The 71,783-nt window shown below is 42.6% G+C and overlaps 2 protein-coding genes across 2 annotated transcripts in view; both read right to left on the bottom strand.

Annotated features, from left to right (window-relative positions):
• PSMD8 (proteasome 26S subunit, non-ATPase 8) overlaps window positions 1–3,751 on the bottom strand; it is a 5,454-nt gene extending 1,703 nt beyond the window's left edge. Inside the window, exons 1-5 of the mRNA XM_044667385.1 lie at window positions 3,563–3,751; window positions 2,887–2,959; window positions 2,482–2,584; window positions 786–951; window positions 359–459 (exon numbers count right to left, since the gene is read on the bottom strand). Of these exons, the coding sequence (XP_044523320.1) occupies window positions 359–459; window positions 786–951; window positions 2,482–2,584; window positions 2,887–2,959; window positions 3,563–3,751 (632 nt within the window). The remainder of the gene's footprint in view (window positions 1–358; window positions 460–785; window positions 952–2,481; window positions 2,585–2,886; window positions 2,960–3,562) is intronic.
• Window positions 3,752–32,979: 29,228 nt separating this feature from the next.
• CATSPERG (cation channel sperm associated auxiliary subunit gamma) lies at window positions 32,980–63,127 on the bottom strand. The gene is made up of 28 exons (XM_044671152.1): window positions 62,915–63,127; window positions 62,352–62,405; window positions 61,195–61,339; window positions 60,471–60,597; window positions 59,704–59,773; window positions 59,396–59,551; window positions 58,831–59,002; window positions 57,937–58,074; window positions 43,176–43,235; window positions 42,456–42,638; window positions 42,114–42,243; window positions 41,333–41,444; window positions 40,963–41,121; window positions 40,735–40,850; window positions 39,386–39,599; window positions 39,213–39,275; window positions 38,170–38,353; window positions 37,943–38,061; window positions 37,235–37,315; window positions 36,926–36,982; window positions 36,258–36,414; window positions 36,071–36,134; window positions 35,574–35,669; window positions 34,371–34,457; window positions 34,058–34,150; window positions 33,862–33,961; window positions 33,281–33,401; window positions 32,980–33,104 (listed from the first exon to the last, which is right to left on the bottom strand). Exons 1-28 carry the CDS (start codon window positions 63,125–63,127, stop codon window positions 32,980–32,982), a joined length of 3,396 nt encoding a protein of 1,131 aa, XP_044527087.1.
• Between the last annotated feature and the right edge of the window lie 8,656 nt (window positions 63,128–71,783).

Genomic DNA, 71,783 nt, shown 5'->3' with positions numbered 1-71,783 from the left:
GTAGTGTGCCATGCAAACAGACTAGAGAAGATTGGGAGGAACTGCAGAGGACAGTCAACTGAAGGGTTTCTAGCATGAGCAGAAAACCACCACACTGGGAGATGTCAGAACTGTGAGCCATGCAGGGAGCAGCAGTGGAGGCACAGGGTAGACAATGTTGACGTTAACGGATGCACCCGAGATTTGACTGTAGAGATTCCAAGGAAGGGTAGGGCAAGTCTGAGGCAAGCAGGTGTGGCAGCAAGAGTGCTTTATGGTCTAAAGCCTGATAGTCTGATTGACTCAAGGATAACCTGGGACACCTTCCCTCTGGCAGCTTTGTCCCCTGGCCCAAATGGGCAGCTTCAAGAATACCTACCTTATTGTGTCCAGCAAAATATCAATGAAGAACGTGTAGCTCTCAGCTGGAATATTCCCCTTGGCCAGGAACACCTTATTGTAGCTTCCTTCCATCAGGTACTTTGGGAGATGGAAGAAAGCATGTCAAACAAGAGGCTCTGTACCAGACACGCACTGGCTAAAATCTGACCCTCACGGACATGATGGTCTGTTAGGGGTGATATATAATGCAAGAGAGAGGGTAATGGCACCAGAACACAGCCTGAGGGAGGCTAGGGTAAACTAAAGAATTCCCTCTTTATTCCCATAAATATGGAGAGACCCTGAGTCTGCCTCCACCTCCACCCCCACCTGGTCCCTGCTTTCAAGGATGGTCCAGCTACTTGCCCACCCAGGAAAGGTCCCCTCCAGCTGGGGAAGGGCAGCTCAGGCCAAGTATCCCAAACCTGCTCTAAGGACACGGGGTGTTTGATGTAGACATTGGTTTGGATGTCCTTGGCGGGCAGCCGCTCCAGCTCGGTGTGAAACTCAGCCACTCGGTTTTGGGACAACAGGAAGAGCAGATTGAGGCCCAAGAGCTGGTGCATGTAGGCTGACTCGGGGAGTTGCTCCCTGCAAATAGGACCAAGGGAAGCAGTGAGACCACCCCTCACCCCTACCCCAACCATTCCAAAGCACCCACAACTTTTTAATCATGTCCTTGGACCTTCACAAAATCCCTATGAGGTAGAGCAAATATACAGAAAGACGGGATTGAGCTTCCCCCTTTTACATGAAGGTCATTCAGAGTTCTTTAGACCAATTAAGAAGGGAAGCCCAGAGTGACTCTCCTGTCTTGGATTCAAATCCTGGCACCATTTGCTTCTATACCTGTGGGCCAAGACCCTCCTGCCTACAACAGCTTTAGGTTTTGACACCTACAATGCTCTGGGAGCCTAGGACATAGGAGAGGGTTGGATTAGGTAATCTTCCCTATGATCTCTCAAATCCAACATATAGATGTTTTCTTAGGAAAGGGCAGCAATGTACTGCCCCTGGCCAACTCGCCTTCCATTTCTTGCCCATGTTTTTTAAAGGGAACCTACCTAGAGTTCTAGGGAATTCTTTTTTGTTCCCTCTTAAAGATCCTGATATCTCTAGTAATATTAATTTACGGGTCACTACACAAAATCTGAACTGTGTTCCTTGGCATCCTTTACCCCTTCACTCTATATGTGAGGTAGCTAGTGGTGAAATAGGTAGAAAATCAGGGAATTGGGAAGAAGTGAGTTCACACATCACCCACTATATGATCCTAGATAAGTCAACCTATTTGCCTCAGTTTTCTCATCTGTAATTGGGGCTTATAACACTTGCCTCCCAAGGCAGTTGTGAGGCTCAAACAAGGTATTTGTAAAGTATGACACAGTAGGTGCTATATCAATGCTTATTCCTTTCTCTAAGTGGTTAGATCCTTTTTTTAAAGGTGGTTTCAAAGGATGGCAAACCATTTTGTCTGTTTCATGGGTTTGTTCTGGCCTAGAAGCCCAAAATGTCAACTCCTAAAGCCTAGGCACACAGGGATGAGCTTTTCAGTACTTATTAGGCCCTAGTCATTGGACAACAATGAGTCTGTTCACACTGAAGCCTTTCTTGCCTCACAATTCTGTTCTAAGCCTTCGGAAAGCTTAGGTCTTTACTATGCCATTGCAAGCTCCAAGAGGAAGACTTTTGTTCAAGGAGGTTAGAAGACTTGTTCAAATCTTGGCTTCAATGATGTCTTGCTGTGTAACCTCAGACAAATCCCTTCTCTGGATTCTCTATCTGTACAAGGAAATGATTGTTTCAGGGTCTCCCTGAGGTTCTTTTCAGCTAAAATTCCCTGAACAGGTGGTAGCATGGAGAACCCTAAACTGAAAAGCTTGCAAATACAAATGACCTTCAATCAATCCTTCCCAGAGTCGGTGTAGATCAAGCTAAAGCTTCCTATATCCCTCTCCCCCTCCATCCTCCAATTCTCTCCCTTCTTTTTAGGGAATGGCTTTTGTGGAAACAGAAGGGAAGGTGGCTTTACTCCCCTGGTCCTTTTCCCCCACTCCTTCCCGATCAATAACAATGAATACAAGTAACCAAACATTCTGTAGAGTATCCCACTCATCTCACTTATAGTCAAAATAGTAGCATTTTAGCTGGGCCATGTAGCGCTCAAAGGAGGGTATGTCCTTCCTCAAGATGCTCCATTGGGCCCCGATCTCCAGGATGTCACCTGAGGCAAAGATGGGGACAAGAGAAAGGAAACGCTCACAACAGAACAAAATGTTCAAACTCCTAGTGTTGGGTCCCTTTCCCCCACTTCCTCCACTTGTGAGCCCTCGGTGACTAGAGCTCTGGCTTCTGAAGATCATTTGTACCATGTCTCCAATAAAACCATTTTTGTCTGTTGGAACAGATTTTTAAGGGGGAATTGGGTCTTTTTTTTTTTTTGAAAAGAGGGGTTGGACTATGAAGAAGGAATAATTAGCCTTACTCTGTTAGGTTCTGGGGAAGGGAGAGAGAAGAGATACTCACGGGCCAAGATGAGCTGCTGCTTGGTCAATTTCGTACCCGTAGTAGGCAGGAAGTTGAGCTCCAACAACACCAGCTAGCCCGAGCAGAAGACAAGACAGGATGAGCAGGGACGTGGTGGTCCAGAAGCCTTGGAGAAGAGGTGTTCCTAGGCTGCCACCACTCTCTCCATTGTCAACTCCACTAGCCCTGGACTAGGATCCCCTAATCTTTCTAGAGCTCTGTGCCAACCACTGATTTACTCAAACAAGTGGGTTCGAGGAGGGTTCCCTATACATACTTCGTCTGTGGTCGGACACTGAGGAAGAGGAACGGAAAAGGGCACCGTCTCCCCGAGACGCTTCCATTTGACTTTCCTAACTCTCCCTTCAATTTTCCTCTTCAGGCTCCTTCCACGCTCCCACTTGGTACAGCCCCCAGCCCGGGGCAGTTCCACGCGAGTCCCCCCAGAGCTCGAACTTGATCCGTCCCTTTCCCTCCCATCCTGGGTCTCTACGGGACTCGATGCACTCTGAGGCCCCAGTGCTCGCTCTCGTGTTCCCTCCCGGTCCTCCGGATCCTTCCTGTCGCGTCCGCCCTCCACCCAGCTCGCTCTCGGTACGACCCCCCCCCCCCCCCAACTTGGTATGTTCTCTGCGGGCTAGGCTCCATCCCACCCCGCTCCGCCACGGTCCTGCACCTTGAGGCGGCCGAGTTCCTCGCCGCACTTGCTCAGATTGGGGCTCTTGCGGTTCCACTCGCCCTTGAGCTGTTCGTACATGACGGCGGCCGCCTGCAGCACCGCCCCAGAGCCCCCAGTCGCGCTGGCTCCGGCGGCACCATTCACCGCCGCCGCCGCCATCTTAGCGACCGTGACGCAGCACGGCATGCGGCGCACCCAGAAGAGCGCACGCGCCTGGGCGTTTGCCCCGCCCACGGGACGCGCAGCCTGGCGGAAGGACTCGCTCAGCTGCCTCTCGGTCCCAAACGGAGGCGGGGCCTCGGCGATCCTTATGCTTGGGGCTAATGAGGCTCGGGGATCAGTCCTCTCCCCCAGCAACCCGGCTTGGAGGAAGGAGTGACTGGCAGCCTGAAGACACTGTAGTCTCATGTTCGAATCTAGCCTCCGCCAATTAATGTTCGAGGGAAAATCGCGGCATCTCTGAGCTTTGGTTTCACCTTCTGTAAAACGGGGGTGGTGGTGGGGGGATGGATAAATAGATTATAACTGCTCAAAGAAGCTCTGTGATATTATAGATAATAATAGCTAACTTTTCTCCAAACTTGCAAAGCAGATTTTGTAGACGTTACTTCGTTTTTATCTTCGGGACAGCCTTGGGTTGTTGCTGTTGTTATCCCCGTTTTATAGACAAGAAGATTGAAGCCAACTAACCCAGAATCACGGAAGGCAGGATTCAAACTCAGGCCCTCCTGACTCCACATTCAACAGTCTACCCACTGTGCCCCTTAGTCGTTTCCCTCTGGAAACTGGAGTGAATGGAGGCAGAGTGAAGTAAGCGAATCAAGGAGGATATACAGTATTTACAAGGATGACAGCAATGAAACTGGGCGTATATAATTATGATAAACAAGTTTGGCTCCCAAGAAGAAATGGGAAAGTGCATTTCAAGTCTCATCTTCTTGAGTTCAAATCTGGCCTCAGCTATTTCCTAGCTGTGTGACCTTGGGCAAGTCACTTCAACCTGTTTGCCTCAGTTTCTTCATCTGTCAAATGAGCCAGAGAAGGAAATGGCAAACTACTCTATTATCTTTGCCAAGAAAACCCCAAATGGGCTCATGAATGGTCAGAAATGACTGAAGAATAATAATAGGTAGCATTTATAGGACACTTTAAGGTTGAGCAAATGCTTTACTAACTCAACTTGTCCTCACAATGACCCTGGGAAGTAGGTCATCCCAGTCCTACAGATGAGGAAACTGAGGCTTGTAAATGGAATTAGCTCACCCTCATTCATTTGTCCAGACTCTAGCCACCAGGAATAATGTCACCCCACCCAACTTAGAATTAAATGGGGAGGGAGAGGTCTGTGACCCACATGTGATAGTAAGTGACAAATCAAAAACAAGGGACTCTTTGGGCAGTCCAAAACAGTGTTGAGGCTGCCATTTGTCCACTTGAAATTGGAGGTGGACGCAGGAAGTGACAAAAGATGCTACCTTTTAAATGTGATGGTAACTTCCTGTGGAGGCAGTTGGCTCTTTAAACTTGGTGTTGAAGGATCTCTGGTGAGACCTCAGACGGCTTCCCTTGAATTGTCATGTGAGTAAATTATGCTGACTTTCTTTCTCTTCCCTTGGCCTTTCTGGAGGCTCTACCCTCAAGGTCTCTCTTCTTAGAGGAGGCCTTGTGGCTAGTGTTATAAAAATAAAGGAGAGGATAATCTTTGTACTGCTACTAATATTCCTAAGGCTAGTTATTATAGTTGTTATTAATCTGTATGTAATCTGAGGAAGCAGTTGTTTGGCTCCCCCAATGCAGGAGTCAGCAACGTACGGCTCTGGAGCCATATCTGGCTCTTTTGAGGGCCACATATGGCTCTTTCTGCAGGAGCCAAGAAGTCCATTTTTTTTCAGGCGCTGTTACAGGAGCCGCACTGTGAGCACTGTACGGCTCTCACGAAATGACATTTTAAAAAATGTGGCGTTTATGGCTCTCACAGCCAAAAAGGTGCCCGACCTCTGCCGTAGTGGCTGGTGTAGGGACAACCGAGTCCTGCTACTCAGCTGGATGATATAATAACTGCCCTTCTTGATAACAGTGCCCAGGTAGGATCCCTAAAAGTCAGTGGGTGGGTAACCCTTTCAGGTCCCATCTGGGGTTGATTGATTATTGGTATTGGGCTCTATCAGCCTTGGATAACTTTCATTTGACAGTGTTGCTCCCTCCCCAGAGTGGTGATGGAATAACTACTCCAAGAAGGTACTTAATAACTTTTATCTATATTTTATACAAGGGAAAGGAATGATCAGGAGTGGGTTGGAGAATAGGAGACCCTATCACTAAATCTATGACAATAATCCCTCAGGACTGTAGGCTGTTCAGTAATTCTGGGCTCTTGTTCTTCACCTCCTCTGGCTCAGCCTGTCCACAGCCAAACCAGAGTAAGCAAACTGTTTGGATGACACAAATATTGATGATTTCTCTCAGCTTCTCACTGCTAGTTGTTGTGCCAGTCCTACAGCCTTCAGGAAATACCACTCTTACCACCCTCTTCTTCTTCTCCTACCCACTTCCCAGATTCTTCCCCGCAAAGCCAACAGGTCCCAAAAAACAAAGGGGTCCAAGGATCCCTGTCAGGGGCTGCCCAGGGTATTTATACCCTCTCTGCCCAACAGCCTTTCCTCCTGTCCTCATGGCCTCTGGGAACATTCTGCTGACTCCAACTGTCTTCACCTGTCAATCAAGGTGAGACTCTCAGCTCCTAGAGTCTGATTATGACACTTGAAGCCTTGTTTAATTCACCTCTGTGCCCCTCTGCTGGGGTCTCTGAATTCCTACCTGGTTTGGGCCTCTGGTCTGGGCCAGAGTTTCTCTCTCTCAATTTCCCTACCTTCAACTTTTCTAATTGTAAATAAACCACCATAAAAGTCATCCTGACTTGGGTCTCTTTTATTTTGAAATCGAGTTAATTGATTTCTGGTGACCAAACCTTAAATATCTAGTTTTATAATATATAATTTATATATTATAATTTATGATGTAAATTATAATATATAAATTATAAAATATAATTTATAATATAAAATAAATAGTTTTTCCCCTCTTACAGTCTGGCTGACCACGTTGCTTTTGGATACCCTGAATCTTCCTAAATTTTCTTGACTTTTCCTTTACTTTCACTATTATCCCCAAGTCAGCCCTTTTATAGCTAGTTTTGAATCTGGGATTTACATAAAGCTGCCAGACTGGTGAGATCAAACATTTTTCTTTTTTTTTTAGCCTTAAAATACATTAGGAAGCAGCCCTATTTAACCTCAGCTGGGGAGGCTGTTTCCACCCCCCTCCCCTCAGGGAACAGACAACCCAATTAGCTGACCCTCAGTTTCCCCTGGGAAAGGAATTCTGTCTTTCAGTTGTCTGGGACAAGAAGACTGCTTTGTCTCTTAACTAGCCCAGGGCCACACCTGGGACCAGCTTAGAGGCAGCTCTGCTCCATGCCCAAGGCAGAAATTCCATCCTGCAGGAAAAAAAAGAAATCTTCAAAAATCTGAGGAAGGTACTGGACTTAGCTTATTAGTAGGGTGATTTTTGGGAGAGTGATTTTAAAGCTGAAATTAAGTCAGCGTTATTTTACTCCTGGGAGTCTACTTTCTTTTCCAAGCCCCACGTGTCTCTAGCTTTTTAAAATCTAAGTGAGAAGCGAAAGCCTGGTGGGGTCAGCTAGAATTTAGACAATATGGAGGAGAATATGGAGCAGATAATGGTTTCTATAAAAAGACTTGAAAAGTTCTTAAAAAAAATTCAAACGTAAGGTAGACTCATCTCTCCATACCTCCTCATTATCAGAATCTTTGTCCCACCCTGCCCTACAAAACTCTGCTCCTTCCACAGCCTCCATTCAACCCATTGCTCCTACTACTACCACACCCCCTACTTAACCCATCCCACACCCTACCCCTACTGTTGCTCCAGCTCCAACCCCTCCCCAATTCAATCCTTCCTCAATTCCTGATCCCTCCTATTCCTCCTCCCTTGCCCCAGCCTCTGACCCTTCCTCCTTTGCCCCAGTTCCTCCCTGCCCCCAGTTCAGTTCCCATCCTGCTCCTCCTACCTCTCATCCTTCTAACCCTTCCTGCCCACAACTCCTTCCCCTCAGCTTACCTATTCATTCCCCTCTTACCTACCCCACTGATCACCAGGCAGGGAGCCTAGAGGCAGGAACACAAAATGATGCAGCCCAAAGCCCATTTCCCTTANCTTTGGGCAGTCCAAAACAGTGTTGAGGCTGCCATTTGTCCACTTGAAATTGGAGGTGGACGCAGGAAGTGACAAAAGATGCTACCTTTTAAATGTGATGGTAACTTCCTGTGGAGGCAGTTGGCTCTTTAAACTTGGTGTTGAAGGATCTCTGGTGAGACCTCAGACGGCTTCCCTTGAATTGTCATGTGAGTAAATTATGCTGACTTTCTTTCTCTTCCCTTGGCCTTTCTGGAGGCTCTACCCTCAAGGTCTCTCTTCTTAGAGGAGGCCTTGTGGCTAGTGTTATAAAAATAAAGGAGAGGATAATCTTTGTACTGCTACTAATATTCCTAAGGCTAGTTATTATAGTTGTTATTAATCTGTATGTAATCTGAGGAAGCAGTTGTTTGGCTCCCCCAATGCAGGAGTCAGCAACGTACGGCTCTGGAGCCATATCTGGCTCTTTTGAGGGCCACATATGGCTCTTTCTGCAGGAGCCAAGAAGTCCATTTTTTTTCAGGCGCTGTTACAGGAGCCGCACTGTGAGCACTGTACGGCTCTCACGAAATGACATTTTAAAAAATGTGGCGTTTATGGCTCTCACAGCCAAAAAGGTGCCCGACCTCTGCCGTAGTGGCTGGTGTAGGGACAACCGAGTCCTGCTACTCAGCTGGATGATATAATAACTGCCCTTCTTGATAACAGTGCCCAGGTAGGATCCCTAAAAGTCAGTGGGTGGGTAACCCTTTCAGGTCCCATCTGGGGTTGATTGATTATTGGTATTGGGCTCTATCAGCCTTGGATAACTTTCATTTGACAGTGTTGCTCCCTCCCCAGAGTGGTGATGGAATAACTACTCCAAGAAGGTACTTAATAACTTTTATCTATATTTTATACAAGGGAAAGGAATGATCAGGAGTGGGTTGGAGAATAGGAGACCCTATCACTAAATCTATGACAATAATCCCTCAGGACTGTAGGCTGTTCAGTAATTCTGGGCTCTTGTTCTTCACCTCCTCTGGCTCAGCCTGTCCACAGCCAAACCAGAGTAAGCAAACTGTTTGGATGACACAAATATTGATGATTTCTCTCAGCTTCTCACTGCTAGTTGTTGTGCCAGTCCTACAGCCTTCAGGAAATACCACTCTTACCACCCTCTTCTTCTTCTCCTACCCACTTCCCAGATTCTTCCCCGCAAAGCCAACAGGTCCCAAAAAACAAAGGGGTCCAAGGATCCCTGTCAGGGGCTGCCCAGGGTATTTATACCCTCTCTGCCCAACAGCCTTTCCTCCTGTCCTCATGGCCTCTGGGAACATTCTGCTGACTCCAACTGTCTTCACCTGTCAATCAAGGTGAGACTCTCAGCTCCTAGAGTCTGATTATGACACTTGAAGCCTTGTTTAATTCACCTCTGTGCCCCTCTGCTGGGGTCTCTGAATTCCTACCTGGTTTGGGCCTCTGGTCTGGGCCAGAGTTTCTCTCTCTCAATTTCCCTACCTTCAACTTTTCTAATTGTAAATAAACCACCATAAAAGTCATCCTGACTTGGGTCTCTTTTATTTTGAAATCGAGTTAATTGATTTCTGGTGACCAAACCTTAAATATCTAGTTTTATAATATATAATTTATATATTATAATTTATGATGTAAATTATAATATATAAATTATAAAATATAATTTATAATATAAAATAAATAGTTTTTCCCCTCTTACAGTCTGGCTGACCACGTTGCTTTTGGATACCCTGAATCTTCCTAAATTTTCTTGACTTTTCCTTTACTTTCACTATTATCCCCAAGTCAGCCCTTTTATAGCTAGTTTTGAATCTGGGATTTACATAAAGCTGCCAGACTGGTGAGATCAAACATTTTTCTTTTTTTTTTAGCCTTAAAATACATTAGGAAGCAGCCCTATTTAACCTCAGCTGGGGAGGCTGTTTCCACCCCCCTCCCCTCAGGGAACAGACAACCCAATTAGCTGACCCTCAGTTTCCCCTGGGAAAGGAATTCTGTCTTTCAGTTGTCTGGGACAAGAAGACTGCTTTGTCTCTTAACTAGCCCAGGGCCACACCTGGGACCAGCTTAGAGGCAGCTCTGCTCCATGCCCAAGGCAGAAATTCCATCCTGCAGGAAAAAAAAGAAATCTTCAAAAATCTGAGGAAGGTACTGGACTTAGCTTATTAGTAGGGTGATTTTTGGGAGAGTGATTTTAAAGCTGAAATTAAGTCAGCGTTATTTTACTCCTGGGAGTCTACTTTCTTTTCCAAGCCCCACGTGTCTCTAGCTTTTTAAAATCTAAGTGAGAAGCGAAAGCCTGGTGGGGTCAGCTAGAATTTAGACAATATGGAGGAGAATATGGAGCAGATAATGGTTTCTATAAAAAGACTTGAAAAGTTCTTAAAAAAAATTCAAACGTAAGGTAGACTCATCTCTCCATACCTCCTCATTATCAGAATCTTTGTCCCACCCTGCCCTACAAAACTCTGCTCCTTCCACAGCCTCCATTCAACCCATTGCTCCTACTACTACCACACCCCCTACTTAACCCATCCCACACCCTACCCCTACTGTTGCTCCAGCTCCAACCCCTCCCCAATTCAATCCTTCCTCAATTCCTGATCCCTCCTATTCCTCCTCCCTTGCCCCAGCCTCTGACCCTTCCTCCTTTGCCCCAGTTCCTCCCTGCCCCCAGTTCAGTTCCCATCCTGCTCCTCCTACCTCTCATCCTTCTAACCCTTCCTGCCCACAACTCCTTCCCCTCAGCTTACCTATTCATTCCCCTCTTACCTACCCCACTGATCACCAGGCAGGGAGCCTAGAGGCAGGAACACAAAATGATGCAGCCCAAAGCCCATTTCCCTTAAGGGAAGTACCCACCTTCAATAAAGATGGGGTCTTGGTGCCTATAAGACACTATACACCCTTCAACCCTCAAGATTTAGCTAGATTCAAAGAAAATATGCCTACTTTTGAGAAAGAACCATTCTTAATTGTAAAAAAATTAGAGAATATATTCCGAACTTATGACCTCAGTTGGCAGGATATTGAAAATATATTAGATAAGTTTCTGACAACTGGTGAAAAAGATAGAATCATTTCTCTAGTCAATCACAAGAAAGGTAAGGAAGGACCTAAATGGCCCCTCCAGGATCCAAAATGGAATTACAATTCTGTCCCATATCACAACAAATTATGCAATGGCAGAGATGCATTATTGTCAACCATGAAAGCTTGCACTGATATTCCTGAAAGCTGGTCAAAATTTGAGGAAACCAAACAATATACCAATGAAACTCCCTCCTATTTTATGGAAAGGCTGATTGAGGTGGGCGACATATATATGGACCTTGATTTGACCAGGGAATGGGATATTAGACACGTATGACACGTATGTAGGCAATTCGTTGAGAATTCTTGCAAAGTAGTAAAAGACTATTTTAAAACTAACTGCCCAACCTGGGAATCTATGAGTCTTGAGGAATTGAAGAAAGTAGCATCTTGTGTTTTTAAGGGCCATGCACAAAGACATGAGGAAGACAGTGACTCAATGGATGCTTTAAAAATGGAGATTAAAATGCTAAGAGAAAAACTGAAAAATAAAGGAGTGACTATAGCCCCTCTCTGAGAATCCCTTACCTGCCTCTTTTTTGGAAAAAAAAAGGCCACCTAATGATGAACTGTAGGACTTGGTTAAGAGTAAACAGAAATAATACCCAGTCGAATAATAACTATAGAAATAATGATAGGAATAATAATGATGATTCCAGGAATCGCAACTCCAGGAGTGATAAAAATGCTAGGAATAAAAATCAGGAAGATGATAACTCATACCAAATAACCCTGCAACAGTATATCTTAATTGGAGCTTGCCCCCGAACTACCCAGGGTGCTAATGCCCCTTAGGGGGGGACCCAAGGAGCCCAAGCATCTTTATGAAGGTGTGATGGGGGGGCAAGGGCCTTGGAACCAAAAAGGGGAATCTTTGTTTTCCAGACCCTGATGTTTTGATGCCAATCATCCCCATACATTTCCCGCCCACATACACATAGTAAGAAACCTCATATAACCCTAAAAGTGGGAAATTCATATTACAATTGTTTGCTGGACACTGGAGCTTCAAGATCAGTACTGGTGAGTAAACCAGATGAAAACTGTAACTCCATTGGCTCTCTAAATGTAGTAGGTGTATCAGGAACACCTCAAAAAGTCCCAAAACTTTCTCCTCGCATGGTAAGTGTGGGACCCCTAACTGTAGAACACTCCTTTCTTTTAATGCCTGGATCCCCCACAAATTTGCTGGGAAGGGATCTATTATGTAAACTTAAAGCCACAATAGTTTGCACTCCAGATGGCTCTATGTCATTAGAATTACCTGAGGACTCTTTAAATTTGCTCCCTGTACTTCTCTCAGAGAGTCAGGAGGTGAAAGAACCTTCCACCTTTGAAATCCTTAAGTCTCTGGGCCACATCCTCTTCAGATCTGCTCCTGTGCTAGGCATCCCAGATTACAACAAGCCATTTACTTTATATGTACATGATTGGGAAAAAGTAGCTTCAGGTGTTTTAACTCAAACTTTGGGACCTTCTCAGTGTCCAATTGCTTATTATTCAGCTCAGCTGGACCCGATAGCTTCTGACACTACTGCCTTATTAGTAACAAAAACTGCTGATCTATTATTAGGATGTCCATTAACAATTATGTGCCCACATAAAGTAAAAGCATTGTTGTTAAGGCATAGAACACAGTTATTTTCTGATCAGAGAAGTACAAGGTATGAAATAACCTTACTAAATAATGAGAATATTACTTTAAAACATTGTACAACTCTTAATCCTGTCACCTTGCTTCCTGATTTACCAGTCTCAGGAGAACCATTACATAATTGTGAAACACTAGTGTCCATGGCTGAAAAGCCTCGAGACAATCTCCTGGACACACTTTTAGACAATCCAGATCTGGTCTTATTTACTGATGGTTCTTCTTTTATGAGGGATGGCATATGCTACACTGGAGCTACTGTAGTCACAGAATTTGCCACTGTGTGGTCAGCTTCACTGCCCTCAAATCTAGGTGCTCAAAACGCAGAACTCATAGCCCTAAAACATGCTTGTATAATTACCAAAGATAAAAGGGCAACAATTTATGCAGATTCTAGATATGCATTTGGAATTTGTCATTCAGTGGGTATGTTATGGCTTCAGAGAGGATTTTTAACCCCAGCTGGAAAATCTATAGCTAATGCAAAAATTATCAATGAAGTTCTTTCTGCTCTCCAGCTGCCAGAAGCCCTAGCTGTAGTTCATTGCTCTGCCCATACAGGTGGCACTGACCTGTATAGGGGAAACGACCAATCAGATACTGCTGCAAAGCTAGCAGCTATAGAAAGGCCTGAATTAATTTTATCATTAACAACCACTGATGACTTAAATTTATCACTTTCCTATAATGAGAAGAAAGTAGAAAAATGGAAGCAGAAATTTAAAGCTAAACAAATGAATGGAGTATGGGTGTCCTCTGAAGGAAAACCCCTGCTCCCTAGAAGCTTTTATCACCAAATTTGTCAATCTATTCATAAAAATGGTCATTTTGGTACCCAGGGCATCATGGACTCTGTTAAAAGGATATGGATAAGAATGCCTGCCCTTTGATCCAGCCATACCATTGTTCATAGATATATGATCATAGATCATAGATAAACAGACTTGTACAAAAATATTTATAGCCTTGCTTTTTGTGGTGGCAAAAAACTGAAAAATGAGGGTATGCCCTTCAATGGGGGAATGGCTTAACACATTGTGGTATATGCTGGTGATGGAATACTATTGCGCTCAAAGGAATAATAAACTGGAGGAATTCCATGAGGAAAGACCTCCAGGAGTTGATGCAGAGCAAAAGGAGCAGAGCCAGAAGAACATTGTACACAGAGACTGATATACTGTGGTAAAATAGAATGTAATGGACTTCTGTACCAGCAGCAATGCAATGACCCAGGACAGTTCTGAGGAACTTACGGTAAAGAACGCTACCCATATTCAGAGGAAGAACTGCAGGAGTGGAAACACAGAAGAAAAGCAATTGCTTGAACACATGGGTTGAGGTGGATATGATTGGGGATGTAGACTCTAAACTGCCACACCAATGTAACTATCAACAATTTGGAAATAGGTCTTGATCAATGACACATGTTAAAACCAGTGGAAATGCACATCAGCTATGGGGGGGGGGGGTGGAACTGGGGGGTGAAGGGGAAAGTAAGAGCATGAATCATGTAACCACGTTAACTTTTCTAAAAAATAAAAATTATTAAATGGAAAAAAAGGATATGGATAGTTCCTGGCATAACCACTATAGCCTCTAAACTGTGTGCAGCTTGCCCTACCTGCCAAGCATGTAACCAACATGCCTTTCGTGGCAAGGCTTTTGGTGGGTGTCCTCTGGATTACACACCTTTTGAGCACCTGCAAATTGATTTCATAATAATGCCAAAGGCTGGACAATATAAATTCTGTCTAGTCATAGTGTATCCGGATCCAGCCGGATACAACCGCAAGACTCGTGAGTCAGCCACCTGGAAGAACCATAGGGGGAGAGAGGAGAAACCGAGGCGCAATAAAGACAAATCAGTCTTAATTGTGACAAGGCTCGTTTATTGTGTGCAGGGAGTGGGTTTATATACTTCTAGGGCTGGGGTAAGGAATTTTCCTGATGGTCTCAGGCCGTTGGTCTCGCCACGCCTATCCCGGGTAAAGCTGGATAAGTTTCTATTTTCGTTTCTTGGGAAACCCTTCACTAAGTTTTGTTTCTATGGTCTCTATAAGTTTTGTTTCTACGGTCTCTATGGTTTTGTTTCTATGATCTTTATGGTTTTTAGGTTTCGTTCCTTGGTCTCTGACAATAGTGGATCAACTGACCAGGTGGCCGGAAGCATTTCCTACTGCCTGAGCCACAGCAGATTTTGTTGCCAAGGTGCTTTTAAAAGAAATCATTCCTTGTTTTGGCCTGCCTGCATGTATTGACTCAGATAGGGAAAGTCACTTTACTGATTCAGTCTTATCTGAAATATATTCCTCTTTGGGGATAACTCCCAAGTTCCATGTACCATATTACCCCCAGAGCTCAGGCCAAGTTGAAAGGATGAACAGAGAACTTAAAACTATGATTGGCAAATTATGCACTGAGGCACATTTGAAATGGCCTGAAATTCTCCCTCTAGCTCTATTTTATCTTAGAAGCAGGCCCAGGGGAGATCTATATATCTCACCATATGAGATGCTTTTTGGACATCCCCCTATACAGGCTAAGCCTTTTTCTCCTGCATATATAGCACTATTAGGAGGAGATACTTCTATTGCTTCCTATATACAGGAATTGCAACACAAACTGCGTGAACTTCATGAATCTGGAACTGCAGTACAAGCAGGACCAACAGACTTTCCACTTCATGACCTGAACCCAGGAGACAAGGTATATATAAAGAATTTCCAGTGCACTGGAGCAACTCAGCCTTCATGGGAAGGGCCATTCCAAATATTATTAACCACTCCAACAGCTATAAAAATTGGAGAAAAGGACTCTTGGATTCATTGCTCATATGTAAAGAGAGTATCTTCTATTGAAACTGATTGACTGTTTCCTGTTACATGCATTGGAGATAACAGTTCATAGGCAAATAGATTCTGTTTTTGGAATCACATTGTATTTTTTCCCTGAATTTATTTTTAATTTTCTTATTGCTTTTCCTTTTATATTTTTAATAGAATAATTGACTTTTTTCCTTTTTTCTCATTTCTTGTACCTAAAGTACATATAATCACTATTAATCTTTTTTATTTTACAGTGATATAATTTATATATATATATACATATATATATATATATATATTTACTATAATATTAATGCTTACTCACAAGGCTTTAGACTTTGGGAACCTGCCATGTATTGTTAAATGTTATGGCACTGTGATTAATGTTTCTGTCTGATTCCAGGAGAAGGAAAACACAAGAGCCACTAAAAGTGCTAAGAAGGCACAAGGTCATGGAGACCAACTGACCAGTCCCAATGGGATTGATGCGAAAACTGCACAATGCCAAGGAGCACAAAGTAAAAAAGACCATACAAATACAAATACAGGTGGGATTGAGGAACTCCCATGCCAAAACTAAGGACTTGAACTTAGTGTAAGACTCGAAGTTGCGACGCCTAACATATGTTAAGATGTAGGACTCTTTGAACTACACTGCCAGTCAGGTACCGAAGGTTGGCTGTTATCCTGGCTCACCCATATCCCTAAGAGTGAAGGTAAATCAGACCAGGGAATGACAGACACTTCCCTTGCACAAAAATCTGGTCCTTTTTTCTCTCTTATAGAATGGCAACTTCCTGTAATCTTGGCTGCCAATGGGTAAATGCAATATTACTGCATTTTGTCCTACAGACTAGTAGGATGGAAATTATATTAATTGGACCCTAATACAAGGGCCTGTTATGAATTTATTTTTGTTTATTTAGAAATTTTATATACATAGATTTTGATATTTTGATTCTGATTTAAAATTTTTTCTTTCTTCCAAAGATTCATTTTTCTTTTATTTGCTTTTCTTTTTATGTTTTTGTTTTTTCTTTTGAATCGACTCATACACCCCCATAACTCAACCATGTATCCTGAGCTGATTTGGGTGTTTCTTTTTTAAACACCCTCTTCAGGGGGGATTGTATTTTTATAAAATCCAAGATTTAATTTTTTGTTCAAGAAAAATTCTCAGGGAAAGAAGCTTGCTGACTCCTTAATCCAGAGAATTAACTGTTTGCAGAAAGATACCCGAAGAATCTACATTGCATCAAGAGATCCAGAATGAACTTTGGGGTACAATTGATTGAACTGTTACTTTGAATGTACATTTTATGCCAATAGGGGACTGCCACCAATTGGCTTTTTGTCAATGCTCTTAGCAAAACATTGGTTTTGCTTTCTCTCTCTTCCATTCCCCTCTTATCTTTAACTATTGTAGTTAGAAGACCCTTGTGGGTATAAGATGTTAAGGTAAAGTGATCACTTGTAGTGACTAGGCACCCACGAATCATCAGGGAAGATTGTGTGAATGGAATTAGCTAACCCTCATTCATTTGTCCAGACTGTAGCCATCAGGAATAATTTTACCCCACCCAACTTAGAATTAAGTGGGGAGGGGGAGGTCTGTTACCTACACGTGATAGTAAGTAACAAATCAAAGACAAGGGACTCTTTGGACAGTCCAAAACAGTGTTGAGGCTGCCATTTGTCCACTTGAAATTGGAGGTGGATGCAGGAAGTGACAAAAGATGCTATCTTTTAAATATGATGGTAACTTCCTGTGGAGGGGTTGGCGCTTTGAACATGGTGTTGAAGGATCTCTGGTGAGACCTCAAACTGTTTCCCTTGAATTGTCATGTGGGTAAGTTAAGCTGACTCTCTTTCTCTTCCCTTGGCATTTCTGGAGGCTCTAGCCTTAAGGAGGCCTCTCTTAGAGGAGGCCTTGTGGCTAGAAGCCTTGTTTAATTAACCTCTGTGCCCCCTCTGCTGGGGCCTCTAAATTCCTATCTGCTTCAGGCCTCTGGTCTGGGCCAGAGTTTCTCTCTCTCAATTTCCCTACCTTCACCTTTCCTAATTGTAAATAAACCACCATAAATGTCATCCTGACTTGGGTCTATTTTATTTTGAAATCGAGTTAATTGATTTCTGGTGAGACCACACCTTAAATATCTAGTTTTCCCCTCTTACAGGCTGAGGGAAGGAGTATGTGTGTGTGTGTGTGTGTGTGTGTGTGTGTGTGTGTGTGTGTGTGTGTGTGGTGAAATGGGGTGAGGAGGAACTGGGCTTGTATGGATGCTTATAGTCTTTGAATAGAAATCCAGGGAAAGCTTGATTGAAGTTCTAGCCTAGATATAGTCAGAGGCTGAAGAAACTGTGAATCAGGGCAATGGGAATCTGAGAGTGGGAGTTAGGGAGTAGGGCATGAAAGTATTAAGTCTTCTATGACTCAGTGACTAGACTTGGGTGTTGGATAGGGTATGATAGTTGGCAAAGAGAATTGGGGAGCTTACCTCTTCTCTAATCATTTAATGAGCTTGTGAACTCTACCATGGGGCAGGTCTATGCCTGTCTGTCCTGTGTATCCCTTGACCTTAGATGTCCATAAATTCACCCCAGGGACCCACTCAATATAATAGGGGTCAAAGGGCTATAAAACTGTGCATACCCTTTGATCCTGTAATACCACTACTGAATCTATATCCCTAAAAGTTCATAAAAATGGGGAAAAGACCTACTCGTACAAAAATATTTAGAGCAACTCTTTTTGGGGTGGCAAAGAATTGCAAATTGAGGGGATGTTCATCACTTGGGGAAGGGCTGAATAAATTGTGGTACATGTTGGTGATGGAATACTATAGTGCTATAAGAAATAAGCAAGATAATTTCAGAAAAAGTTGAAAAGATCTGCATGAACTGATGCAGAGGGAAATAAGCAGAATCTGGAAAATACTGTACACAGTAACAGCAATACTGTATGATGATCAACTGTGACAACTTGGCTACTCTGAACAATATAATGATCTGGAACAATCCTGAAAGTCATGATGAGGAATGCTATCCACCTGCAGAGAGAGGACTGTTGATCAGATGTATGCCAATCAAAGCATACTTTCTTTTACATCAGTGTATTTATGATTTTATTTTGGGTTTTGGTTTTGTATGAGTATGCTCTTATGACAATGACTAATGTGGAAGTGTATTTTGCATGATAATGAAAATAAAATTAAGTTAAAAAATATATATGGGGTCCTTCACCTTCCCTTGACATTTCAAGGATTGCAGAGGAGCACACAGGTCATTTACTGTTACTCTCACCTCTTGACCAGCCCATGTTTTTCATTCAGACTTTAGAGGCATTTTCTCCATCTCCAGACCCCTTTCCACCTCAGTGGCAGAGCCTCATCAGACACTAAGGCCTGGATTAATGTTACATTCCTCATAACATGGACCAGGGCAGGTTCTTTGACTGGAAGGAACAACTGACATGAAATAAAGAAAGAAATATGGAGTCAAAGGAAAGTTTTTGAAAACTAACTTGAGCTGGTGCTCTAGCTTGAGGTATTTATTAAGAAAATCCATTACGCATTGATACATGATAGATATCAATGGTAGACAGGGGTAACAATACAGCTGGTTACTTCAAAGATAGCAGGTCTAGTTTAACACCTGTTAGCCAAATTTTTGTTTCAGGAAAAGCTCATATTTTTATGGCTATGTGACTTGTTGATAAGAAGTCTGGGAAGGGGAAAACTGAAGTCTATAATGCTGGGCGTGATTGATATGCTAAATCCAAGGATGCTTGTTATGCTAACTAGGAAGGCTAAGGTAAACACCTTCAGAAGAGGCAGAATTTCAATTGTTGTTCAACAACAATTGAATTTGCCAAGGAATAAACTTTTTAGAAATTAGAATAGTTTCCCAAATCTTTTTTTTTTTGATGGTCAGGACTCACTAAGTCCCAACAAAAAAAAATGCTTTTGCAATAATCTCTTGTTTTTTTATTGAATCTTGGCTTTTGTCAAAGATCCAGTGTGGCAACCTAATTTCTCTCATGGTCATTTGTTCCTTGCAATCCCTACAATCAGTGTGCCTTAGTTACTTGGAGTTCTATTTCCTGGTGGGTCACCAGGTAACTTTTCAAAAGAATCACAAACAACTTTGAGACAAATGCACAATATACACCTTGCTGGTCAATGGAGTCTTTAAGGAATCATTTTGCTCAATTGAGTCAAATGCTTTTTTAAAAAAAACAATAGATGAGTACAGAGGGATTTTTGCATCCTCTACATCTTTCTGTCCATTGAGGCAGCTGGGGACACAGTGGATCAAGTACTGGGCATGGAGTCAGGAAGATCTGAGTTCAAATCCAAACTTGGATACTTAGTAGCTGTGTGACTATGGGCAAGTCACAGCCTCTCTGAATTTCACATCCCTCATCCATGAAATGATAAGAGGACCCAACTCCCAGGGTTGTTGTCCAGTTTAGGTGAGATAATATTTGTAAAACCCCTAGCACACAGAAGGGACTTAAGAAATGCTTGTTTCCCTCCTTCCTTGCCTGATGGTAAACACTGTGAGCTAGCAATTCTGAAAACATGCGTTTCTTTCTAATTTCCTCTTCAGAATGGTACTAGATGTACTCTAGATTATTATTCTCATTAAAATTTTATAGAGATAGAAAATAAGCATGAGTCTGTTGTTATCTATGCCCTTATTTGCCTTCCTCCTCCCCCTACCCCTATAATAATAAGGTTGAAGTCCACCCTTCCCCACATGGTTTTGGTATTTTCCCCCTTCTACACTAATAATTTCTTGGCGCCCTCAAGATTGTGTAACCTCCAGCAAGGACTTCTATATATGTGTTTAGTTTAGTCCATCTGCTTTTACTGTATTTTTTTCTTCCACTGACATTTTTACTTCCTCAAGAGGTACATTCAGAACTATTATCTTAAAACACAAATGTGGTTGTCCTTGATATTGAAAGAGTTTGTTAAAAAAAATAATAAAAACTATATCTTGACAGATCTTTTCCACCTTTTGTCTCTCTCTTGTTTTCCTTCCAAATTTTTTAAAACACTTATTAATATTTATATTTTAGAAAAGTTAACATGGTTACATGATTTATGCTCTTATTTTCCCCTTCACCCCCCCGACCTCCCCCCCTCCCCTGGCCGATATGCATTTCCACTGGTTTTAACGTGTCATTGATCAAGACCTATTTCCAAATTGTTGATAGTTGCATTGGTGTGGTACTTTCGATCCCCAATCATGTCCTCATCAACCCTTTTTGAGAGATAAGGGACTGATGAGAAGTGGAGCCAAATGGCAGAGTAGCAGCATAGAAAGCTGGAACTCTGAGAATCTTCTGAAAACAACCTTAAAATAGCATCTCAAAATGAAAATTGGAGTCATAGAACCAACAAGGGGATGGAATGAAGTAACTCTCCTGCAGAAAACAATTTGAAAGATAGGCAGAAAAGGTCTAATTCAGTGGGTTGAAAGGGGAAATGGAAATAAAACTGTGTAGAGAGGAATGTGAACCAGCCTACCATCCACCTACTGCTGCAGGTTCTGAAACTGGGCACAAGCCAACTATGAGATCCCTGGACCCTGTCTAAACCAACAGTAGAACACATCATGCCCACCTCTTGAAGTTCCAAGCCCTAGTACAAACCTTCCATGAGGCCATGTGGTGTTTGGCTCATTCAAGCCTGGGGTGAAGCACCAAGCTCCAGGATAAGGTAACTCACTGTGCTCTGAATCCTGCAAGCCATCAGCAGTCCTTAGATGAGATCAATTCAGCAGTGAGAGGTGGCTTTCAGAGCTCTGAGCCCACAGGCCATCATACTACATTGGAAGAACTGAAAGTTACAGAAAATCAGCACTAGCTGAGGGTAGCAACAAGGAAAAACTGAAGTTTAAGAGAGTGTATTATCTACCCTAAGAGTAGAGCGCACCTTTAAGATAGAACTTTAAAAAAAAAGGATGGAAAATGAATAAACGCCAAAAGAAACTCCTAATCACAGAAAATTTTTTAGAGACAAACATAAGCAAGGCTCAGACTCAGTAAGGGACAGTGAGATAAAAACAAAAGCAGGCATATGCAAGACCTCAAAAAAAAAAGGGAATTAACTTCAGTTTGTGGAAGAGCTAAAAAAGAAATTAAAACTCAAATAAGAGAAGCAGAAGAAAAATGGGGAAAAGAAATGAAAGTAAAGCAAAAAGAAACTAATGGCTTAAAAATCAGATTGCAAATGGAAAAAGAAGCACAAAAATCCAATGAAGAAAAGAGTTTTTTAAAAAGTAAAATTGATCAAATGGAAAGAGATTCGAAAGGTCATGGAAGAAAATCATTCTTTAAAATTAGAATTGGGCAAATAGAAACTAATGACTTCACGAGACTTCAAGAAACAATAAGACAAAATCAAAAGAATGAAAAATAGAAGAAAATATTAAATATCTTAATGATAAAACTATTGATCTGGAAAATAGATTCAGAAGAGACAGTCTAAGAAATATTAGATTACTGAAAGTCATGATAAAAGAAAAAAGCCTAGAATTATATTATAAGAAATTATCAAAGAAAATTGCCCTGATTTCTTTTTTTTTTAAGTTGAAGCAAAATTCAATTTATTGTAAATGTTTGAGTCACAAAATAGTATATTACAATCCAATGTCTGTGTATAGGAAGGCACCAGGAGAGAAAGTGGGGAAACAGTCAATCTTCTAGTAATAGTTTTTTCAACCCATTTCTTCTATTCTTAAACATTCTTATGGAGTCAAGAATCCTAGTTGATATTTTCCTTACACACACACACACACACACACGATTACCAATTACATGTACTAACAAATTTCCACACAAGTTTTCCTATGTTATACAATTGAACTTGTGTCCCTCCCTTACCTTTCCCTTCTCAGTACTGGCAGATGATTCGATCTGTGTTATACATGTATTATTATGCAAAACATTTCTATATTGTTATTTTATATATATTATATATATTATATTATTGTATATTATATATATTATACATATTAAATATATATTTCTGTAAGTGGGGGGACTTATAAAACTAAAACCCCAAAATATAACCCCAAATAAACCAAAAATTGTATACCTGGGTTGAGCCAGGGACCAGAGCAACATTTAGGGTGATAGGCTAGACTTTTTACTCTACCCCTTTTTACATTTCTCTACTTTCACTCTTTCCACCTCTTTGTAAATAAAGCTACTGAAAGCCAATTTGACTTGAGCTATAATATTTTAAAATTGTCAACCACAGTAGTATCTTAGAATTCTCATATATTCAGTGAAACCCTTAAATTTTAATTCCTTGCAGAATAGATTAGGGGCAAATAACCTTAGCAATCTAGTGTTTGATAAATTCAAAGATACNCCCTGCCTGGGTTGAGCCAGGGACCAGAGCAACATTTAGGGTGATAGGCTAGACTTTTTACTCTACCCCTTTTTACATTTCTCTACTTTCACTCTTTCCACCTCTTTGTAAATAAAGCTACTGAAAGCCAATTTGACTTGAGCTATAATATTTTAAAATTGTCAACCACAGTAGTATCTTAGAATTCTCATATATTCAGTGAAACCCTTAAATTTTAATTCCTTGCAGAATAGATTAGGGGCAAATAACCTTAGCAATCTAGTGTTTGATAAATTCAAAGATACCAGCTTTTGGGATAAGAACTCACTATTTGAAAAAAAACTGCTGGGAAAATTGGAAAACAGTATGGTGAAAATTAGGTAGAGACCAGTATCTCCCATTCTATGTCAGTAATAGCAAACCTTTTAGAGACTGAGTCCCCAAACTACAACCTAAAACCCACTTATTTATCACAAAGTACCAGTACAGCAATTTAACCTGAATACCGAGGTTTTAGTTTAGAAAAAACTCATACATTAATTTCTTTTGTCTTAAAAGAAAAACACAATAACAGAACTTTCAGTGATACAAACAACTTTTTTTATTGAAAGGTAAAAGTTTGTTTTTGGCATGCTTTGTAGCAATTAATGTGATTTTTACTGCTGTATGCATATTGATAATGTCAAACCTTGGCTCATACTTTTTTTTTTTTTAAACCCTTAACTTCTGTGTGTTGGCTCCTAGGTAGAAGAGTGGCAAGGGTGGGCAATGGGGGTCAAGTGACTTGCCCAGGGTCACACAGCTGGGAAGGGTCTGAGGCCGGATTTGAACCTAGGACCTCCCATCTCTAGGCCTGACTCTCAATCCACTGAGCTACCCAGCTGCCCTGGCTCACACTTTGTAAGTTTGAGAGCAACACATACAGCACTCAGGTCATTTGTTAGTCTATTTTTGCTGTCAGATTTGATGTGATTCAAAGATAAAAAGAACTGCTCACAAGCATAAGATGATCCAAACAAAGTGAGGAAAGCAATCCGAAGTGCTTTCGTTGACTTAAAATTATTTGGCAGAGAATTCCACACTTTTAAGGATTTCATTTTCAGAACTAACTGTGCTGTCCTTTGTCATCCCTTCTATCTTCTCGAGTGTTTCCCGAAGGTCATAGAACTTATTTTTCTGGATAGAGCTTTCTTGAAATTCTAATAGCTCCATTTCCATATTTTCTAAATCTAACCTGTGTAAGCAGGAAAGTTCTTCAAATTTGGCTTTATCTGGAGAAGTAAGAAAATGCAGGGTTGTCTCCATCTTACCGAACTATAAAAATCTGTTACTAAAATTCACCTTTGCAGCTGCTACAATGCTAGATTTCCCGATGGCTTGTAAGACTGTCTACAAATGTAGAATTTTCTAAATGAATTTTTAGATTTGGAAAATATTTCAGCTGCCCACTTTCAAGGTCTCTTTAAAAAATCCGTAGTTTCCTCTCAACTGTTTTGCTATCACTTTCTGCTGTTCTCCCTAAATCTTGTAGTTGTTTGTTCAATATGTTGAAGAGTAGTGTAAAATCTGTAAAAGACATGAGGTTGGTAAGCCAGGCCATATCACTGAGCTGTGGATATTCCTGCCCTTTTCCATTCATAAACAGCCGAATTTCGTTCAAATAGGCTCCAAATCTCTCCAGGATTTGTCCTCTGCTCAGCCATCGGACATTATGGTATGTAAATAAACAAGTTTACTGTGCCTGAACCAACTCATAAAGTGTTTGAAACTTTGAAAAAATCAGAGCACAAGCCATGATGTAATAAACTACTTTTGTGATATCTTTGAGGGCATCGTCAAATTTTTTGCTGCTTTCCCTGGCACGAGGAATTTCTTGATGTATAATCCAATGGGACTGAATGACTTGATGTTTTGTTTCTTTAATGAAGAACTGTATGAAACCAGATGTCGTCCCCACCATAGAAGGTGCCTTACCACTAGTAATCGAAACCACTTTGTCTGGTCTTAAGTCTTGTGACCAAAAAAACTCCATCACAGCATTGCGGATATCTGTCTGTTGTGTTCTTTCGGGCAAAGACATCAATTTCACCAGCTCTTTTCTTATGATGTCACCAACAGCATAACAGAAAATTACTGCTAGCCTTGCATGATTATTTATATCTGTGCTTTCATCTAAGCACATGGAATAAGAGGCTGCCTTTTGTAAGTCAGTGCTGAGCTGCTGACTTGCATCACTAGCCATGCGCGGATTTGATCTTCAACAGCATTTCTGCTACGTGGCATCTCAGAGATATATGTTGAATAATTTTATCTTTGTTTGGGAAATCACAAAAAAAGGAATTACTCCAAGACAACATGGTCATTTTGATATTATCCCCATCAGAGGGGCTTACTATGTTTTGCTATGTGCAGTGAAATTTGAAAACTGGCAGCTGTCAGATGATTTGTTCTAGAAAGATAGTTGTAAAAACTATGATACCCAAAAATGAGTATAGAAAAAAAAAAAAGCAAAAACAGACAGTGGAAGATCATTCCAAGAGGCCTCAACAATTTGTTCAGCCATTCCCCAATTGAAAGGCATCCCCTCATTTTCCAATTTTTTTTGTCACCACAAAGAGCGCAGCTATAAATATTTTTGTACAAGTCTTTTTCCCTATGATCTCTTTGGGGTATGTAAAAGTGAAAATTGGGAAAAGCCATCTAGAAGTGTATATATTTCTATGGACATGGGAAATGTATCAAAACTACATTTCCCGTGGTCCAGCTGTTTCCGTTTCTGGGTCTTTGGGGCATGGGGAGGTCTACGTCGACGCAGAGAGGGTTTTAAAACTCCTGGGTTAGGAGGGAGTGGTCTCTTTTGCCGGTAGGATCTTGGCTAGCAGACAGGAGACAGTAATGGAGGCGGCAGTTTTGAATGCTTACAAGCGCGTGGTCTGATAACTTTATCTATAAACATGGCTTTAATTAAAATACTAATTTATATTATTATACCAGCCTTTATCATTTTTCATATTTATCAGGTACAGACCCAGAAATGCTATGGCTGGATCAAAGGACAGGCAGTCTTTTAAAGCCCTTTGGGCATAATTCCAAATTGCCATCCAGAATGGTTGGATCAATTCACAACTCCACCAGCAATGCACCAGTGTCCCAATTTTGCCACATCCCCTCCAACATTCTCCACTATTCCTTTGCTGTCATGTTAGCCAATCTGCTAACTGTGAGGTGGTCCCTCAGAGTTGTTTTGTTTTGCATTTCTCTAATTATAAGAGATTTAGAACAAAGTCCAGATGGAGATATTTCCTCAATTTCCCTTCAAGAAACTCTTCTTTCAGTTTCACTGTTTGGCAACACTTTTGTGGTTGGTGTCAAAATGTGGTCTGACACACAACACTTGGTTACACAGAATATGTAGTGCTTTCCTGTCGTGTTCAATCACTCCAAATGACTGTCAGAGCCTTTTGGAATGACCATCCACTATCTGTTTTTGCTTTTTTTTTTCCATACTCATTTCTGGGTGTCAAAGACTTGGAGTCTACAAAAACACAAAATAAAAAAAAAATTTAGTACCTACTACAAATCTATCCCTAGATAAAAGAGCTAACACTATTAGTTACCACTAAAGAAATGGATATTCTCTGAATCAACAATCTACAGCAGTGATTCTCAGCCCAGGTTCCTTTGGAATTTGCTGACCACCAGGGCAAGGGAGCAATGTCTCACTGACCACCAGCTTTTGGTTTGCTCTAAAAAAGGCAACTGAGTGCATTGTTTCACCTCTGCGGTACATGCATTGGACCTACTTCTTGGGGAATTTGCATCAATAAGATGAAATGGAGGTGCAGCGCACATTTCCCACACACGGGAGGTGTGCAGACCTCCATCATCCATCCAAGTTCTCATTTTCCAGTGAGCAGGAGCCCAGCAGCCAACAGCAGCTGAAGCAAAGTTCCCCCTGACAATCCCAGTATAACGAGTCCTGGGTCTGTCCTGTCCTTGACTAGAGATATAGAGTCTCGAACCCCACTCGCCAATCCATCCCAGCACCCCACGCATTACACGGGCCATAGGATGTCGGGGAAACACAACCTGCTGCTGCGCAATGACACACAGATGTAAGTGTGGATGCCATTCAGGCAACAGACAGCAATTGCTGTCACAGAATGGCTCCATAACCTGAGCCAACAGTGAGTTCCACAGGTTCGTGGCATGCTGGGTAAGTGGGTGACCCTCTTTTATTGAGCAGGAGAAGAGTCATTGGTCCTCTGCATCCCCGCAGCGTCTTTTCTGCTGGCCGTCTGCTAGTGTTCTTTTGCATCACTTCTTTTTACATTGTGAGCCCCTTTGGGACAGGGAGTGGTCAGAAAAGTGAAATATAAATACTGTCAATAATAGTATGGCTTTTTTTTATTATTAAGCCAGTAGTGGATGACTGCATCATGCTGTATTTCATGAACATTCACAGCTATGGGAGATTCTTCATGCACTTCTTTTCCAGTAGGATGAGAAAAATAATTTGGTGGTTTACCATTTTCCCCCACATTATTTTTCTTAAGAATATTTTCCCATGGTTCCATGATTCATGTTCTCTCCCTCCCCTCAGTGGTTTACCTTTAAAATCATATAAAAATTAGTTTTGTGTGACATTCTTATAGATAAGCCTCTAGAGGGCAACAAGGTAGCACTAGTGGCACATGCAGGGCTGGCAGCTCAAAGCCTCTGCTTTTGCCCAAGCACTCTGCTTCCCTCTAGCTCTACCATGTTGTGAGCTATGCTCCCCTCAAACCTAGCTCCTCTCCAACCCTGCCAAGGAAATCACCTTCATCACAGAGTCAACAGGCTGCCACTGGCACCATACCCTCATGCCATATGTGACTAGCACAGGGGAGGGAGGAAGCACTCCCATTGGGCTGCAGGGGAGTGGAATGGGTGTTGTCCTCTGGCACATGTGTGTGTATGTGCGTGTGTGGAAGCAGCAGGCTGCACCTCTCTCTGGTTTTCTAATAAGGAACTCTGTTAAACTCTGTGCTGTGGCAACAGCATATGCATGTGCCCACAGAGAGGTCTTTGTGTGCCGTCTCCGGTGTATGTGCCATAGGTTTGCCATCATGGCCCTATACCAAGACAGTCAAAATGGGGATATGATTTAGACATAAAGGATGATACTGTAAGTAAAGTAGGGGAACATAGAATAGTTTACCTGTCAGATCTAGGGAGAAGGGAAGAATTTGACTGAACAAGAGATAGAAAACTTTACAAGATGTAAAATGAATAATTTTGACTATCTTAAATTAAAAAAGTTATATACAAACAAAACCAAGATAACTAAGATTAGGAGGGAAATATCAAGCTGGGAAATTTTTTTTAAACAAGTTTCTCTGATAAAGGTCTCATTTCTCAAATGTAAAGAGAATTAAGTGAAATTTATGTCATTCCCCAACTGACAAACGGTCAAAGGATATGTAGTTTTCAGGTGAAGAGATCAAAGATGGCAATAATCATAAGAAAAAATGTTTATAGTCCCTCTTGATTAGAGAAATGCAAATTAAAACAACTCTGAGGTACCATCTCATACCTATCAGACTGGTCAATTAGCAAAGGAAAGTGATGTTGGAGGGATGCGGCAAAATTGGAACACTAATGCATTGCTGGTGGAGTTGCAAACTGATCCAACCATTCTGGATGGCAATTTGGAACTATGCCCAAAAGGCTATAAAACGATGCTTACTCCTTGATCTAGTAATAGCACTGCTAGGTCTGTATCCCAAAGAGATTTTAAAAAATGAGAAAGGACCTACTTATACAGAAATATAGCTCCTTTTTTTTTGTGGTGCCAAAGAATTGGAAATTGAAGGGATGCCCATCAATTGGTATTACACAATATAATACACAAATTGTGGTATATGATGGTGATGGAATACTATTGTGCTTTAAAGGATAATGAACAGGATGATTTCAGAAAGAGCTGGGAAGACCTCCATGCACGAATGCAGAGTAAAATAAACAGAACTAGGACAACGTGGTACACAGCAATATTGTGGAATGATCAGCTGTGATAGACTTAACTACTCTCAGCAATATGATGATCTAGACAGTGATGGGCTAACCTTTTAAAGAGGGGCCAAAGGAAAGGAAATGCTCCTCTGTCAGTCTGTTTCTAAGGCAACTCTTTCCAAGTTTCATTGTATTGTATCTTACTTGTATTCTTGTATTCGTCAGATTAGGAATAATGTTGCTGGCTGGATAGAACATTTCAGGGAGCCGTATCTGGCCTGTGGGCAGTAGTTTAGCCATCACTGGTCTAGGACAATTCTGAAGGATTTATGACAAAAGAATACTAGTCACCTCAAGAGAAAGGACTATTGGAGTTGGCATGCAAATCAAAGTGTATGATTTTTCACTTTATTTGGGTTTTTGGCTTTATATGATTATTCTCTTATAAAAATGAAAAAATATAGAAATACATTTTGCATAATAATTCATGTATAACTCAAATTGAATTGCTTACCATCTCTGGGAGATGGGGTGGCAGGGATGGAGGGAGACAATTTGGATCAAAGAACTTTGGAAAACGTGGAAATGTTATTGCATGTAATTGGTTAAAATAAAATATTTTTATAATTAAAAACGAGAGACAAGGTAAGAGGGTAAGAGGCCTATAGGAGACAATTTGAGGTGTAACCTTACTATTCTCTTCCCTATGACATCTGTGCTAAGATGTGCCACAATAGGATAAAGGATGGGTTATAGACATATCCTTTGCAATGGTTATTGCCTCATCACAGTTAAAGACAGATTTCCCATGGGGTTTCCTGACCCCTGGGCAATTCTATGAAACTCCTGACCAACTCCAAGACGGAAGGTGAGGGTTAATTAAAAAAAAATCTTATGGGACTGTTAACTGATGTTCCAGTCCGATTCCAGGTATACCAAGAAGAGAGTGCTAATAAGCCACCAATCATGGATGCCAGAAGCCCCTGTGCGGGTGATCTATGTCAATGCAAAGGTGGGAAGATCTGTCTCGGGGGAGGGTTGGAAGAGCCTTTTCTAATTTGTCCCCTGGTAGGACATCTCTTACCTAGTTCTGACTCTCGCTTGCTATCTCTATGACTCTTGGAGTATAATTCAGACTAGCAGATCATACTGTCCCTCCTTTTCTTTGGTAGGTAACTGCAATATTGTTTTATCTGACCTATATGCTTGTAGGATACCAATGATCTCCACTAGAAAGTGGATAAATATCAGGGTCTTATTTTTTGAATATATATTTTCCTAATTTTTGGAAAAGGTGATTTGCTTATTTGGGTGATTTAATGCATTTTTATTTTTATTAATTTTTTAACCCTTATCTTCCGTCTTAAGAGTCAATACTGTGTATTGGCTCCAAGGCAGAAGAGTGATAAGGGCTAGGCAATGGAGGCTTAAGTGACTTGCCCAAGGTCACACAGCTGGGAAGTATCTGAGGCCAGATTTGAACTCGGAACCTCCCATCTCTAGGCCGGCTCTCAATCCACTGAGCTACCCAGCTGCCCCCTATTTAATGCATTCTTAATCGACCTAGCCATACATCTCATACCAACTGTATTGTTATAAAATATACACCATTTTGGAACACTTTTGTGTTACCATCGACTTACAAATGTGCTTGTGCATAGGGTTAGATCATGAGTATTATCTCATCCTCCTGAGGGCCATAGATAAAGGATTTTTAGAAACAATCTTATGGAAAGATATTGCTGGTGACATGGACCAGAAAGATCTTCCAAAGAAAATGCTACAAGGTCCTCCCCATTTGTTGCTTTATTTGGAATGTAAACACTTTTGTGTCAAAGAGGGGAATACCCCCCCAATGGCTCCTTGTCAATGCACCCCTCATTTTTAATGTTAACACCCAAATATAAACCTCCCATGTAATGTATATTAGTGATTCAACCTTTCTGAAAGGCAATTTGGAATTATGCCCAAAGGTTTTTTTTTTAATTTTTTAAACCCTTAACTTCTGTGCATTGACTTATAGGTGGAAGAGTGGTAAGGGTAGGTAATGGGGGTCAAGTGACTTGCCCAGGGTCACACAGCTGGGAAGTGGCTGAGGCCGGATTTGAACCTAGGACCTCCCATCTCTAGGCCTGGCTCTCAATCCACTGAGCTACCCAGCTGCCCCCCCAAAGGGTTTTAAAAGAAAGCATGCCCTCAATCCAGCAATACCACTCCTAGGTTTATATCCAAAGAAATAAAAAAAGCCAAAAAATGGGAAAGGACACGTTTGTATGAAAATATTCAGGGCTACGCTTTGTGGTGTCAAAAAATTGGGAAGAGAAGGGATGCCCTTCAATTGGGGAATGGCTGAACAAATTGTGGTATCTGTTGATGGAATACTATTGTACGTAATTGTAAGTAATGGTGAACAGGATGAAGACCTCCATGAACTGATGTGGAGTGAAATGAGCAGAAGCAGGACGACATCATACACGGTAATTTAAACAGTGTGGGACAATCAAATGTAATAGACTTTGCAATGCAGTGATCCAGGACAATTCCGAGGGATTTATTGCTATTCACAGCTAGAGGAAGAACCGTGGGAGTAGAAATGCAGAAGAAAAACACATGATTTACCACTTGCTTATATGGATAGGTGATTTGGGGTGTTGGTTTCATAAGATTACTTTATTACAAAAATGATTAATACGGAAATATGATAATACATGTATAATCCAGTGGAATTGCTGGTCAGCTCTGGCGGGGGGGAGGGAAAACAGGGAGAGAACATGAAATCATGTAAGCATGGAAAAATATTTAAAAAACAAAATTATATGAAATGTCATCTTTGGGCTATTGTTTATCCTGGTGATACAATCCTGAAATGCACAGACATTATGTATGGACTAATTCATTGGGGAGACTAATGTATCTCCCACTGAGTCAGAGGGGACGATTGTAGAAATTTTAACACTAACCTGTACCCCTTTTTGTAAGCACCTCAAGACAATCTTTGGAGTTTAAAGAAAAAGCAGATTATTTTAAGATTGACGCTTCCCCCACCCCCTTGCAGGCGGAGACAAGCTTTTTTGTTTATCTGTAAATAAGCCTGTTATAGTGTGGCAGAGAAAAGAGGACCTGTACCCTTTGCAGCCATGACTCCTGGTATCCCAAAGAACTGCCTCTAGTCCTGGGTGAGATCAGAGGGCTCCAAGCAAAGGGGCTTGGGAAAGGGATGTCGGGAAGAGTTGGAGTGCCCAGAGTAGGGAAGTGTGCGAACCCAGCTCTGAAGGGAAAGCAGCTGGCAACCTGTAGTTGATGCCTTCTCTTTCTCCAGCTGTCTTTTTCTTTTCTTTTTTTTTTTTTTCTATTTTAAACCCTTAACTTCTGTGTATTGACTTTATAGGTCGAAGATTGGTAAGGGTAGGCAATGGGGGTCAAGTGACTTGCCCAGGGTCACACAGCTGGGAAGTGTCTGAGGCCGGATTTGAACCTAGGACCTCCTGTCTCTAGACCTGGCTCTCAATCCACTGAGCTACCCAGCTGCCCCCCTCTCCAGCTGTCTATTATGTAATAATTGTAAATTAAGATAGTCTCCAGATTATTTTAATCACAACCTTCCCATTCTGCTGGGCTCCTTTCCTATCTCCTGGGGGCCTCTTCTGGTGGGTGATGACTAGTTCCATCCTCCCTCAGTGTGACAAGATACCCCAAGCATTAAGGAGAGTCAAGCAGAAAGTGTCCCAACACTCACCACTTCCATATGCTCCTTCCAGGCTCTTCTAGCAAACACTGAGCATGGAGCATCAGTTTATTTGGTATTTCTGAGCCCTTCTAAGGAAGGAGGCCCTCCCTCTTCCTTTTATCTGGTCCCTTGTCCTCTGACCTCCCTCTCTCCCCAGAAAAATATGTCCCTGGTCCTAGAAGGAGTTGACTTCTTCTGACTCTCCATGGCCCAGACAGTACAAGACAGGCTCATTCCTTAGAGATGGCTTTTTAATGAATGGTCCAGAAGATGTGGGAGCCTGGAAGGAAAGGGATGAAAGAGGACAGGGGAGCTTGGGAGGCAAAAGGAGAGGATATAGAAGGACTGGGAAGAGGTTGGAAGGATTAGAGAGGAATGGGGTATCCTGGGAGGACTGGGGAGATCCTGAAAGGGGAAAAGATAGGCTAGAAAAGATGGGAAGAAGAGGAGAGGTTAAGAAAGAAGAGAAGAGGCCAAGAAGGAAAAGGAGAAGCTGGAAGGTATAGCCAAAGGCTATCAGAGCCTCAACTTTTTTTCTTGAATCTTGACCTTCGGAAAGCCGTATCTTCATATCTCTGAAATGATGAGCTTCTGTAACTAATGCTGCTGGGGAGAGAAATGGTGGATGATGTGTCCGAAGGAAAAAGTTCTGTATGGAAAAGAGCCTAGTGAGTTAGACTCCCAGTGCAGCTCGGCAGCTCTTGCCCTTTTCTCTATCTTGTTCCTGATCCCTGTTCCCAATCCTGGCTGGCTAGCCCCTGCCCCCTACCCCTAGCCAGCCCCTGGATAGAGATCCAGCCTCTGAGCAGCTGATCCAAGCTTCACCTGCATTGATCATGTTATCGACCTTCCCCTTGAAATGGTGCCAGCATTTCTTCAAGGATGAAAAGATGACGCAATAGAGGACGTAGAAAAAGACAATGCCCAAGTATATGGACATGGATAACTGGTGGGGGCAAAAAGGTAGGAAATGAGCCTGAGGATAGTTGGGCAGAGCAGCTAATGAAGGAGAGAATCTCTGGGAACTCCAAAAGAGATGAGATGAAAGGCTGGGGATAGGGGAGGATCCCTAAAGGCTTTAGGGAAGAGGTGATGATGATGAAGGGGAGGAATCGGTCATTTAGGATTTGGAGGGAGTAGGTGTGGAAAGGCTCATCCCTAGAAGCACAGATTTAGAGCTGAAAGAGAATTTATAGGGCACCTAATCCTCATTTTAGAGATGAGGAAACTGAGGCCAGAAGAGATCAAATATTGGCCAAGGTTACACAGGGAAATGGCAAAGCCAAGATTCTACTGCAGATCCTTTGATTTTAGTCCTAGAGCTGTTCCCACCACACCAGATTGGGGAAGACTGGGAAAGGAATTGAGGTTTGTGAGATGGAGGGGCAGGGAAGAGGGAGGCTCACCAAGAGATACAAGAGGGCCCTGTTGCTGCTGAGTGGGAGACCATGGACATGGAGTAAGAAGATGACCTGATAATCACAGTAGGTGCTCTTGTCCACACCCCTGGCCAGGATAGAGAGGCAACAAGGTTTGTTTTTGGGTGGGGCTGGACCATCTCCCTTCACCTCACCCCATCTTCAGATTCCCATAGGATCTTACCTGTTGCTCACCATGACTTTGAAATAGAAGTCAGGGGAATAGATATACCTAGGAATGACGTCATAACAAGGAGAGTTCTCCAGGCACAGCCATCTGGGGAGCCACAGGTGTGGGGGGGGCAGTATCAAGAGACTTTGAAATCGGGAAAGGCAGTATCCCACACCCACCAAATCCCTCCATCCCTAAAGGTGACCAGGAATAGCCTGGGGAGATTGGGAAGGCAGAGAGTTCCATCCCTTTCCCAAAGGGCTGGGTACAGGCTTTAGATAATGGGCAGGCAGAAAGAAGGGCTCAGGGATAGGCTCTTGCGTACTCAATGCCAGAGGTGTTATGCCTCAGGATGCTAAAGGACTGGCTATCAGTTGAGTTGCTCTTGACAATCCAGATGAGGCTGTTGGTACTAGAGAGAGGAAAGACCATGTTCTGGTTCAGGTTGGGGCCATCTAGTGATTCCCCCATAAGATGCACATGTTTGGACATAGGCATGCCCAGGGCCTCAGCTCAGAGCAGGCACTCTTCACAAATACTTATTGAGCCCAGCAGATGTGGCCACTGATCTTTGGCTCTAAATCTATGATTCTATGAATGTTTAATTTGGGGAAGGGAACACCCAGAGGGGCCACGAGAGCTGTCTTCAAGGAATTGTGGGACTGTCATGTGGACAGAAGAGATTAGAGGGATCGTTTGGCCCCACTTTAGCCAAGCATGGGCAATGGGTCAGGGGCTAGATTTAGATAGTCTGAATCCCAGCTCTGATACATATTAGATAGATGAGCTTGGACAAATTACTCTTCTAGACCTCAGAGTCTTCATCTCTAAAAGGAGGGGGTTCGACCCTTTCAGCTCAAAATCTGATTCTGTGCATGAGGAGAGGTGGATAGAAGTGGCATTGGGTTTCATCCCAAAGAAAGGAAAGCCTCTTAATCAGAAGAAGAGTCCCAGAATGCAGCTGAAGGTTTCTGGAGGTGGTGAACACTCCCTTAATGAAAGTCTACAAACAAAGATTGGAAGACCACTTGACGAGGTGGTCACAGATGGGGTGGCTGGTCAGGTCTACAGGTCAGACTAGATGGCTAATTAGGTCCCTGCCAACTCAAGAGATACTGTGATTAGTAGATGGAGCCACCCATGCCAGTATTTGCAGAGGCTGAAGTTTATCTTGGGGCTATGAACAGAGTGCTGGAGTCTCTGAATAGGAAGACCCGAGTTTAAATCTGACTTCACACACTTACTGTGTGACCCTGGTCAAGTCACTTCACCCTGTTTGCCTCATTTTTCTCATCTGTAAAATGAGCTGGAGAAGGAAATAGCAAACCACTAGAGTCCAGTAGAGTTGGACATGACTGACGTGACTAAACAAAAACAACAACAAAAGTTTATCTGCCTATGCATGTATCTCCCTTTCTGAGTCCACAAGTCCTAAAAGTAAAAAGAGTTCAGAAAGAGTAAACCGAGGATGACTGACATTATAGGGGAGGGATTCATGGAGCCCCATGGGTTTGAAGTCAATAGTTACTTGTCCTCAGGGCTGTTGTATCGGTAGATGTCAGCCTCTGAGTAATCCGTGATGTCATCCAGGGAAGTTCCTCCACCAATCACCTTCAGGATGTAGCTGTACCAGAGATATAGGGACTTGGACAATAAAGGGCCAGCCAACCAGTCAGCCAGTCCCCTCCCTTCCCCCAGAAACTCTTCCCTGCTCTGGAAAAGGAAGAGACAGTGTTGTCCTCACCCCACTACCTCTCCCCCACAACTTGCCCCTTCACCCCCCAAAATAACACCCACCCACCAGTGGTTCAGGAGGCAGAGCCCAGGAGGGGAGGTCTACAGAGAAGAAGATAGCCTTGGAGAATTTAAGGAAAGAGCACCTCCTGGGGTATGGGTTGTATCCCATAGTTGGCATCTATCTAATACCTTTTTATTCCCTAGGAAATATCTAGGGAAATAGTTATTGCGTTTTTTTCCCCAGGCCTCCCCAAATGGCATCCAGGAAAGGCAAGGCAGGGGGCTCACCTGCCATTGAAGCTTCCTGACTCACCAGTTACCATGTCTTGGATCAGGAAGAAAGGGAAGAAACCTGTGGGAGGAAAAGGCGAGGCTGACTTGGGAGGGAAGATAGAATGTTGGTAGGGCAGAGGTGTGGTATTGGGCTGGGAGAAGGTCATGGGCTGGGGGGCTGGGCAGGGGGCCCCACTCTCACGATCACTGAATAAGAAGCAAGGCATGTCAGGGTCTGGGTGCACGCAGTCAAAGTATCTCTTATTTTCCAACTTGTTGTACGCAAGGGTAGTGGTGATGTCAAAGGCCAACCGCTTGCCTGGGGGGCAGCCAATGAATATGGGGATCATTGCATTGCCCTGTGTAGGAAGTGGGGAGAAGGAAAAGAGAGAGGAAGAGAGAAGGGTTAGGAGACTAAAGAGAAAAACAACAAATCCATCCATTGTTTCCAATCTCCTAATGTCCTTTTTAGATCAAGACATGAGGAAGCAGGAACACAATATGCCCTCTTAGGAGACCCATTGAGGTTCCTCTAGGCTGGTAGCATGAGTTCCTATAATTGTGTCCTGCCCACTAATATGCAGAGCTAATGAAGAAAGGGGGAAATGGGACATTTGCCTGGACCTCCAAGGTCCCTTTCCCCCTCATTCTCTAGGATCTGAAGGGCAGGAAACTGGGGAGTGAAGGATGACTTGAAACCATCCAAGGACAAGGACCATTTAATCCTTTTTACTATTTCCATATAGGATATGGGGGTAAGAGTCAGTTTTGAGTGAGCAAGCTTTGGAAAGATCAGAGGTCAGACTGGAGAGTTTCCCCCCAACCCACTTCAAGAACTTGTCAGGTCCCAATGGTCTCTCCTCAAGTTACCTGCATCAGATGTCCAGTTGGGGTCTCATGAAAGCACTTCCCAGCTGAACCAACCACCTGTAGAGAGGACTGATCAGTGCTGGACAGTCCCCCAGCCTGACCCCCAATTCCTTTACTGTCATTCACTTTCAGTGACTTCTCTTATCAAGATTGAGGGTAGAGAGAAGGTTGGCAATCTGGGTCCTATCTCAGGCACAAGGGATTCTTTGCTTCTTAGTGTCAACTAGAGACTTCCCTCTTCTAATCCTGTCATTTATGAGCCACCCTCCCAGCCAGTAGACAGAGGGGTGGCTCTTCCCCATCTCTCACCTTGATGAGTACAGATGTTTTCATCAGGTTGTGTCCACTGATTCCTTGATCAAAGCATACAAGTCTGTCCTTGAGAATCACCTGGTCAGGTTGAGGGGAAGGCATTAAGGACCTGGAGTCCCAGAGCACTCCTCCCTCTCCCTCTTCATCCCTAGTCCTCCTCTTCAGGAGAGGGGAAGGAAGGAGAGATCTGACTCCGTCCAGACTCCCCCAAACCCATCCTGGCTAGACTACACAATCATAACTCTTCTGTGAGGATGACTGGGTGCCTACATATGTGTGTGTTTGTGCCCCTAGCCTCAGTGGAATGAAAACTCTGTGAGAGAAGACAAACAATTGCTTTGTTGTTTGACTTTGTTCCCCAGGTCTTTCATAGTCTCTGGCATATAAAAGGCACCTAATACTGACTTATGGGACTGAATTGTGAGTTGAGGCACTCTACTGGCCAAAAGCCTTGGGTCTTGCAACTGAGACCTGCCCTGGTTCTGGACCCTAGGCCATTTCTTTAGTTTTCTGAGCCAGTTTCCTCATCTGGTGCCTAGGATGTGGCCTCCATCTTTGGCCAAGAATCTGAGTACACTGAATTGTAGCTAAAAGATACACACTTTCCAGAAGAGTACACAAATCCTAACACACACACACACACACACACACACACACACACGCACACACACACACACGCATGTGCACACAGCCCGCTTCTCCCACCTTAAAAAGGATGCCATTTTGTTTCATGAGATTCTGCTCCTTCACTCTTACTGACACACAACCTGGGTGGGTCAGAGTCACAGCCAGACGCAATTCCTTCTTTTTATCGATGGTCTTAACTGCAAGAGGTGGGGAGGAAGACAAAGGTGGGCCAGTGGCTCAGAGAATCTCCTACCAGCCCCTTGCCTGGTGCCCAAACCTTGGAGACCCTACAGGCCTGTGCTCACCTCTCCTGGTAACTAAACGAGAGGAGAGATAAATGGAGAAGCTGTAGATGGTCCCCTTGTCCAGGTAGATGTATTCAGGCAGGAGATATGTGGCCCCCTTTGAATATTCCTTGCCATAGCTGTTCATGTTAATGTATACACCAAATAAGCTCTGGAAATTACTGGCTTGGTAGTAATAGAAAGCCTGCCAAGAACAAGGAGAGACTGGTTCTTCATGCCCCCCTCTAGACTATGGTAGTTTGTCAGTGATGTTATGGAAATGTGGAACGCGGAACCAAACAACTGCTCAGGCATAATTTGACTGGGGCAGAGTATAGGTGGACTCTTTTAACACTGGCATTCTTGGCTGTCTCAACAAAAAGGGAGTTTATATTTAGCTAGGAAGACCCTAAGATCTTTTTTTCTATGTGTAGCCACACCTTCCCTACCTTGCTCTTGAGACATTGACTTTTTGAACCCAAGTGTTCAAAATCTACATTTATTCTCTCCTGAATTTTTTCATATTAGATTCAGCTCATTCTAGATTCTGTTCAGCCATTTTGTAAGCTAGCTCTCCTTTCTGTCAGCTTCAGGTTCCATGATGATATTATGCCTTTATCCGAGTAATTGATACAAATGCTAACTAGCACAGAGCCAAGTACAGATCCTTGAGACACTCACCTAAGGACCTACTACCATATCAGCATCAAAATATTCATTCCTATGCTTTTTAGATCTTGTGATCCAATGGGTTAATTTCTACCCTTAACTATGGTATCATCTGTCCAAGTTCCCAGAGCCCCAAGGCCAGTGGAGTAGCATGCTGGTCAATGGCTGAACAACTGGATCTCCAGTTGTAGTGTTTTCTGGTTTTCAAGGTATAAATGTTTACCCTGAGAATTTAACAAGCTCTTCTGAATCATGCTGCTGAGAACCCTCTGGCCCACGTCCCACAAACCCTGCCTAAACACTCCCCTAAACTTCCTTCCCTTCCTATACCCCAAGAAGAATGGATAGAATGGGCAAAACAAGGCTGAGGAGTTACCTTTACCCATCCCTTTCACCTTATGTTGTTTGTCATCCTTCCACCACCTCCAGGTAGGGTCATGGACAGGATCAGCATAGGGCTAGAAAGGCAACAGAGAAGGTACAGGCAAGTGCTGGGGAAGGAAACTCCTCAAGTTCTCCAACTGCCTCCGTCCTGCTTTGGACTTCTCCTAGATCTATCTGCACATACCTTATTATACTTGGAGTGCAGCCAAAGCAGGTGGTAGACAAGCCCCTGATACACGGCCAAGGAGACTTTGGTGTGATAGCCAGACTTGGCGCTTATAATAGGTGCATCTGCATGATAATACTCCATCCTCGTGTACTTTTGTGGGAGTGGCAGGTCCTCCAGCTGCATCCGCTGGAAAGGGCAGGGATTCGTAAAGGAGAGGGTGCTTTTTAACCTAGGAAGGACAAGGAAAGGAGATTAGAGAGGAGCCCTGCCCCAACCTGAGCAAGGTCCCCACCAGCTCTTTTCAAAAGCATTCCATCTATTATGTTATCAATCCATCTAACCTTTCATCCAGGTATCTATCCATTGCATCTATGAAGCTGTAGGTCAATCATCTGTCCATTGATTTACCTACCCATTTATCTTTCTGTCCATCTATTCATGTCTTTATACATATCAACCACCCATCCATTAGTACATTCATATGATTATTCATGCACTCATTCATCTGTCTTTCTCTGCATCCATCTATTCATCCATCCATCTACATGTTAACCCTCCATCTATTTGCCCATTCATACATTTGGCAAATACTTGGTAAGATGAAAATGGTGAAATAACAAAGAGCTTATAGCAGTGATGGTGAACCTTTTAGAGATCGAGTGCCCAAACTATAACCCTCATGCCAAATGTGAGCTGCCTTCTTACCCCAGAGGGAGGAAACACTCCCATTGAGCTGCTGGGCATAGGAGTAGTTGAAGTGAAAAATGTCTTCAGGTGCATGTGGATAGGGGAGGGGAGCAGCCCCCTTTGGCATGGATGCCATAGGTTTGCCAACATGGGCTTATAGCATAAGAACAAGGGGAAGGAAAAATCAAGTAAAAAAAAAAACTGGGATACAAGATTGTGAGATCATTGTGAAGGGCTAGGCCAGTGATTCCCAAAGTGGGCGCCACCACCCCCTGGTGGGTGCTGCAGCAATCCAGGGGAGTGGTGATGGCCACAGGTGCATTTATCTTTCCTATTAATTGCTATTAAAATTTAAAAAATTTAATTTCCAGGGGCACCAAGTAATATTTTTTCTTGAAAGGGGGCGGTAGGCCAAAAAAGTTTGGGAACCACTGGGCTAGGCAAAGCATGAGAAGAAATGGGGAATGAGAGCATTACTTTTACCTGGTGGCGTCTTACAAGGCTTTGTGAAGATGGCACCCTAGTGTGACATTCAAAGGCTCCTCCAGATGACTTTGCATGGGAAGGGACCTCGGGGGTGCTGGGTTATGGCAACTTCTCCTTTATCCACCCCCCCCCAACCCAACCCAAGCACTTTGTCATTCCCAATAGACAGGTGGGCTCATGTTCACTTATACCCTTCAGTGAGTTCATAGGTAGTCAGACGGAGCTGCTGATACACCAAGATCTGATTCACTGGCAGTAGCCTTTTCAGCAGCCTCCCTTCTCCTTGGTCATTAACCTGGTAGACTAGCTGTAGGAGGTGGTGAAGAGGAAGGGAGAGAAGGTCATTTCAGCCCTATATGGATGGATCCCTTCTTGGGTGGCCAGGCCAGTTTGGAACGTCCACATTCTGTCCTGCTCACCTGCTGCAGACCCATACTGTCATAGAAGACACTGACTGAGGTCTCATTACGTAAATATAGGCTGGAGGCCTCCATCTGGGAAAGGGCGAAAAGTGTGTTCCAGCCCTCTGATGGGTACAGTTTATACATCTTGACGCTGCCTTCAACAATGAACCAGATCTGGGGGCAGAGAATCCAGAAGGGACAAGAAGAGGAAAAGTGAGGATAGCTGCTTAGGGATCCAGGCTGGATCCCTTGTGGTATTGGGGAGGGGTGCCCTGGGTGAGGGGCCCTTGGACCATGCAAGGGACAGAGTCCCCAGAGAGGGGTCTTGAGTTCAACAGAGGAATCAGAAGCCAAGGAGTGCTTGGACCAACCTCCTATTCCTCACCTCTTCAGTCTCAGTGACACAGGCCACTTCGCCTCGGTAAGAGCTGGTCATGTACTTTATTACGGATTGCTTGGGGAATTCCGCCAGGTAAATGAAATTCTTATAGTCATAGCTGAGTGGGGGAAAGGCAGGGAATCCATGTTTGTTCAAGGGCATCTGAGAGGAGTCCAAAGAGCTCAGTCTCTCTCTGCTGGCCTCCATGCAAATCCCACCCATTCCTCCCCACCTCCCTTACCCTTTCCACCCCAAATTCCCCAGGCTAAACATTTTAGGAATCACAGAATCCAGTGCCCCTACTGGACAGGTGGAGAAATAGAAGGTTTGAATCATATGAGTCAAAGGCCAGAATTAGAACTCAAGAGCTCCATTTGCTCTAGCCCAGAGTCTTAGGGCTATCAAGGCCAGAATCTAGACTTAGTAATAACTAGCATTTATGCCATACCAGAGCTTTACAAATACCATCTCATTTCATACCTTCTCAACTACTCTGGGAGGTAGGTGCTATTGTTCCCATCTTACAGATGAGGAACCTGAGGCTGAGGCACTTGACCAACATCAAGTTAATTTGAACTCGGGCCTTCTTTACTCCAAGCCCAGCACTTCATCTACTCCACAGTCTCAAAGTCTAGTCACCTAAGTGATTTAGGACTTTATGGGCAAGAGGAGGGCTATAGCTAACTCCCAAAGGGAGGTTGAGGCTACAGTGACAGGTTTCTGGTCCCCCAAATGGCTACTGGGCTGTATATCCTCCCTCCCCACCTAGTTTCCCCATTGCCCTCACCTCTGCAGAATAGCATTGCCCCAAATGAACAGCAGTTTGGTGAAAGGGTTGTGGAACAGACCCTTGGGGACCAGGGGATAGTCAGTGTATGTCTCCATGCCCATCAGCATCACAAAATCCGTGTCCTTACCTGCCCAGGGATCCAGCACTGTTGCAGTGAACTTCCCCATCTCTTTCCCCTACCCCTCTCCCAACACCCTAACTGCCCCCCTTCTTCCCCAAGCCCCCAGCACTCCAGCCTCTCGCCTTCCAGCCCAAGCCAGCCCTCTCTCCCTACCCAGATTTCCCGGGGTCTTTTGCCTTTTGATCCCTCTTAAGTTCTCGGGTCTCTTTTCCTCCTACCCAGGGGAATGAAGGGGGGAATTTGAAAGAGCATGGTGACTGAATCCAAGTAGGAATCCTTAACAAGTACTCTGTACGCCAAGAGCTGGAAACTTGTCTTGTTGCCTTGGGCAAACTCCATGAGAAGGAAGAAAGTTTGTTCCTCCCCTTGGTACACCACCCAGTGAAGCCAGCACGCTGAAGCTGCAGGGATGTGGCCAGGATTGCTGGTCTGATGCTGTCCAGTGGAAGTCTTTGGCCCCTTCCAGGAAGGACCCAGAACCCCTTTGGGCACTGACAGCTTCCTTGGGGTTTCAGGCCCTCCCCTGTGGACCCAAATAGCCTCGGCAAGACCTCCTCTCCCCAGCCTGCAAGCTCTCCAGAGAGCTTGGGACCTTCCCAGGGATGATGGCCTTCCCAGGTCCCTGGACACCCTGAGAATCAGAGCCTATCTGGAGAAAGTGAAAAGACCTTATAGGTCACTGAGCCCAATACCTGCTTTTTATAGATGAGAGAGTTAAAGCACAAGTCAAGGTCACAAAACTAATCAAACCAGGATTAACCAAATCCAGCCCTCTGTTTCCCACTACCCCTTACTACCTTCTTCCCCAGCCCTAGGTCCCAGACACCTCCCCCAGGGGACTCCAGAACTACTATATCTCTCCCTCCTCCCATAAACCCATTCTAGGTGGTGAGTGGGATGAGCAGCTTCCCACAAGCTGCCCCAGGCAAGCACCAAACCTTTCAAGATGTCACACAAGGATCTCATAATAGGCATCCTCTTAAAATTCACTTTGCCATCTAGGGAAGAAGGGAGGAATGGGGCATGAGGACAGGGGTCAGTCCTAGGGTTAAGGCAGAGCTGCTTCCTTCTCATTCTCTGGCCTTAAGAATGGTACAGGAAAAGTAGCACTAACCCCTGGTTAGAGGGAAGCCACAAGGGTACTCTACCCAAAGGAAGAGAGGGATGTGCCAGACCTTGTCCCCAATCTCAGAGTGGTGTGGGAATCACTCTCACAATCTACTTTCTGTTTCTCCTTTGGGTGTCACTGTTGAACCCCAAGCCCTGAGCCTTGCACTTACCTCCTACCGGATGCTCTAATACTGCCTCCATGCAGTGGGATCTAATCCCAGTCTATCTCAAGAACTAGATTTAGATACCACATCACCAGCATGGCACTGCCCCTAGATCTTACTGTCAAGCACCCTGAAGGTGGGATCCAGCCATCCGCACCAGAAACAAAGCAAGATTATATAATGGCCTAGCATTCTTGGGATAAATAAATTGGATGTTTGGTGCTTCTGTTTTTTTTTTTTTTTTTTTTTTTTTTTTGTGCTCTGGGCAAGCACACCACCTGCCTTATTATCCTTGTTAAAGCTCTGTGTGGCATTACTACCCGAGTTAACAATAACAAGTTTAGGGACTGGTTGAGGAAGCCTCCTTTTTGTAGAACCCACTGATAGGAGTTAAGATCTTTGAAGAAAGGGGCTGGTTTTTTTCTTCTTTGTATCAGTGGTTGGCACAGAGCAAGCACTTAATAATAGACACTTGTGGATCGACTGAGTGAAGCATCATCTATTCTGTCAATTATGGGAAGAAAGCACCAATCAATTAGTTAGTTCTACTGTGAGGGAAAAAAATCACATACCCATGTAAGTGTATATTGTTCACTTGTTTCAGTCATGTCTGAATCTTAGTGACTGCATTTTGGGGTTTTCTTGGCAGAGACAATGAAGTGGTCGCCATTTCCTTCTCCAGCTCATTTTACACATGAGGAAAGTGAGGTAATAAATATTTGAGACTGGATTTGAAATTAGGACTTGGGGTAGCCAGGTAGTACAAAAGATAAGATCATCAGGCCTGGAATAGGGAGGACATGGGTTCAAATATGACCTAAAATACATAACCCTGAGCAGGTCCCTTAACTCCTATTGCCTAGCCCTTACCCATCTCTGCTACAGAATTGTATGTATTGTAAGACAGAAAGGGTTAAAAAAAGAATACAATCATGTCTTCTTGTCACCAGGACCTGTGCTTCATCTATTGTATCACCTCACTGCCCTGCTATCCTAGGGAGGCAACTCAGAATACATATAGAGAAGAGAACTGCAAAAATTGCAACACCGACCCACCCTCCAATATCCAGCATAGGAGATACCAGACCCATGACTGTCAAAGCTGGCTCAACTCCTGTGAACAACTTGATAATATCCCTTTTTGCAGGACCCTTGTGGGTAGGAAAGAACCCCAACCAAAGGCTGTCTTCTCCAGCTGAAGGCTCACTATTCTTACCTTCTCTTCAAATCTTGGGGTTCAGAATCTCTCTTCACATTTTGCTGACTCCCTTGGGCAGGGCAATTATCTCATTTATCATCTTCCTGAGTTTAAAGTTGACCTCAGAATCTTCCTAGTTGGGTAACCCTAGGCAAGTCAACTCCACTCTGTCTCAGTTTCCTTGGAAAATGAACTAGAGAAGAAGTGGCAAAACCACTCCATTGTCTTTGTCAAGAAAACTCCAAATGAGGTCATAAAGAGTCAGACAGGACCCAAACCATTGACCAATAACAACTAGCTATCACTACCCATCAACTCAGTCCTACTTACACACTGCTGAACATCATTAATACAAGTCTCACTGCTGTATGAAATGATTTTTTTTACCAACTTCTATCTCCTAATCTAAAGAGGATCCTCAAAGCTGCATAGAAATTCTTTAATTCTTCCTTGGGGGGTTCTCTATCTAGCTCCTCAGGGCAGCTGTTTCAAATCTTTTCTTCCCTCCAATCCCAACTGCTCTTCCTTTCCTTTCAGCCAAGGATTATCTCAGGTAAATTTAACAAAAGCAGACAGAGATACATGACTGAGAAAAACCATTTTATTAACAGTGATACATATAACTTTTTTTTGAATGTATAACTGTTAACAAAGCAGCTCAGACTGGCCACCTCAGTAAAACCAGAAATCCCAATGAGAAGAGAGAAGGGACCCTCTCTATTGACACACAATAAAGAAGAGGTCTTGGTAGTCATGAACATCACAATTGGGTATACTAAGAAAAGTGAGCTGGCCTTGCCCCTCTCTTGACAATTAAGGAATGTTAATTGTTTTATTGGATTCGTCTGCATCTTGTAATCACTGCTAGGGGATCAAGATGACTGGATTTGCTGCTTCCTTGGATGAGATAATCTTTCCACACCAATCAAAAACAAAGTGCTTGGAGGGAGCCATAAAATCAAATATAAAAACAGGACAAAGATGGGGGACCCTCCTACTGATTCAATTTAAAAGGTACAAAGAGAAGGCTGGATTCTTGGGTTTAAGGCAAAGAAAGAAGGAAGGTCCCAGGACTCCTCACCTTCCTACTATGCTGAGGTTCAGGCAGTTGGTGGGATTTTTGGGTGAGGGCTCCAGCCCAGAGGGAGTGCCTTGCTACCACAGCTACTGGAGGCTCAGGGCTCTGACCATAGCTGGCAAGGAGGCAGCTAGAGGAGAGGGGTAGAGAGGAGGGCAGCCTGGTCACAGTCTTTAGCCACCACTCCTCCATCTTGGGCCTCTGCCTCTGGAAGTTTTGACCTTGGGGAACATTCAGCTTAACTGGCTTAACCCAGTCTATCAATAGTGCAGAAAAGAAGCCTCCAGAGGGCAGAAAAGCTCAACTTCCAACACCTCTCCCCCACCTACTGCACCGATAGGTAGGACTTAAATAGGTAGGACTCCAGCTGACTGGGATCCCAGGGCAAAGACAGCAGCCACAACAGAATACCTTGGTACCACCATGGGAAGATCAGGGCTCTGACTGGGCAGCTGGCAGGGAGATGGCTGGCAGAAAGGAAGAGAGGAGGACGAGGATAACTACCTTCAGCCTTTACAACTTCACTTTCACTTTCAGCTTCTGCTGACAGCTGGGGAAGATCTGGTCTGGGGCACATTAATACAACAAGTTGGTTCCTTCAGCCTAATCCAGTTAACCAGAAGAATAGAGAAGAAACTTCTTCAGGGCAGAAAAACCCAAACTCATAGATCCAGCAAATAAACAGAGGAACAAGAATAAAGCCAATAAGGAGGGGGAAAGAAGGAAAAAATATGAGTAAACAACAGAAAACAAAAAGAAATTACAATCAACAGCTTCTATTCAGGTAATGAACAAAGAACAAATGGAACAGAGGAGGACCAAGGAACACTAAGCAAAGAAGAACTCAAAACATAATTTAAAAAAAAAACAATTAAGAGAGGCTGAAGAAAACTGGGGAAAGAACTTAAAAAGCAAAATAGGTCATCTGGAAATAGGCACATAAACTAAAATAAGAAAATAGTGTCTTAAAAGCCAGAATTGACCATCTTGAAAATGAGGCAAATAAAGCGAAAGATAACCTACAAAGAAAAATAGATCAAAAGGAAAAGGAGGATCAAAAAGTCAAGGATGAAATTCAGTCTTTAAAAATTAGAATTGCACAACTAGAAGCAAATGACTTCACAAGGCAGGAAGAGTCTATAAAACAAAATCAAAAGAATGAAAAAATGGAGGAAAATATGAAACACTTCATTAGTAAAACAACAGACCTGGAAAATAGATCAGGAGAGACAATCTGAGAATTATTGGACTACCAGAAAATCATGAGAAAAAAAATTCTGGACATCATTCCAGGAATGATCTGAGAAATTATCCAAGAAAACTGCCTTGATATTCTTGAACAAGAGGATAAAGTAGAGATTGAAAAAATCCACAAATCACCTCCTGCATTATATCCCCAACTGACAACACCCAGGAATGTTATAGCCAAGTTCAAGAACTTCTGGACCAAGGAAAAGATACTATAAGCTGCTAAAAAGAAACAATTCAAATATCAGGGAGCCACAGTCAGGATACACAGGACCTGGCTGCAACCACACTGAAAGACCAGAAGGCATGGAATATGATATTACATTTAGAAAAGGAACCAAGTCTACAATCAAGAATCAACTACCCAGCAAAATTGACTATAGTCTTTCAAGGGAAAGTATGGTCATTTAATAAAGTAGATGATTTCCAAGCATTTCTAGAGAAAAGACCAAACTTAAACAGAAAATTTCATGCCCAAATACAGAACTCAAGAGACTCACCAAAAGAAATTAAGAAATTAATTAAGGAAAAAATTTTTTTTCTCAAAGGGCCCAAATAAGGTCAAATGATTTGTATTCCTATATGAAAAGATGATATTGGTTAAGTCTTAAAATTTTTTATTATCATCAGGGTAGCTAGAAGAAGTATATACTTAGAGGGTAGAGTGACAAACTGTAGAGGATATGTAAAAAAAATTTTTTTAAACTAGGGGTAAAAAAGAGGATAATATTAAGAGAAATGGGGAAAAGAGAAAAAATGGAGTAAATATATATTTCATAAAGAAGCATACGGGTAGAGAGGGGAAGAAGACCAATACAATGGAAGAGTGGAAGACATTGGCAACAGGTAATACTTAAATCTTAAGCTCATTGGAATTGACTCAGAGAGGGAAGAACAATCAGATCTATTGGAGCAGAGAATTTTATCATGCCCTATAGAAAAGCAGAAGTAGTAATAAACAGATGAGTGGGTAGGGGAGCAATACAAGAGAGGGAGAGGCTGGAGGTCATTTAAAAGGCACTATAGTAAGAGGGGAATAATGAGAGGAGAGGTGGAAGGGGAGTAATATTAGGGAGGGAAAAGGGGGGAGACTGACTAAAAAAGCAAAAAGTTGGAGGGGAGGGTAAGAGGGATAAGAGAAAAGGCAGAATCAAAAGAAGAAGTCAAAATGGAGGGGAATACACAGACCATAATCATAACTTTGAATGTGAATGTGATGAACTCACCAATAAAAAGGAAGTGGATAGCAGAATGGATTAAAAACCAGAATCCTACCATATGTTGTCTATAAAAAACACATTTGAGGCAGGTGGACATACACAGGGTAAAAGGAAGAGGATGGAGGAGAATTTACTGGGGTTGCAACTGAGACAAAGAAGGCAGGAGTAGTAATTATGATCTCAAAGAAAGCTAAAACAAAAATAGATCTCATATTAAAAGAGATAAGGAAGGTAATTAAATAAGGAAGGTAACTAAATCTTGATGAAATTAAATAAGGAAGTAATTAAATCTTGATGAAATGAAGTATAAATAATGAAGAAATATCACTACTCAACATATATACACCAAATGGTACAGCATTCAGATTTCTAAAGAGAAACTAGAGGAGCTTAAGGAGGAAATAAATAGTAAAACCATACTAGTGGAGGACCTCAACCTTCCCCTATCAGAATTAGATAAATCAAACCAAAAAAAAAATAAGAAGTGAGGGAAGTGAATGGAATGTTAGAAAAATTAGAGCTAATAGATATCTGGAGAAAAATAAATTGGGAAAAAAAGGAATATACTTTCTTTTCAGCAGCACATGGCACATATATAATGATTGACCATGTACTAGGGCATAAAAACACTGCAAACAAAAGTAGAAAAGTAGAAATGACAAATGCAATTTTTTCAGACCATAAAGCAATAAAAATAATAAGGGCTTATGGAAAGGCAGATTTAAAATTAATTGGAAACTAACTAATCTAATTCTTCAAAACTAGTGGGTCAAAGAACAAATCAAAGAAACAATTACTGATTTCATTGAAGAGAATGACAATGAGGAAACAATATGTTAAAATCTATGGGATGTAGCCAAAGCAGTACTCAGGGGAAATTTTATATCCCTGATTGCATATCAACAAACCAAAGAAGGAAGAGGTCAATGAATTGGTCATGCAACTTAAAAAAACTAGAAAGAGAACAAATTAAAAATCTCCAGATAAAAACTGAATTGGAAATCCTAAAAATCAAAGGAGAAATTTATAAAATTTAAAGTAAAAGAACTATTGGACCAATAAATAAGACTAGGAGCTGGTACTTTGAAAAAACAAATAAAATAGATAAAACATTGGTTAATTTGATTTAAAAAAGAAAATCAAATTGCCAGTATCAAAAATGAAAAGGGAGATTTCACCTCTAATGAAGAGGAAATGAAAGCAATTATCAGGAGCTATTTTGCCCAGTTATATGACAATAAATATGACAATTTAGGTGAAATGGGTGAATATTTACAAAAATATAAATTGCCTAGATTAACAAAAAGAAGAAATACAATATTTAAACAATCCCATCTCAGAAAAAGAAATTGAACAAGCCATCAAGGCACTCCCTAAGAAAAAATCCCCAGGGCCAGATGTATTCACAAGTGAATTCTATCAAACATTTAAAGAACAACTAATCCCCAATACTATACAAACTATTTGACAAAATAAACAGAGAAAGAATTTTACCAAAATCCTTTTATGATGCAAATATGGTACTGATTCTAAAGCCAGGCCAACCAAAAACAGAGAAAGAAAACAGACCAATCTTCTTAATGAATTTAGATGCAAAAATCTTAAATAGAATGCTAGCAAAAAGACTCCAGCAAGTTAATATGAGGATTATTCACTATGATCAGGTGGGATTTATACCAGGAATGCAAGGATGGCTTAATATTAGGAAAACAATCCACACAATTGACCATATCAACAACCAAACCAACTGAAATCACATGATTATCTCAACAGATGCAGAAAAAGTCTGACAAAATACAACACCCATTCCTATTGAAAACACTAGAAAGTATAGGAATAGAAGGACCTTTCCTAAAGATAATAAACAATACGTATATCTAAAACCATCAAACATCATATGCAATGGGGATAAATTAGAAGCTTTCCCAATAAGATCAGGAGTGAAGCAAGGATGCGCATTATCACCTCTATTATTTAACATTATACTAGAAACACCAGCAGTGGCAATTAGAGAAGAAAAAGAAATAAAAAGGATTAAAGTAGGTGATGAGTGTTATATTGGATCTCTGGGAGCTTGAAGTTCACCTTTGATTGACAGATAAGTCAGTTGGATGGAATGTTCCCAGGGAGGCATGCGAAAGGCAGGAGGGGCAGTTGAGAACCCCGAGAGAAGTTCTGGGTCTTTGACCTGTGCTGAGGCGAGAGATCGGGGGATCCTGGTCTTGGGAGTGAGAGGGTGGGGTGCAAACATCTCTCTGCAAGCTCTTTCTGTACTTGATATATCATTATCAACCTGTACCTGACCACCACCTCAGTGTCTACTATCCCTAGATATTAGGAGTTTCATCATCTAACTATCTAGGCTTCCCAAAGCCTGGGAGGGATCCTGGAAGTGGGCAGGAGACGAAGAAGAGGGTGGAAAGTGTGGATATATCTCAACTGTTAAGGCTAAGATCTATAGAAGAAACTGAAGATTTCCCAGCAGTTTACCTACTCTGGTTTAGTCCTGGCCAGGCTGAACCAGAGGGAAGCTAACATTGTTTCTTCATTTGTCAGCAGTTGGGAGTTTCATTACTAACAATTAAAGTAGGGTTTCCTATTACCCCAGTCCTTTACCCTTATCCTTCTTATTAATATATAAAGTTTAAAGTACCTTCCTAAATCAGTTTCAAAGCTTGTTTGGGAAGGGAGACAACTCAGTCAGAATATCGTCGTTATCCTAGCTGAAGAGCCCATATCAATATATCAATTAACCCCAGGTGGGTCCTGAAGGGATAAACCTCTTTGACCTGAAGGATCCTGCTTGGGCAACTGTTATAAAGGAGAAGTGTCATCTTATTCCTCTCTACATTATTTCTACCACCTCAAATAGATACAAGGGACCTCCTTTATAACAGGAGACTATCATTCTCTGCAGATAATATGATGGTCTATAATTACAGAATCTTAGAGAATCAGCTAAAAAGCTAGTGGAAATAATCAAATATAGAGAGCCAGCTCTATATACCAGGGATTTTCTGAATGGCCTAGGCTGGGTGTCAGATGTAAAGACAAAACGGATTGGAAGCACAGCTTATTAGCTCAAAGTGCTCTGAGGTACAATGGAGTCACTGGTTTATTATATATGAAATTAAAGCTCCCTTTCACCCAAAAGCACAGGGGAGGTTTTCACAGCTATGAAAAATTGCATTTTCAACATAGACAATACCAAGAGGCTTTAGAAACTTCAAGGTGAAGATAAGAACCATGCTGAACTTTTGGCTACCTTATTATCAGCAAGTTAAGTCTGGGAATATTTGTTAGGTTGGGAAGTCCCTGATTTTTTGGCCTTAACTGTCTCAAACTTACTCTTGAAACCCAGTAGGCTACATTACTGACCAAAGGGGAGAATGTTAACCGCTTGACTATTGGTTTGCTAAGAACGTAAAGCTTTCCAGTAAGACTATATTGCTTTTTAATAAGAAAAGGTATGAATCATAAAAGGGGTCAAAAGAGGAATCTCATATTTTTATCTTAGATAGCCCAATCCAGTCTTACTCTGATTATCAGAGTAGAAGGGTTAAGACACAGTTCTGCCAGGCTGCGTTAACCTTTTGATGGGGTCCAGATAAAAATATCTGTTTGAGACTCTGTTTCTCTTAATGGCCTCCCACATATTTGTCCTTTTCTTTTAAATTGGAGTGATTTATTACACAACAAAACCTTTATTAATGAAAAGAATCATAGAGAAAATTTAACCATCAGCTCTGGATCTGATGGGATTTATAGATTATGCTGTTTCTTTATGGCTCACAACAATCAACAATTTTAGCAAAGTTGCAGGAAACAAAATAAACCCACATAAATCATTAGCATTTCTATATATTTCCAACACAACTCAGCAGAAAGAGTTAGAAAGAGAAATTCCATTTAAAATCACCCTAGACAATAGAAAATATTTAGGAATCTATTCAAGACAAACACAGAAATTATATGAACACAACTACAAAACACTTTCCACATAGTTAAAACCAGATCTAATAATTGGAAAAATTTTAGTTGGGTAGGATGAGCAAATATAATAAAAATGGCAATCCTACCCAAATTAGTGTACTTATTCAGTGCCATACCTATCAAACTACCAAGAAACTTTTTTATAGAATTAGAAAAAATTATAACAAAGTTCATTTGGAAGAACAAAAGATCAAGAATATCAAAGGAATTAATGAAAAAAATGTGAAGGATTGGGGCCTAGCAGTACCAGATTTTAAACTGTACTATAAAGTAGTGATCATCAAAGCAATAAAACAAAACAAGTACTGGCTAAGAGAAAGGAGGATCAATGGAATAGACTTGGGGTAAATGACCTCAGCAAGATAGTGTACTATAAACCCAAAGATCCCAGCTTTTGGGACAAGAACTCACTATTTGACCATAAAAAAAACCAAACTTCTGGGAAAATTGGAAAATAGTATGGGAGAAATTAGGTTTGGATCAACATCTCACATCCTATACCAAGATAAATTCAGAATGAATAAATGACTTAAATATAAAGGAAATATATAGAAATGCTGATGGGTTTATTTTAGATTGATTGGGAAATGGCTGAACAAATTGTGGTATCTGATGGTGATAGAATACTATTGTGCTGAAAGGAATAATGAACTGGAGGAATTCCATGTGAACTGGAAAGACCTCCAGAAATTGATGCAGAGCTAAAGAAGTAGAACCAGGAGAACATTGTACACAGAGACTGATACATTATGGCACAATCGAATGTAATGGACTTTTCTGCTAGCAGCAATGCAATGACCCAGGACAATTCTGAGGGACTTGTGGGAATAGAAATGCAGAAGAAAAACATATGATTGATCACATGGCTCAATGGGGATATGATTAGGGTTTTGGCATTAAAAGATCACTCACTCTACTGCAAAAATGAATAATATGGAAATAGGTTTTGAACAATGATACATGTATAACCCAGTGGAATTGGTTATCAGCTCTGGGAGGGGGGAGGGAGGAGGAGAGGGAAAGAATATGAATCATGTAACCAGGGGGAAATATTCTAAATTAATTTATTTTTAAAAAACATGATTCTGAGAAGGGTTCAAAACAATTAAGAACCCTTGGTCTAAGCAGAGGACCTTTTTTCTCCTTTAATAAGAAAAAAAAACGGGCTACCTCACTGTAGCTCATTAAGCACCCTTCCCTCCCCTTCCCCATACTATTATCCTACCTACTCCTTTATTCCTTTACTTTGGAGGAATACATGGCCTTAATCCTTGCTATTAGTCCCTCTACCTGTGCTATTTATCTGGCCTCCTCCAGTAGCCTGTGCCAATGAGCATTACATTTCTCATATTCAGTCTCTCAATCTATTAGCTCCTTCCATGTTGCCTCAAACATTCCAAAAATCCCTTTCATTCTTAACTTACATTCAACTCTGCCAGTACCTGAAACCATTATCTTTGACTTCCTTTTCATTGCCAATCTCTTACAAAAAGCCATCTATATTCATTGTCTTCATTTACTTTCCAACTGATTTTTTTCATCTTCAACAACCTTGGTTTCCTACCTTACAGCTCAACCGAAACTCCTCTCTTCAAATTTGTCACAATCTCTGAAATTCTAAATCCAAAGGTCTTTCCTCAGTCCTCAGCGTTCTTGACCTCTGAATCCTTTGACATGGTTGCTCAACCTCTCTTCCTGAACACTCTCATTTCTTTAAGTTATTATAACACTGCTATTTCTTGATTCTCCAGTCTTCTGACTGAAAAGAAACCCTTCTTGGTCTCTTTGCAGGATCTTCTCTCCATATCATAACTTTCTTCACCCACATATACCCATTATTTTTTCCCTTCATTGTAAAAACTGTTCTTTGTGGATATGTTTTAAGATAGTTTTCCTTCTTTTTCCAATGCATTCCTCTTTCTCATTTCTCATTCTCTTTCATTTATTTTTAGAATCATCCCAACAAAATTGACACCTATATCCTATGTCTAAGAAGAAGACTTCTGGTATAATTATGAAGTTCTTAAGAGTTATAGGTATCCTCTTCCCCATTTGGGAATATAGTTTAACCTTATTAAGTTCCCTATGTTTTCTCATTCATGTTTACTTTGTTGTGCTTCTCCCGAGTCTTATGTTTGACTATCACATTTTTTATTCAGCTCAGGTCTCCTGTAATTTTCTTTTTTTTTAAAGTTTAATTAATTTAGAATATTTTTCTATAGTTACACAATTTGTATTCTTTCCTTCTCTCCTCTTTCCCCCTCCCATAGCCAATGAGCAATTCCACTGGGTTTTACATGTCATTAATCAAGACCTATTTCCATATTAATATTTGCACTGGGGTGATCATTTAGAGTCTACATCCTCAAACATATCTTCATCGAATCATGTGATCAATCAGTTGCTTTTCTTCTGTGTTTCTGCTCCCACAGTTCTTTCTCTGGATGTGGATAGAGTTCTTTCTCATTAAGTCCCTCAGAATTGTCCTAGATCTTTGCTGCTAGTAGAGAAGTCCATTACAATCAATTGTGCCACAGTGTATCCATCTCTGTGTACAAGGTCCTCCTGGTTCTGCTCCTTTCACTTTGTATCAATTCCTGGAGATCATTCCAGTTCACATGGAATTCCTCCAGTTCATTATTCCCTTGAGCACAATAGTATTCCATCACCAACAGATACCACAATTTGTTCAGCTATTCAATCAAAGGGCATCCCCACCTTTTCCAATTTTTTGCTACCACAAAGAGCGCAACTATAAATATTTTTGTACAGGTCTTTTTCCTTATCTCTTTGGGGTATAAACCCAGCAGTGGTATGGCTGGTCAAAGGTCTACAATTGTTTTCTGACCAGGTATTCAATACCCTTATTGTTTTTCTGGCACTGAGCATTCTTGATGCCTCTTTTCGTTGTTGCAGGTTCTCCTATAGTGACTCTAGGGCCCACAGCTAATGTCGCTTCTACCACACTGCACTCCTAGCCAGCCCCCATTATAGTGTCTGTAGACATATTTCCTTCATCCTGAGGGGCAAGAAAAATGATTCACTGTGACTTTTTACTTACATTATTCTTATGAAGATGATTCCCACATCAATATGCCATTTTCAGCCTTAGCATTGAATCTCCTAAACCTTGGGCCCATATCACCAATGTCATAATCAAACTCTGGGAGTTGAGAGTCTCACCTTGATTGACACCAACTACTTTGTTAGATGTCTCCATTCATCTGGATGCTCAACAGGCTTCTCAAACTCAAAGTGAAACTTGTTCTCTTTGCCATTGTGATGAGTAGATCAAACTTTCTTTGGGTAGTACAATTTTCAAGGTAAATTGAAAATCTGCAATTGGTTCCCATAAAATGGAGGAAGGGACAAGAAGTGATGTAGAAAAAGGACTATAAAAAGTCCTGAACTTCCTATCCAAGGGGCTTCTTCTACACACCTTTAGCTAGAAGATCTTTAGAGGTATAAGCTAGTTATGTTAAATGATTCATTGGGGAGATGTCTCCCAAAGAATCAGAGGGGGGATTATGAAGAGTGAATCAAACTTTTTTTGTCTATAAATCAGCAACTTTTAAGTTAATCAATCAAAAACTTAAGCACCGCTACTTAACACAAGTATTAGAGTTCACAAGTCACTTGCCAGAGTGGGTGACAACTCCAGAGGCCACTGCCAACCCCCTTAGGCAGTACTAGGTAAATTGAAGGTCTGCAATTGGTTCCCACAAAGTGGAGGAAAGGACAAGAAGTGATGTAGAAAAAGGACTATAAAAAGTCCTGAACTTCCTGTCTAAGGGGCTTCTTTGGCTTTTTGGAGAGTTCTTTGGGACTTGGACTTGGAATTTGCTTTTGGAGTTCCTCTTGGGAGACTCTGCATAGGCGAGCTGGACTGAAGGAGGAGATTCTTTCCCTGGATCCTGCATGTTGGCTTGCTGGGTGAGTAGCTGGCTTTCCTTTCCTAGCTTCTGGAGAGATTGGTTCCAGAGAGGCCATTCTTTTCCTGGAGGAGGCTGTGTTGGTGGAACCTTTGCTGAAGACACCACCGAGAATCCTCTGGCTGAAGATTACCGAGCCCTGCCAGGGCTGAGCCAGACACCAAGCAACACTTGGGGTGATAGGCTAGACATTTTCTCTACCCTCTTCTTACATTTCTCCACTTTCACTCTTTCCATATCTATAAATAAAGCTATTAAAAGTCATTTTGACTTAAGCTATAATATTTTTAAATTGGTGACCACAATATTATTTTAGAATTTTCACATTAGCATAAAAACCTAATTTTTATAATTCTTACATACCCAACCCTCCTCTAAATTTCCTTTTTTCTGTTATGGATACTATCATTTTTCAAGTCACCTTGATTTACAATCTAAAATTATTCTTGTTTTTTTCCTTACATTTTCTCTTATATCCAAGTTGCTATCAAGACTTATCTCCATGTCCCAAATCCATCCTCTTCTCTTCACGTCCTTGTTCAATATACTATAGCATTTAGGCTCTTATTCCTTTTGCCCAGGATATTGTAAAAGGCTCTTAATTGGTCTCTCTGCTTCAAGGATCTCCCTTCCAATCCATCTACTATATATCTACCTATTAATCTTCCTAAAACACAGATCTCTCCTGATCATATTCCTACTGAAAAACTATTTTTGTCCCCATTGCTCTAGAACAAAAGACACACTCCTCAGACTGTCATTTAAAGGCCGTTGTGGTTTTCTCCAAGCTATTTTTCCAGGCTGATTTTTAATTGCTCCCCTTCAATCAATTAACATTACAGTTAGAAATAGAATGTAGTACTAATATTCCTCCTCCCAATTCTGTCTTGCAAAGGATGCTGCCATTGAAAGCTGTCTCTTACAGGAAGTCTTTCCCTATCATTTTACTTCCTATAACCCTCCCCTCAAATTCTCTTATATTTCTGTGTGTGTGTGTGTGTGTGTGTGTGTGTGTGTGTGTGTGTGTGAGAGAGAGAGAGAGAGAGAGAGAGAGAGAGAGAGAGAGAGAGAGAATGAGAGAGAGCATGAAATATAGAGAGACAGACAGACTAGAGAGACAGAGAGATCCCTCAGTAGAAAGCAGGAACAAATTTTCATTTTGTCATGGGCATTTCAAATGCAAAATAAAACTTAGGACAGATCTCAACTAGAAGGGATTTCAGAAGCCAAATGGTCCAACCCTTTTGTTTTATAGATGAGAACCCAAAGACCCAGGGAGATAAAGAGACTTGCTCAAGGTCATATGGGCAATAAATGATGGAAGTGATACTTTGCAAATCAGATGCAACTAAAGCATTAGAAGGACCAGTTACATCAATTTATGTAAGAAGTATTCTTTTAAAAATTTACTCTAATTTCTCCTAATGTGTAAATGCATTTTAAGTACAAATCATTATAAGCGGATTATTCTAATTTTACTTTGAATTAAAATTTTCATTCTACCGTCTTCATTTTCTTTGCCTTATGGATGAAAAACAAAACAAAACCATACACTGCATCTAATGAGGCAGCTTGGTCCTTCAAGGTACTCTTAATGTCCATTTCTTCTTAATATATATAACTTTACATCAGGGTGAGAGGAGGGTTGGGGCCCAAGAAAAGGAGATCCTGACAGATCCTGGAATCACATATCACCAACCCATCTTTTTAGGGGCTAGGAGTCCCTTTTCAGAGAAAGGAAGTTAAGGGAGGCTACCTGTGATGGTGCCAAAATAGAAGAAGCCCTCCTCATGGCCCCCAGACAAGGCCATGACATACTCAGAGCCGTTGCTATGGATTTCCACAGGACATAGTTTCTTGATACACCGATTATGCAAGACTCGGACCCAATTGCCTAGGGAGGGGAAAGGGAGGACTTTTCTCAGGGCTGGAAGTCTCCCCCACCTCCTCCAAGATTGGTACCCAATCATTCCAAAAGTGGGAAACTGAATCCCAGAAACTTCTCAGGACCATTTATGAATGCCTTAGCTTCCTTCAGGAAGCCTCCATCATCTCCCAAAAGTTGCTATTGAACCAACAACCTGCCCCACCCCCAAAACCTGGTTCTGTCTCTTTCTCATATTCTTCTTACCTATTATAATATTCTGCGCTTGGGTCATGTCCCTGCTACAGGCTCTAAGACAAAAGGATAACTTACTCTTGTATAAACCCTAGGCAAAGGGGAAAAGTTCTATGACCAGTTAGATGAGCTCCTTCATTAATTAGATGAGCTTACAGGTAACCTTTGGAGTTCCTCCTCTTGGAGACATTGGGCATGCCCACTGGCCATCCCCTCTCTTCTCAATAAGGTGACCACAGACATGCCTACTTTCTCCATGGAAGGACCCCCATCAGAGATCCCAAAAGTTCACTGCCCTCCTTGTAAATTGAGCCAACTGATCCTCATTCTCCTTGGCACTCTTCCCCTCAATCACCCCAGCTGGCTCCTCCTCAACATCTAGGTTAGGATTCTGCACCCTCTGTACTCTTTTGTGCTGGGATCAGACCTCAGGCTCAGAAAAACTAGTCTGTTCCAGGGTGGGAAGGGGGAGAAGCTAGAACTAAGAGAGAGGGCCCAAATCCTATGCTCTTCCAATCCCCAGATTCTCACTGGTGCCAGGGGCTTTTTGGTCCTTGTTGAAGTAGTCGCCAGTGAAATAGTAGATAAGCTGGTTCTGTCGGATGAAGAGGGTGCTTTCAGTGGAGACGGCATCAAAGATGGAAGCTGTGAACTGTTCCTGAGGGCACTGAAGTGAGCCCAGCCAGCAGCTATCAATGTTCAACTGAACCCACCAGTGCAGGAGTGGAGGATCACAAGATTGAAAGCAGGAAAGAGACATAGAGGCCACCCCATCATCATTGTAGCCAGCCCCATCATTTATAAAGACACTGAGGTCTGAGAGGGGAGAATGAAGAGACTTGGATGAGGGACTTGGCAATTCAAGGGCAGCTTGGAGGCTCAAATCCTCTTACTCTGACCCCAATACACCACAATATCTCTTTAGCAGAGGGATGAGGCTGCATGCCCCTTGGCTTGGTGTGGCCTTGCCATGCCCCATTCTTGAGGATCAGTGTCTTCTTCCTTCATATCCCTCCCTCACTTCCCAGATCTAGAGAATGTCCACTCTTCCCCACCTTCCCACCCACACAGTCAGCTGCCACTCAGCTTCCCTCACCTCCACCAGGGCAAAATCCTCAAAGCCAGAGTCAGTGATGAGAATCATCTTCTCATCTGGAATGCCTCCAAGGATCAGCACAGGAGCCTGGCCCATAGTAGCCCAGACAGGCTTAGACTCAGTGTTGATAAAGTCTCTGTGGGTTATGCCCCTGGCCTAAGAGGAGAGGCCCAAGGGACACAATGGGAGAAGAAAGAAGAAAGAAGAAAGACATGGCTTCTTTTATGCTAGGCCAGGAGGGATCATCTTCCCCACACCCAATGCCCCTCAGCTTTGCTCCCACCCCCCCTTCCCCTACTTTCTCTCACCTCAGTTCCCAGGGTAAAAACCAGTTTGCCCTTCTCTCTTTTCAGAAACCCGTTGATATTCATCATGAACCTGCAGAGGGAGAGCGAGAAGCCTCCTAGTCTCTTGGCAGACTCAAAAGAGACTTCTCATCCCAAACCCTAACTTGATGCCCAGACACTGGCCCTCTGAAGCTCCCCCCACACCTCTTATTTTATCAGTGAGAAACCTGAGGCCCAGGGAGGGTCTTAGAGCTGGCAGTTTTCTTCATAGAAATGATAGTTGAACCCATGGCAGCTAATGAAAGATTAGCAAGTATAGCTTAGAGGGGTAGAGCCAAGGTGGCAGTACAGAAGGCCACAGATATTCTAGGTGTCAAAAGGCAGGAATTTGAACCCACGACCTCTAACTTCAAATCCAGTGGTCTTCTCACTACATCAGAATGGCTCCTTTCAGAATTAAGGACTCCATTGTCTCTGAGTTCCCTTCAAGGTCTAGTATTCTATGGTCCTCCTCTTTTAATCCATCTCAATTGAACAAGCAGTTATTATTCACCTATGAGGTTCTAAGCCCTCAATAAGCTTATATTCTATTCATCTTTTACTTAGTTAGCCTCCCTGGGCCCCAGTTTCCTAATCTGCCAAAGGGAGGTAGTAAGATAGGTCATCTCTGGGGACTTTTCTGGTTTAGAGACTGCTTACTTAGTCCAAACTTTCTTCAGGGCTGAGGAGACCAGCTATGAACTCTACCATCCTCTGGTCCTCACAGGAATCCCTGGGACCCCACCCACCTGGCATTCCTAATGAGCTCTCCCAGTCGGTTGCTTTTGATTTCAATTTCCATCACGAGACTGCCATTCTTTATGGGCATTGGGGTGAACCAATTCAAGATACAGCCCTCCTCAGCCAAACACGACCCTATCAGGTGAGAGATGGAATGAGGTGGGCACAGGCCTGGGGGCCACCCTCCCCCAGCCAGCACTGCCTCATCTTCCCTCCTCAGCAGAATCCTATCAGGGATCGGGGCCTTGATGCAAAGTGCCAGACTTTTGTGGGCTAAGCTTCTTCTTCCCTCTTTCTTCTACTGGATAGGGGTTCCCACAGGGAACTAGCTTGGTCTAACAAGCCCAGCTTTCCAAAGAAAGGGCCACTCTACCCTCCCCAAATATGACAAAACCCAGGGGTCAAGAGTTGACACAAAAGCCACCCGAGGGCAATTGAAGTAAAAGTCCAAGGTGCCAGCTGGTGTGGGATACCGAGGTCTTTGGGACCTACAGCTGACTCTGGGCTAGGGAGCGGGAGGCAGATGAGCATTCAAGGAAGTCTACCTCACCAGGCCTGCTGTGCAGGCCTCCTCTCAATCCACACACGCATGGCCCAGGTACCAAATGGGCAAAAGACAGAGCTACTCCTCATCTGGTCCTACTTCTTGGCAAGAGCCCTCTGGAGCCTCCTTCTCCAAGATGATGTCCCTCCTATCCCAGTGGTGCCCAGTTGTTGGAGGATGATCCTCACCGTGGCTTAGAAATGGTGCTCCTTCCATTTCAATTTGCAGCCTTTCTGCCTTCCACTTCCGGAAGTTCACAGGGGCAGAGAAGGTGACCACCACAATAGGGACAAGGCCCTTAAGGAAGCCCCCACGGACAAAGGCTTCTGGGTTCTGAGAGCAGGTCAAAGAGGTAGTGACACTGACCAGTCTATGGGCTTGGCCAGACCCTCCCTCTCTCATTCATTATGTAACTAGGAACCACCTAGCCTTAGAGCCTCTGACCCTGCCCATCTGGCTGAAGCAGGTGGGAGACTGGGACAGAGAAAAGAATTCTGCCAGGCAAAAACCCTGAACAAAGCTTCATTCCTAGAAGCTGGAGAGTAGAAAGCACCCTGTGGGTCAAGAAAGGCACCAGTCCTGTCTTTGTCCAGGTGAGCCCTCCAGGATCAAAATTTCCTTCTAGTATTTTACTGTCCCTCCCCAACCATTACTAATAAACAGGAATCCCCCTGAAGGGTAAGCCTTTTTTTTTTTTTTTTTTTTTTTACCCTTAACTTCTGTGTATTGGCTCCCAGGTGGAATAGTGGTTAAGGGTGGGCAATGGGGGTCATGTGACTTGCCCAGGGTCACACAGCTGGGAAGTGTCTGAGGCCAGATTTGAACCCAGGACCTCCCCTCTCTAGGCCTGACTCTCAATCCACTGAGCTACCCAGCTGCCCACAGGGTAAGCCTTTTAAGAGAGGACACATAGGAATTGACTTCTAGGAATGGAGTTGCCCATCTGCCAGAGGAGACAAAACTTTCCTGCCTCAACTTCCAGGGAATCTTCCAACAACTCTCCATTCTAGGAGAGTGCTGAGGGTTAAAAATGGAAATTGGTTGGGTTGGGGGAGCAGGACTGGCAGTGTCCAGAAACTCCTTTTGGTAGGCTGGGGGAATTAGGTAGGAAGTGGAGAAGATGCGAGGGACAGGAAGCCATGCTCTGATGGGTGGGACCCCAAAGACGGTTTGGTGGAGGTAGAGGTCAGCTGCCTGGACTCAACCCAAGAGGATTTCCCCACCCATCAGCAACCCTCATTGCTCCATCCCTAAATCAGGATTTTTCCCTCCACCCATCCTATTTCTGTCCATCTTTCTGATTCTATTCCTCCCTCCACATTCTCTCCCACTGTGCACCGCTCACCTCTCCAGGGCAGGTATAGTTAATCTTCATGTAGTAAGGGAAGCCCAGGTACATCTGGAGAGAAGGGATACATCCGGCTCAGCAGGATCGCTCTAACCTCCCCACCCTGCCCCTATTTTCCTTTGAAATGCCCCTCTTCCCCTCCCATCCCCTAGGTACAAAGAAAGCCCAGAACAAGAGATGTTCAGGGCTCTGGGAGGGTGGGAGGTGTCTCCAGGGTCCTGAAGGCACGAAAGGGCAGGGACCAATGAGAGAATACAGTGCCTGACAGATGGGAAGACGGAAGGGTAGATGGCAGGGCAGAGGGATGAATGGGGCGGGATGGAAGGAGAGAAGGAAGCCTGGAGATGAGGTGAAGAGTCGGAAGGGAACTCGGAGCCCACCCTGTCCAACTCCCTCATTTCACATGAGAGGTCCCGGGTGACAGACAGGAGCCAAGTGGGACAAATGGAAGGTTGGAGGGTCGGAGGCCAGTGGGAAAGATGGAAAGGCAGAGAGTGAGGCAGAAGAAGGAGAGTGAGAGGAGAGAAAAGACTGGAGGGGCAGCCTGGCCAGGCATCTACCTCGCTAATGTCGGTGGGAGAATTGACCAGTTTTTTGAAGTATTGGTCGACAGAGGAAATCGGAAGCTGTTCAAAAAAGTGTTCGGTCTCGTAGCCTAATCTTTCATAGGAGTTGAGGGCCACTTTCCATTTGCACCGGTCCTCCATCTCTGCCCTCAGCAGGATTGGTAGGGGCGGCAGCAGCAGCAGCAGCAGCACTGATAGGGGCGCCATCAGCGTGGGAATGCAGAGCTAGGGAGCACAGGCAGGGAGTCATGGGGGGAAACCAGGGAAGGGGAGGCGCAGCCTGTCCTTCCCCTGGTCCTCTCCCTCCCCCGCACCCACAACGAGACAGTCTCAAAACGAAAGAGTTCCTAACACCCAGGAAGGTAGTAATCGCCCCTTTTCACCCACTGGGGAAACTGAACCTGGCACAGGGACTTATTCGCTCTAGGCCATTTGTGGAAGGCTGGGGAGGGGCACTGGCAGACCAGACCAGACCGAAGATTCACTGAGCTTTACTCTCCCTAAACCCCGCCTCTCTCTCCAGGCAGATTCTCTCCTCTTGCCCCTCTCCCGCCCACTCTCCTCACACTCCCGCCTATTGCTTTCTTCCCCTCCCTTCCTCGAGTCTTCCTTCTCTCCCTCCACCTCCAGGCCAGGGCAGGAGGACCAGACACACCCAGAAGGTCCAGATCCTTCCCCTCCCCTACAACCCTTCTGGTGACCAGTTTCTGGCAGCCAAAGGGTTAAGCGGTTAACGGTTAACCGCTAACTCCCTCCAGCACGTGCCCCTGGAACCCCGCGCGAACCTCCTCGCTGTGTCTCTAAGAGACCGCCTGAGAAAAGATGGAGACTTTCAGATGAAGGTGGTCCCTCAAGCCTCTCTGTGCCAACCAGTTAACATTTGGGGCGGGGAGGAGGGTGGAGCGGAGGGAGGAGGGACATTCAACTTCTTCAAAATTCCCGCGTGCTTCTGGCTGGGATTGCATTTTGCTTGGCCGGGATTTATTTGTAATTACATTTTGTTTTTTCCATTTATTGAGCAAATCCCACTTCAGACTCTTACTAGCGCTGTATGCCTCAGTTTCCTTAACTGTAAAAGAGGGTTAATAATAGCCTTTACCTTCCAAGGTTTTTGAGACTTTCCAATATTTGTGACCTTCTCCTCTGTCCTCATTCTCCTTCCACCTTTCTGCAGCTTTTGGCATCGTTGGTCACTCTCTCCTCCTCAAAACTATCTCCTCTCTAGGTTTGGGGGATACCACTGTCTCCTAGTTTTCTTCCCTCCCATTTGACTGTTCCTTCTCAATCTGCTTTGCTGAGCCCTCCGAGGGGTCCTGTACCTCTAACTGTAGGTGTCCCTCAGAGGGCTAGCCTGGACCCTCTTCTCTTCTTCCTCCCTGCTGTGTGGGATGAGAGTCAGTATGTAATTCTCAGAGCTGTAACCCTAATTTTCAAGTCTGCTTAGTATTACTACTCCTAGGAATAAAACTGCCCCCCTCCATAAAATTTTAATTTTCCTGACCTATTTTAAAAACCTTGAGAAGAAGTTATCTGTAGCCTGGGAAAGATGCCAGACAGAATAAGCTGAAGGAGGAAGGGGTTGCAAATGTATCCTTACTGCCCCAGGTTAAAAATCAAATGAAAGTCAGGTTTTTTTGATCATGGGAGTTTTTAGGGGTATCTAATGTTGAAAATCTGGAAAGATTTGAAGTGTCACAGCCCCCCCACCCCCACCCCAACTTGGACAGGGGGAAGGAGGAGAATCTTGTGTCAGGATTATTATAAAAGTCTGTGATTGTACATAGAAGGGAAGAGGGCATTTTTGTCTTGTGCAAGCAGCTTGTGGGATAGAATCCCTTTTCCTTCCCTTCTCCTCCCCCTTTCCTCCCTCTTCCCTGCTGTTTTCTCTAAATAAAGCTGCTTTTTCTCTGCCAGTGTCTTATCTAAGTCTGCTCTCTGATCATTAGAGTGATTTCTGGGGGTGTAAGCTCCCCCCAGATTCCACTCCACACAACTGTGTAATTAATTCTCAGAGTAGCATTTGGCTTGTAACCCCAATTTTTAAGACCCCATTTAGACTTAGCCTTGGAATAAAACTGCTCCCTCCATCCCATCAAATTTCTCTGCCAAAATCTTGAGCTTATCTGTAGTGTGAGAAGTACGCCAGCTCTAGAAAGAGGAGCGAGGTAATCAGGAGGAAGAAGGAACAGGGGGATTTCGAATGTATCTGTACTGTCCCAGGCTGAAAATCACATGATAGTCACCGGGTTTTGATCATAAGGGTTTTTAGGGGTATGTAATATCGAAATTCATGCATTCAAGACTGTGACTGCCCCTGTACAGGATTGGACGAGAGAGACGGAAGGGGAATTCTGTGTCAATATTATTATAAAAAGTCTGTGCTTGTACATAGTAGACAGAGAGAGAGAGACATTTTGCCCTGAGCATGCAGCTTGTAGGTGGTATTCCTTTTCTTTCCCTTCTCCTCCCCCTTCTCCCCTTTCCCTACCATTTTTCTCCAATAAAGCTGCCTTTGCATTCTATTGGCTTCTCCTATGTAGAGTGATGAAGATCTTCCAGATCCTCACTCCATACAGGTGATTCCCTGCCTGGGAAAGCTGAACAATAGAGAATACCTCAGTTTACCTATCTGAACAATAGGTGAATTAACGCTTCCCATTTGCTTCTAAAGAGCCGGTAATAAAAGATCAGAGAGAGTAGCCAATAGGGAGCAAGGCAGATGGCTAAAGGCCATCAGCAATCCAGATTCAAATGCAGAGAACAGCATATGTGAGTATCAGTAGGGACCTTGATGTGGGAGCTGTCTGTGTGGGTCTGTTGTGATTTGAAAGAAGAGAAGAGAGGGAGGAGCAGGAAATAGAGTCCTGGAACAGTATTGGTCCTTGATTAGACTATTAGAATAAGGGAAATAGAGGTTGCACCCTCAAGCTGGGCTGTACTTCTAGGCAAGCCTGCAGTAAAGCCTGTGTAAGTTGTCCCCCCAATTTCCTCTGTTGGTACAAAGTGGCTGAAAATTATATCTGAGCTGCTTAGTACGTTTGGGGTTTCAGCATACTGGTCTGAGCTGTTGTTTGTTTTTAGCGGGCATAGATTAATAATTGCTAAGACCTGAGCTATGACGTGTGCGTGTTTGTGGTTCAGCTGCAGAGCCATTTGTGTGTGAACAGAGAACCTCTTTGTCCCAGGGCACTTGAAAAAAGGTTATCGAGTTTAGGATAAATCCTGAAGTAATCTTGCAGACTCTCGAGTGACTTTGTGCTTAGAGGCAGTGCCAGTCTGTCAAGCAGACAAGAAGGCTAGATACTTTGATCCTTTAGAACAGTGATTCCCAAAGTGGGCACCACCGCCCCCTGGTGGGTGCTGCAGTGATCCAGGAAGCGGTGATGGCCACAGGAGCATTTTGGACCGTGGATTCAATGCAGTAACCAATTTGTGAACAAAAAAAAGAAACCAATTGCAAATAGTCAATCTCGGTGATTTAAGATCAAATAGAGCTGAAGATTACTAAATTGGTAGCAGCACACCAGTTCATCCTTCTCATTAAGATGATTTCAAATGTTTTAACTTTATTTGTATTACATTCTATTCTGAGTTCAATAAATAGTTTCATAATTTCAAAGTTCAATGTTTCTAATTTATGCCTTTCTTTACTATATTTTACGAAAAAGGTAGAAACATTAATACATATATCTTTCCTATTAATTGCTATTAAAATTTAAAAAATATTAATTTCCAGGGGCGCTAAGTAATATTTTTTCTGGAAAGGGGGTGGCAGGCCAAAAAAGTTTGGGAACCACTGCTTTAGAACAAGAGAGCCCAAGGTTTGAGTGACTAGTGTTCTAGGTTGTAAGATATCTCAGAAAAGACACAGTGAAAGACCTGGTGAGCCTGAGAGTGAGTGAATCAGGGAAAAGCTAGCTTGTAGGACATCAGGGCTGGGAAGTCTGGATTGAGTTGTTACCACGGGTAGGCCTTATAGAGCAGTAAGGAGGAAATTAAGTGGCTAAGCCAAATTTAAGCTGTGGCTAGAGAGCAAAGACCAAGATTTTAGGCAGAGACAATGGGACAGAGGCAGTATGCAGCCCTTTGCTAAAGAATGTAGCAGTGGAAGGGACAGATAAACAGGAGATTGAAGAGGAAAAGAATTGGGAACAATTTCATGAGAAAGAGAAGTTATTGTTTCCACTTGAAACCCCATCTCCTCCTGCCTTTTCACCAGTCTCAGGTGAAATGGTGCAGCAATGCTCATTGAGGGAAGTTCACCTGAGATGGAGTATTGAATTGGAGATAGAATTTGTTAGTGCTCCTCTGAGTTGTTCTAATTTTGAGGGAGAAATGGAAAGTCTCCTATGAGCAGGGGAAGAGCAGAGCCAGATCAAGCAATAACTTCCCGTAGCCCAAAGTGGACCAAGAGGTGAACAGGAATTCCTTCTCCAAGATAACAGTGATCCAGTCCATCAGGAAACTATAAGACACCTTGGGAGAATGGTCACTCAGGACATGAGAACAGATGTGCTCCAGAATCGAAACCTGAATGAAATCAAGCAGGAGAAAGACGAAACCCTGACTGATTTTTTAAAAATTCTGGCCTAGATATGACTGATAATTCTTGGCCAGATATTAGTAGAAAGCTCCAGAAAGTGGAAGATCAGGAAGTAAAGGTTACCTTCCTGATAGATGTGGGTGCTATTAGGTTGTCACCTATTGTGCTGCCCCTACAGGCTAAGCCTTGCAAAGTGAGACTCATGGTGACTGAGGTAAAAGGAGAGAACTTTCCTGTTCCCATCACCCAACCACTAATAGAATTGAAATTAGAATAAGAAAATATGGAAGACTAGAGATAGAGATATATAGGGGACAGAATCATTTGAGAACTGAAATCAGAAAGCTAAACAGGAGAGAAAAGGGAGTTCAGCCAATTTCTCGAACTGACTGAGAGATTTAGTGAACGGATACCTTAGACTGGATGTGAATGATCCCATGAGGCAGGAAGTCCTAAAGATCAGTTTTGTAAACAAATCATGGCCAGACATCAGCAATGAACTTCCAAAGATAAATGGATGGGTAACTAAACTACTACAAGAATTCCTCCAAAAGGCAGAGATTATATATGGAGAGAGAAGATCATAGCAAGAAGGAAATGTCCAGAGTTACAACCTAAATTTTGAGATCTCAGAGCAGAAGAGGTTAATGCAAAAGGAATATGCCAGATTTAGACAGATAGTGAGAGAAGAAATAAGGGAAATGCAGACTATGAGAGAGATGAATCATAGGAGAGAAGTGACTTATCCCCAAGAGAAGTATGCACTTGCTGTGACTGTAATCAGTCTGGACAGTGCCCCGAGAAATCAAATGGACAATGTCCAATGAAGGAAAATACTAAGACACTGACTTGCTGAGATCAGAACAGATGACAAAAACTATAAATTTCCTGCCAAGGCAAATGGCTAGAGTTTTTTTTTAACACTTTGTGCCTGAATGTGAGATAATGAAGACACTGACTTTATGCAGATATGCCTGGGTAAAAGATTTTGTTAACTACTTGTTGTCATTATCCTTATATGTTGTATAAGTCTGTGTTGTTCTTTTTGTGTGTGCACTGGATGGGGATTTTTTTTTATTTTATTTTTAACATTTATTAATCTACATTTTTAACATGGTTACCTGATTCATGCTCCTCCTATCCCCTTCACCCCCCCCCCCCCGCACTCCCCCCACCCATGGCCAATGAGCATTTCCACTAGTTTTGTCATGTGTCCTTGATCAAGACCAATTTCCAAATTGTTGGTAGTTGCATTGGTGTGGTAGTTTCGAGTCCACACCCTCAATCACGTCCACCCCGACCCATGCGTTCAAGCAGTTGTTTTTCTTATATGTTTCCTCTCCTGCAGTCCTTCCTCTGAATGTGGGTAGCATCTTTACCATAAATCCCTCAGAATTGTCCTGGGTCATTGTATTGCTGCTGGTACAGGGGTCCATTACATTCAATTGGATGGGGATTTTTTGGGGGAGAAACTTCTATGTGATTTTGAGGTAACTTTGTCTCTTGGATCCTTTATTATTCCAGAAAATGGGGGAGTTGACAAGATGAGAGAATGTGTTTAAGGGATTCAAAAAGAAACATTTTGGTGTGAATTTTTGGACCTTTTACACCTTAAGATCATTTAAACAAATGAAAAAGGAACTTTGTCCTCTGCTCTTAATAGAAGAAAGAGGCAGAAAAAGATCTGTTCAACATTTTTCCTTTTCCCTCTTCAGCTGGCCACTGAATGGGAAAGAAAATTAGAACAAGAGAAGGGAGATATGAATCCCATGATTGGATTTTTTTATACTTAGGGTTGATTTTAAGACTGATATATGTGTTTTGGGGAAATAATTCTGAAATGTAGTTGTAGAATTGAATGAAATAAATGTAAGGTGATTCAGTGCTGCAAATTCTCTATCAGTTGTATAAGATTCCAGAGAGGTTTTTTATTCTGTATTAATTTAATGATGAAAGAATTGTCTCATTGAGATTTAAACTGAACAATGGTTAGAGATTTGAACCATTGTTCAGTTTAAATTTCAATGAGATTTAATGTTTGTTGTTTGAGTCACTTGAAATTGGGAATATAATGTTTTCCTTAATCAATGAAAAGGGGAGACCAGCCTGACAGAAAGTTTTTGCTTTAAGAAGCAGGCGAAAAGCAAACTCCTAATATATGTTGGCTGTTTAATGAGAATAAAATGAGTATGAAGTGTATAAGAATTTAGTACCAGCTTAAAAGAAGAAGATGTGATGTAATAAGAAGATTCTGTATGGTCTAAATTTTGGGTTTACAAATGAGAATGTGAGGGTGTTATTTTAATATATACACACTGTTGAAATAAGCAACAAGTGAAAATCCAATGAACACTGGGGAAGAAGAAATTTTAAATTTGTAAATTTGAAATGGAACAGGTATATAGAATATAGAATATTGTTAAGCGATTGATGAATTTGTAAATTATTGTGATATATGAATTGCTACCAAAGTATGTACTCAGGGCAAGAATGATTTTATGGTTTAAGTGTGAATATGTGTTTAAATACAATTTATTAGAATGTAATTCTGTTGAACCACAAATGGTTTATGAATTTGTACTGTGAACTGAACTAATGTTTGAAGTGAATTGGATAAGGTAACTGTACAAAAATGACATGTATGTGAATGATGCAATTTATGAGAATAATAATAATCAAGGCTCTTCTGAACCACTAATGGCAGGTAACAGAATACCTGGTGGAAGTTAAGTTTAGTGATGGTAAAAGTAAGTCACAGTGGAGTAAAGAGAACTGTAGAATAAGTATATGAAAGACATAAGGTGTAGACCTTAATAGAATATGGTGCCTCTTTATGAGAGCCAGAAGACAGATATGTTGGATGTATAAGCATGTAAGACCTGTGAAGTCATCAGCAGGAATATGTTGAACATTATTCTGCTTTAAGCAGAGTTTTGTGGGGGAAAAGAGTGGATGTTTAGAGGTTGAGTTTAGGCAATTAACTATTTCATCTCCTCCTCTTACCAAGAAGAAGGGACAAGCATTATGGCCCCAACTGTTCTCAGGAGAAGTGAATGCATTGTAATAAGTAGGGATAAACTAATTTAAATTAGATTTATGATAGAGTAAGAAAAGTCTTTTGAAGATATCATAATCAAACCCTGGGAGCTGAGAGTCACACCTTGATTGAGAGGTGAAGACAGTTGGAGAGTGGAATGTTTCCAGAGGCCATAAGGACAGGAGGAAAGGCAGTTGGCCAGAAAGGATATAAATACCCTGGCAGCCCCTGACGGGGACCCCTTGGACCCCTTGTCTTTTGGGACCTTGGCTTTGCTTTGGCTGAGCCTTGCCTAAACTCTTGCCTTGGACATTTGATCTTGAACATTGATTGACCTGTGGATCCTCTGATTCTCTCTGAATCCCTAGATATTTAGGCACCTAAACCATCTCTAGATGTTTAGGTAACCCAGGCCCCAGGGAGGATCTGGGAAGTGGGTAGGAGAAGAAGAAGAGGGTAGTGAAGGGTGGAATTTCCTGAAGGCTGTAGCAAACAATGAGCAGCAAGAAGCTGAGAGAAACCATCATCAATATTTGCATCATCCAAACAGTTTGCTTACTCTGGTTTGGCTGTGGCCAGGCTGAGCCAGAGGAGGTGAAGAACAAGCCCAGCATTACTGAACAGCCTACAATCCTGAGGGATTATTGTCATAGATTTGGTCACCTATTCCCCAACCCTTTCCTGGTCATTCCTTTCCCTTGTTAAACAACATAGATAAAGTTATTAAGTACTTTCCTTGGGCAGTTATTCCATCACCACTCTGGGGAGAGAGCAATGCAGTCAGGTGAACGTTATCCAAGGCTGATAGAGCCCAATACCAATAATCAATCAACCCCAGGTGGGACCTGAAAGGGTTACCCATCCATTGACCTTTAGGGATCCTGCCTGGGCACTGTTATAAAGAAGGGCAGTTATTATACCATCCAAAAGGGTGGCAGGCCTCGGGCGTCCCTGCACCAGCCATTAGGGAACCAAACCAAAGCTCCCTCAGATTAATATCTCAGATTACTACTACTAATAACCAGCCTAATAGTGGTAGCATCCAGATTACTCTCTTCTTTTATAACAAAGACCATGGTAAAGCAATATAGTTACGGTATAAAGAGAATACAGAATTGACATTTACTGTATTAGAGAGGTTAAAGAGAAGAACTTTTATTAATTTTTTTTATTTTAAAAATATTTTTCCATCTTTACATGATTCTTTTTCTTTCCCTCCCCACTCCTGGAGCTGACTAGCAACTATACTGGGTTATATAAGTGCGATCACTTGATATCTAAAT

The sequence above is a fragment of the Gracilinanus agilis genome, chromosome 3 (assembly GCF_016433145.1).
Source record: "Gracilinanus agilis isolate LMUSP501 chromosome 3, AgileGrace, whole genome shotgun sequence".
NCBI lineage: Eukaryota > Metazoa > Chordata > Mammalia > Didelphimorphia > Didelphidae > Gracilinanus > Gracilinanus agilis.
The sequence above is the reverse complement of the archived record's forward strand: the minus strand, read 5'-3'. Positions and strand labels throughout refer to the sequence as shown.

Bases quoted from the DNA above. Each gene is read 5' to 3' on its own strand.
- CATSPERG (XM_044671152.1), bottom strand. From the start codon at position 63,127: ATGGCGCCCCTATCAGTGCTGCTGCTGCTGCTGCTGCCGCCCCTACCA. The intron at 39,276-39,385 runs GTATGTGCAGAT...TTGCCTTTCTAG, and splicing joins TGCACTCCAAGTATAATAAG to CCCTATGCTGATCCTGTCCA. The intron at 33,402-33,861 runs GTGAGCCTCCCT...TGCCCCCACCAG, and splicing joins GGGCCCTCTTGTATCTCTTG to TTATCCATGTCCATATACTT.